At 40.0% G+C, this 71639-nt stretch overlaps 6 protein-coding genes across 8 annotated transcripts in view; 2 read left to right on the top strand and 4 right to left on the bottom strand.

The window, feature by feature from the left end:
- dgki (diacylglycerol kinase, iota) overlaps window positions 1-9724 on the bottom strand; it is an 82997-nt gene extending 73273 nt beyond the window's left edge. For all 3 annotated transcript variants that reach the window (XM_084710943.1, XM_084710944.1, XM_084710945.1), the window contains exon 1: window positions 9274-9724. In XM_084710943.1, coding sequence (XP_084567069.1) covers window positions 9274-9500 — 227 coding nt within the window. In that variant the 5' untranslated portion in view covers window positions 9501-9724. The remainder of the gene's footprint in view (window positions 1-9273) is intronic.
- Window positions 9725-14861: 5137 nt separating this feature from the next.
- Window positions 14862-48561, bottom strand: creb3l2 (cAMP responsive element binding protein 3-like 2). The gene is made up of 12 exons (XM_084711103.1): window positions 48047-48561; window positions 24574-24817; window positions 23897-24108; window positions 23716-23794; window positions 22605-22807; window positions 22283-22429; window positions 22001-22059; window positions 21626-21694; window positions 19469-19568; window positions 19124-19253; window positions 17333-17567; window positions 14862-15874 (listed from the first exon to the last, which is right to left on the bottom strand). The coding sequence occupies exons 1-12, from the start codon at window positions 48143-48145 to the stop codon at window positions 15799-15801; spliced, it is 1653 nt and encodes a 550-aa protein (XP_084567229.1). The 5' UTR covers window positions 48146-48561; the 3' UTR covers window positions 14862-15798.
- Window positions 48562-50017: 1456 nt separating this feature from the next.
- On the bottom strand, window positions 50018-55255 carry ssbp1 (single-stranded DNA binding protein 1). The gene is made up of 6 exons (XM_084711205.1): window positions 55151-55255; window positions 54893-54950; window positions 54663-54803; window positions 53036-53123; window positions 52786-52874; window positions 50018-52453 (listed from the first exon to the last, which is right to left on the bottom strand). The coding sequence occupies exons 1-6, from the start codon at window positions 55172-55174 to the stop codon at window positions 52410-52412; spliced, it is 444 nt and encodes a 147-aa protein (XP_084567331.1). The 5' UTR covers window positions 55175-55255; the 3' UTR covers window positions 50018-52409.
- A 2313-nt stretch (window positions 55256-57568) lies between these two features.
- LOC146306943 (bile acid-CoA:amino acid N-acyltransferase-like) lies at window positions 57569-58216 on the top strand. Its single transcript, XM_084711526.1, has 2 exons — window positions 57569-57721; window positions 57865-58216. Exons 1-2 carry the CDS (start codon window positions 57580-57582, stop codon window positions 57966-57968), a joined length of 246 nt encoding a protein of 81 aa, XP_084567652.1. The 5' UTR covers window positions 57569-57579; the 3' UTR covers window positions 57969-58216.
- Window positions 58217-59615: 1399 nt separating this feature from the next.
- On the bottom strand, window positions 59616-69539 carry c22h12orf56 (chromosome 22 C12orf56 homolog). Its single transcript, XM_084710935.1, has 14 exons — window positions 69197-69539; window positions 66708-66903; window positions 66112-66127; window positions 63669-63858; window positions 63408-63566; window positions 62612-62700; window positions 62271-62415; window positions 61702-61796; window positions 61079-61168; window positions 60903-60990; window positions 60743-60817; window positions 60386-60463; window positions 60008-60186; window positions 59616-59925 (listed from the first exon to the last, which is right to left on the bottom strand). Exons 1-14 carry the CDS (start codon window positions 69449-69451, stop codon window positions 59820-59822), a joined length of 1761 nt encoding a protein of 586 aa, XP_084567061.1. The 5' UTR covers window positions 69452-69539; the 3' UTR covers window positions 59616-59819.
- A 1305-nt stretch (window positions 69540-70844) lies between these two features.
- The window catches only part of gnptab (N-acetylglucosamine-1-phosphate transferase subunits alpha and beta), a 23245-nt gene continuing 22450 nt past the window's right edge, over window positions 70845-71639 (top strand). The window contains exon 1 of the mRNA XM_084711219.1: window positions 70845-71135. Within this exon, the coding sequence (XP_084567345.1) occupies window positions 70974-71135 (162 nt within the window). The 5' untranslated portion in view covers window positions 70845-70973. The remainder of the gene's footprint in view (window positions 71136-71639) is intronic.

Below are 71639 nucleotides of genomic sequence, written 5' to 3'. Positions count from 1 at the left end.
CTACTAGTCTGGGTGAAAATGGAAAGGCAAAGTTAGCAAACCAAGTATTGCTGACTTCTGCACTCTGATGCCATTTGAACATGTGGTGTGACAGATGGGACTGTGAAATTTAAATTTTGACCTCTGATTAAAGTGCACCCACGTCTTTTATCCCCATCAGTGATTTCTTGAAATGTGAAAGTACATAATTCTCAACATTTCTGTCAAAATGTGATTCCAAACAAACACTTAAAGCCAAACCAGATACATCTTTGCTTTGTACGAAGAGATTAAAAAGATTATATGTGAGTATTCCCTGTGATGACTGCTCTGCTGTCCTCAGTAATCAACGTCGACTGTTCTGACCTAGTAAATATGTTGAATGATGTGCCCTCTGTTGTGTATAATGATTATTCTCTTCTGTTTTGGCCTTTCAGACTTAATTTCCCTGGGGAATACCAATGCTATTGTACTGCACTGTGACGTATTGCTCGGTTACACAATTACTGTAAGCAGCATGACATTACAGGGGTTCTAAATCTGAAACATCTCTTTTATGCTGTGACCCGCCTATGTTGTTTATATAAAAGGACTCGGATCATGAGGTTAAAAATTAATGAATGCCTTTAACTGCCTCAAGGTAAGTACGCCTCTTAAATCTGATACTGACTCTAGACTAACTACAACATGCCTCTCTACCAGGGATGCAAGAATATATCAAATATTCCAATAATTTGCTATACCAGACTGTGACTGTGTGCCAAAGACAATCCAATTATTTAGTTAAAGAAGGAAAGCTGAATCATCAAGTTAGCAGCACAACATGTAAAATCAATCACATCTGTAAAGTTTCCCCAAATACTCAAGTATTGCACCCTTTGTAACTTATGAGTTCTGATCCGTGGAGCCCAGCTAGCTGCACTTTGCTTCCTAATCCTAGGGAGGAGCCACAAACACTGGTGGCTGAGGTCCCACTGCAGCTCAGAGGAAAATAGCTGAATCCCAGCCTCGTACATTAAAAAAGAAAATCCAGGTAAACACCACTTTCTTACATGGGTGTTTTTTCTCCTTTTAGCTTCTGAGCTGCTGTCAATCTGCTTGTCAGAGAAACAAAACCCAAGTGAAACCTTTTTCTTCTCACAACACACAAGCTGAGTGGTGACAGAGTTGCCAGAGGAAAACTGTTATATGGACAAAAGACCAAATGGGTGTAAAGCTTCACACATACACGGGAAATGACGCAGGCCTATAATAAAAGATCTATCTTGGATTTTTATGAATTGATACCAGACCATTCAAACTTTTTAACCCAGTCCTATTAATATGTTGCTCAAATTGTCTAGAGAATCACAAGGAGGAGCACTTGAGAAATCTTATCTGGTAGACTGGTGAGATTCTAATCACCATTCACAGCAGCAATAAGCAGCAGCTGAGACTTTAATTGTTAAAAATATATCAGGGACCTTAAATGCCTTTTTCTAACGCCGGAAGACAAGTCTTTGAAGTCTTACAAGTTATCACACGTGGTTTATTTTTAGAACAAGTTAACTTTTATTGCTCCACCTCATGTATCGGTTCTCCATTGGGTATTACAGTAATGGTCTTATAGTGCGTCAGCACCAATATGTCACTATATCATCATGTTTTTCTTCCTCTTCATTTGTCTCAAGTCATGACCCAACTGTGACTCTGTGTCTAACATTTGCCCTTTTTTTTTCTTTTTCCCCTCTCTTCATCTTTTTTATCCTTCTCTTCTCCCTCTGTATTTTGTCCTAATTGAAGGCTGAAAAGCGAGTTTTATATTCTGGCAGCATCAAATGATGAAAGGCCTTTGATCACTGTTTACCCCTGCAGGTGGTGCACAGCGGTAGCAACATGAGATACATCTATATCGTTTTATGTTTTTCCTCTCTTCTTGTTTTTAATGCATCTCTCCAGTCTTTCTGCCTTAGCCCTAACTGTATATTGTCTCACGGGCTAAGACAATATGAAACACAAAGTATATTGGACTGTGGTATGACAGGCACTTATTGTGATCTGTTGTTTGTGAAGTGAGCTGTAAATAGTGGAGGGATAATGTTACAACATCCTGTCCTGTGGCAGTTTGTTTCTGCACCATTTCCCACGAAGGCGGTGGTGAAATCTTACCACATGATAAGCTGGGTGATGAAACAAAGCGTTTGTTTCTTTGTATTTGTTCCCCCTCTTAGGCAGACTAGTCATGTTGGCATTATTACCAGCAGAGTCAGAGTCGGGGACAGTTACTTAGTTTGTCAGGTGGAGGCTCTAGTCCAGATCTCGGTCCATCCAGGTGTGTGACTCTGCATGGTCCAAATCTGAATCTTGACAGTCATTGCATTTCTTGGGTTCAAAGAAGAAGCCAGGGGCAGTCTTTGACAGTGCGACAAATAAATCTCAGAGCAGACAACCAACCAACCAAAGATAGGAAACAACAGCTCACCACGCCTTAAAGTGAATCCAGGTTTTCCCAGACTGGTCAGGGTAATCACAGGAGCCATATTCAGGATCACAAGTGCTTGTATTTATTATTTAGCAACAGTGTTATGCAGTCCTTCAATAACAACCAGGGCCGAGCTCAGCTGAAGGCTTTGATTTTATATTCTGTATGAAAAGCTGAGTACTTGGTCAAAGTCATGCTTGATTGTTTATCCCGGTTTTGTAGTGGCATTAGGGATGGGTGACAATTCAATATTAAATTAACTGACTTTTAAAGCAGGGGTAGGCAGTTTGTTTTTGATATCGTATATCAAATATGTTGACTGTCAGTGGCTGGCTGGAGTCCATCCCCAGAAGTATTTTCTTTCTTTTTTTTAATGAATTATTTCTGTCAGTTTATTTCGCTAATGTTATTGTTGACAACAACAACATAACAGGAAGGATATCACACGTGCTTCCTCCATGATATAAAAAAACAGCGCTGCCCTGGTGACAAACTGACAGGCTGCAGGTTGTAAAAATGGGTTTGAGAGGGGAGGATTTTATTTACTGTGTTGTGTAAAATACTCTCATTAAATAAGAAAACATTCAAAATAAACAACAAGGTTGACATCGAGAAGTTTGGATTCAGTTTTTACAATAGAAATTGTATTTTTGTTATTACAGACAAAATTAATACATTACAGTTCTACATAATTCATCCCATTGGTGCAAAATTCAACTACATCTACTGCTGAAATGACAAGTCAATCAATCAATTAGCCAGATGTTATTCCACAAAATTATTCCAGCCCTGCTGCGGCCTTAAGTGGCAATGAATATTTTATACGTTTATCTTATTGCAGCCAATTGACCTTCAATAAAGGTTGTGAAGATTAGGGGTGGTAATTGACAAGATTTTGTTGATATTTCCATTATCAATTCTGCTTATTGGTCTTATTCTTTATCAATTCCCTTACTGATTCGTGATCAATGTAAGCTGAGTTGGCTGTATCCTGAGACGTAACTGTAGCAACAGTCTGATGGTCATCATCTAAAATGGATCAAATGAGAGAATATTTACACAGAATTCTTTTTCACTTAGATTTTCTTGGTCAAAAGCAAAAATTTGTTAAGCCTTCCTGTGAGGTGATCATGTTATCATAACACAGGATATCTACCCTCGGTAACAGACGTGCTGCTCGGTTGAGAACAGGGGTGTAGTAGTAAATACAGAGGTGAAGCAGAAAACTGTCTCCCTTAATTGACCAATGCAGTTTATCTGAAAATAAATGAGCACACTGGGTTTACCCCCCACTATGCCCCTTGCTGAGAAGCAATGTCACTCATGGGTACAATGTCAAATACATAGCCTTCCAAGAATTAAAGACAATTTTGCATAGAAAGCATGTTTACTTACTTGAAATGATCATTTTACAGACATTGCAATTAGCGCTTTTGTCATTGTTTTTTGTGAAATGAAGCCACGCTCTGGACCACTACTTCCTCTCTTGCACTTGGTCAGTGCTGTCAATGGTGGAATCGAACAACACACTGGTTAAATGATTGGCTGTTTGTGTGTTATTTGTAGCACACTCCATTATCAAGGAATATGATAGGCTGTTTATGAGCTAGGGCATACTCAACATGTGGTTTAATGGTAGGTTGCTTTTAATGCATTTAAATGAAACAACTGAACTTTTTACAAAACAATTTTCTATTGCTGACACCCATCACTAATTGTTTTTCTCTCCGTTCTGATGCTCAATTCCCATAGAGGTTTGTAGTATTTTATGACCCCTGGTACTGCAGGTGACTAACCGTCTTGACAGCTGGATCGTCCCAAACATGATCACATGAACTGCTGACCAACTGACCGTCACAGATAGGCAGGAAGTGCTGGGAAAAACAACTTACTGACTCAATAACTCACTTACAGATTGAGTGTCCAGCTGGTTGACTGACTGGCTAATTGAAATAATGTTTTACAGACTAACTGGCATGCTGACTAACTGTTCGGCACACACGCTCACAAAGCAACTGTCCCTCTGACAGAGGAAAGGCTGTCATGCAGGCAGACGGGTGAGACATCTAAGAATAGATAAAAGGAGGGACAGTATTCTTGGAACACACACACATACACACACACACACACACACAGACAAAGTGTGACGAATGTCTGGCAGATAAGTTACACGTGCCTTACACTGCCATAAACACATAATACCACAACCCCACACACACAAAAGCACAAGCACACACTGCCTTTGATGTTCAACAGCATCATTTCTCAGCTCTTTCATATTGCCACATATGGTAATTCACTTCTTGGCACTGGCCACTTCAAAGCTATGTAAACTACCTTCCTACAAACCATCTCCCCTGACCGGCTAATGCCATTTCCTCCACATGGCTGATCCCATGAAGAGGAAAATTCACTGATTATCCATAGCTTTATCCAATAAGGTCAAAGGGCGAAACAACACCAAGACACGGCATGTAATTGACACTCCTGTGTGTTGCTAACATTGTCATGTTTAGTAGAGAAATGTCAGAAAAAGAGACAGAAGGACAGATATATTTGGCGTAATTAAACGTACCAGACTGCATTCATTCAGTCCTGAGATACAATCAACATACTATGGATGATAAAAAATACAGTAAAGCCAAATTGACATTGTAGTTTAGAGTATAGTCTATTCTTTCATTATCACACAAGAAAAATAGTAATAAGTGAGGGAGTTGTGGAAGATTCACCATATATGCAGTATACAAAACACTTCTTCAATGGTAAAATGTTCTCTCACTAGAATACATTGTTGTGGATAATGGCAAACAATGGTTGCAGTTACATGTGCCAAATGTTCTCTTTCCAAATGAAATTAATCCAACTGGGGATTCCAACAAAGCCGTTTACAGTACATGAGCCCTGACTAAAATGACTGGAAAAGCCTGCAGAGAGCAGAGGGTGACACGGATGGAAAATATTCTCCCAATCATGCCCGCTCACTATATTTTTCTTCTTATCCAAAGTGCAGATTTCCTCCCATAGTGATTCTGTCACTTTTACTCCCCATCCCATTTCAAATATATACTGTATCTATAAAAAGAAGAGCTGAATATGAAAAGCCTTTTTGTAGAATACTTCAGTTTTGATGTATAAAGGAATAGCTCGATTTTGGGAACTGTCAAATAGAGGCATGTCTTTACCGTGAGGTTGCCAGGCAACCAGTGGAGAATCCAGGAACTCACTGTACTTGGCAAAGAAATAGTCCAGAACATGACCCCCTGTAAAACCACAACTTTTTGTTTACATACACGTATATGTATATTTAGATTTTTGTACTGATTAAACAAACAAGATAAAATGTGTTGATTGGGCTTCAGATGTGTTGGTCGGCTGAGAGTCAGGCTTTTTCCTTGTCTTTCCAATCTTTATCCTAAGATAAGTTAACTGGTTGCTGGCTGTAGCTTCATATTCATCTTTCAAATATGAGAGTGGCAGAGCTGGGCTAGGGCTCTGACGATAACCGCACTACAATAATACCGTGTTCATGTGACGCCCACCGAGGGGTTCAGCTTATTACCATCATCACTACAAATTTTATTTTGAAGAGAATGAATCTATTAATACATCCGTGGATCAGTGCTATTACACAGAAATCTGGAGCACCACGTCTGATTCGAGAAAACAGCCTCTGTTTGGTCAACAGACTAAACCCAAGGCATCTCCAGACAAAATGCTAACATTGTGCTAACAACAACAACAACAACATGGAAAAATGGATAAAAATTTAGAGAAGACGTTTTGCTAATGGATTTATTATTATCATTATTACCATGGATTTATTTTACCACGTCACCAAGAAGACGCTGCAGTTCAAAGATGAATTACAAAGCTTATGAGGGAGATACAACAGCACCAGAGCTGATGTTGTAAAGGTACAATGCTAGCATTAGCATTAGCTTAATGTTAGCCTTTGCTGCTCAGCTTACCTTGGAGATAACCTTCATCAGTTCTCCAGCAGTTAGGAGCTGCAGCATTTATCAACTGACACATTGTAACATGTTCTGAACATTTACTGCCAACTGACAATTTAATTTGCAATTAAATTAGCAAAATAAAATGACAAAAATATTGCATGAAAAAAAAAAAAACACTCGGTCATGGACTTAGCCCATCGCAGATAGCTGATATATTCATCCAATCACTCAGTCTAAGAGAGTGGTATCAATCTTCTCATCTAACTCTCTGCAAGAAAGTGAATACACATATTTCCAAAAATGTTCTGTACTGTACCTTTATGGAAAGCCAAAATCATGGGATACATAGCAGTTACATTGAGGTGTAGTTTGCTGCTAGACTGTGCACATTCATGGGGATCCAACAGCTGTCAGAGCAACCTGACAAATAAAGCCCCTTAAGATGCTTCTGATGACCAAACCGAAAATTGCTTTGCAGAGCACCAAATCTCAAATATTGACTGTTTACTCGCACACAGAGACCATCAGAAAAAAGTCAGAATGTCTGAAGCATAGCTAACAGGGTGTCCACATGTCAAATATGAACATTTTATCTTTTACAAACAGCCATATTTGACTGGATTTGAAAATTATGTTGTTGCTATTGTTTTTTCACTGCAATAAACTGGGAGATTGAGTGTTTTTGCAGATAAAGATTGGTCAGTGCATCTCTAAACCTCTCATGTACTCCAGAATACATAATTTAGATAAGGGTTTTGACATGCACAATTTGCCTAATCCACCTATTCACCAGTTTACTGCGGTACTGAGGCAACAGATTTATCAGAACAACAGACTACTCCTGCGGTTATAAAATTGGAGAGAGGGAACCAGCTGTGGCACTCCCCATGATGAACAATCTCCTGGAAACCTCACTTAACCACAAATGGTTTCCCTGGGGAAAACACCCAGAGGAAGAGAGGACTCTGTAAATGATGTTACAGTAAAAGTGAAGGAGTGGTGAGTCTTCGCTGGGTAGTGCATCTGCCTCACAGTACATGTAACTCAACTGAGTGATTAAAAAGACTATGGGTCTTTGAAAAAAAAGGAAAATAATCAACAAGAAAAATTATCGTCTATCAAATGGATTGTAATAGGATTATACTGTACCATCCCTCTTCAAATTAGACAAATTTCCATCCCAAATGGCCAGTTTAATGTGTTGTTGTTTTAATGTGTTTATATGATGCATACATAATGTGATTGGGGTGGCAATTACTGGTGAAATAAAAGGCTTCATGTTAAGCTAATATGAACCGTCTTTCACGTATAATTGAAATTAAATTGTTGCAGCCTTAGAGGGATAGGTTGGATTCTTTGAAGTGGGGTTGTATAAGGTATTGCATAGCGTATGCACAGTCAGTGTATTACCTACTGTAGATGGCTGTCAACATGACCCCAGTTTGAAGAAGCAGAGAGGAGTACCGGCACGGAAGCTAAGCAATGTACTGCTGTGGACAGATGTATAGTGTATGCTATATTTAGAAAATGTTCAGTGCTTTGCCTTGCTGCCAGAGAGCCTTTTCCACTGTTACACAAGCCAAATATCCCTCTCTCCAAACCATCCAAACTTAAACTCCTTAAATTTACCTCACACAGTAGGCCAAGTACATTCGCTTCCTACTGCCGTCTCGTCTCAGTGCTTGCTGACTAGGGCTGCAACTAGCGATTATTTTCATTGTAGATTAATCTGTTGATTATTTTCTCAATCAGTGTTCCTAAAGCCCAAGGTGACATCTTCAGATGTCTGGTTTTGTCCACAACACAAAGATATACAGTTTATTGTCATAAGAGTAAAGAAACAAGAAAATATTCACATGAAAAGCTGCAATCAGAGAATTTAGACACTTTTTCTTTAAAAAAAAAAAAAGATACTAAAACTGATTGATTAATTATCAAAACAGCTGATTAACGTAATAGTCTATTCATAATCAATTTAAGTTGCAGCTCTGTTGCTGATGCTGTGATACTATGGTATGGTTTGGATACATAAATGGCTGCTTTGCTTTGCCACAGTGCCCCAAATCAGACACAAACAAGTCAATCTGACACGAACAAGTTAAAATGATTGATTTGACCTCCAAATGCAAATCATTTCCAGCACAAAGGTTAACACATACACACACAAACAAAAGACCAAAATTGACAGATAGATGCCACACATTCCTGACAGTGACATTTGACAACCAAAACTGCTGTGTGAGTGTATGTGAGTGTGTTTGGTCTCTGGCCAGTTTTCACTATCAACAGCAGCTGCCAGTCGCACCAGGGTGTCAGGCTGCTGCTGGCATTCACACACACATACACACACATTAACACACAGCCCAAAAAAATCAATATTGTTTCTCCCCCTAACCCCCTTCACATGCTAGAGCACCACAGGAAAATGCACACACACACACACACACACACACACACACACACACACGTTGTATGCAGAATTGTTTTGATCCATGGGCTAAAATGTGTGTATGTATCAATGCCATGTTGACAGCATGATGGTGACCATAACGAGGTTAGCCTGGACAAGTCAGAGCTAACACACTACAATATCAGAATTTGGCTTTCAAATGAGCAAAAAGCCTGTCATGTAATCCCTTAGTCTCTTTGTGTCCTCTGCTGTGTTTGTGTTTATAAGCTTTAGCTAGCTTACATGTAATTCTGACAATAGCATTAGCTTATAACATGTAAAATACAAGGTAAAATAAGCATAAATGACAGTAAAAGCAGCCTCCAAACATGTCTGTCGCTGAGATATACGCACAAACACATACACCAGTGTATCCTCCTCTGACCAGTATCCTGTCCCAGCATCCTCCCAGCTACCCCACTCACCGATACGAGGTCTGTTTTCTGAACGCCAGTCCTCTTAATTTCTCCTCCAGTGTCTCTTGTTCCATGTCGGGCAGACTGCTGAATGTATCGCTGCAGCAGCCCACGGCAGCCTCCTCCGAGCCGGCTCCGGACTCAGAGTCTCCCCCGTCGGCTCCCAGAGAGGCCAGGCGCCCGCTGAAGCCCCCCGTCGCCGGGCTGGTCGTTCGGTCTTTCGCTTGGGGGTCCATGCTGGTCGGTCCTCGCTGTCTCGCCCCGCGCTGGACCCCCCTCTCCTCCCGGTTGTGAGGGGACACAGATGCCGGTAACGTTGACGGGTTTTGACGGGACGTTTAGGTTTTCAGCGGTTTGACCGTTGTGATTTCTGACCGTTGCTCGTCCTTATATACTGCAGCCAGGTACGGCAGCAGCACGCGCAGCCGCCTGGACAACAGACCGAACTGCACTCACGAGCCCCCGCTGACCAACTGGAAGCGAGGTACGTCAAGCTGCCAACGTCAGTTAGGAAATGAAGCCTTTTAACCTTCAAAATAAAAGCCAAACGTGTCCCCAAATCCCCCCATTTATTAGCTTGGGAACGAAATTAATCTCCTAAACTCATATAAATATTTTTTAAAAATATATAATTTATACATTTTATGTATTTTGTTTATATTTGTACACAATTCTTACCTTTCTTTTTTTGTTATTTGTTATTTCTTGAACATATTTTTTCTTTGTGTTTTCTTTTTATATGGCTTTTTATATGTTTGCACTGCTGATATTTATGGCAGAATAAAGAACATATGTTTTGCATCTTATTTGTATATATACTGTTATATTATTATAATATTATTTTTCCTATAAATTGTAGTATATTTTTACATTCTTATCCTCTATTTTCCCAGGATGTCTCCATGCTTAGATTTTTTCTTGAATGTGAACATTTGTAATGCACCCGGACATCAATAAAGTATTTCTGATTCTGTTTTTAATTAATTGAATTTAATTAATCTAAAATTCATGACATAAAAGCAGTTATATACACAAATATGATCTACAAAATTATGTGTATCGACTGCGACCTGTTGCAGAAGGAGTCAAGTACGCAGGGACCACAGTGTATTATATAATAAATAATTAATTTAATTATGACTTGCAGTCTAAGATTAATCATAGATTATTGGCCATAGTGTCAAGACAGCAGACTCTCAAGTTTAAGCATGCAGTATACTATGCGAATGCGTGAGCACTGCAGTGACCATGTTTTTATGGATTAAGAAATTGCACAGACAGGCTTTTATTTTGAAATATATGTCAGGAAGTCAGGTGTTTGATTGTGTCTGACATGACACGGGTTTTAAAAACTGCTAAAGCGCGAGCAGCAACGAGGGCGGCGACAACAAACACGTTAAGTGTGTAACTACAACTAACTGCAGCATCAATCCATCCATCCATGCATTCATCCATCCATCTATCCATCCTCCATCCATCATCCTTTTGTGTCCGTCCGTCCGTCCATCCATCCATCTGGCCCATGGGACGAGCAGCGTGGCATTGTGGGATATTCCATCTCCTCCTCCTTTCTGCAGCATCATCAGTCAGAAAGTAGGGCAGAGGGTGAGTGTGCACGCACGGACGCACGCGCCCTCTCAGTATCTCACTCTCAAAAACACTAATGACACACAGACACACACACACACACACACAGTCCATATGCTGTGTTCACAGTCTGAGTGTGTGTCAGATCAGATCTGTCATGATGAAAATATTCTCACTTCACCTCTCGTTATGTTAAGTAGTTCTTTACTGTCATTTGCAGTAGGTCTGCCTGTCAAACATCAGGTCGTGTGTGTGTGTGTGTGTGTGTGTGTGTGTGTGTGTGTGTGTGTCAGCCTCCTTCATTTCACTGCACACTGAGCCTCCTCAGGTTTACAGAATCACTGTTAACCTCAGGTGAACCGTCAACCTTGACCCCTTTTATTTCTGCAGGGCAGCATCTGTTTGCAATCTGCAATTAGTAACCATAAATAATTGAATGAAATGATGTATACAGTGGTGGAAGAAGCGTTCGGATCCTGCCTACAGTCCAGACCTGTCTCCCATTAAAAATGTGTGTATGAAGCACAAAATACAACAGCAGAGACCCCGGACCGTTGAGCACCTGAAGTCATATATCAAGCAAGAATGGGGAAGAATTTTCAGTACAACAATTAATGTCTTCACTTACTGAGTGATGTTAGAAGAAAAGGTGATGCATTAAAATGGTCTTGTCCCAACTTTTTTGCAAGATGTTGTGTATATTTACAAAAAACAATCAAGTTAATCAGTTTGAACAATAAATATCCTGTCTTAGTGCTGTATGCAATTAAATGTAGGTAGAAAAGTATTTGCATGTCATTGCATTCTGTTTTTATTTATATTTCAGTCAGAGACCCAACTTTTGGAAGTGGGGTTTGTAGGTAAAAATAAACATAAAACACACACATATAGGTAAATTTAAAGATATACATATCAAAAGCAACAGACGCCACACTGGAGATGCCCAAAATGTAATGTTTTTTCAATGAGTGATAAATAGTTGCTGCTAACTTCAAAGCATTTTTTGTGCAACTTTAAATTAAGTTAAGGCCAAACTCCATTAGAACAGACAGACAGAGCAGAGTCTCATGGTTAACACACTGGCCTATAGAGGAGCCTCTATCTCCTCCATCATGACAACGATCCTAAAATAGATCAGCAGCAGCGCCTCATAACAAGTAGTGCGAATTGCTCTGACAGTCCCAAGACAATACACAGCCCCACAGCTTCATAACAGTCCAGTCTCATAGTAACGCAGCAACAATGAATTCCATTACAGCTCCAGTTATGGCGCATTGTGTTTGTCATAAAATCAATGTGAAGAACAGAACGGGCTTTCCAAAACGTGTGATGAAACAGAGAGTCGGTAAACAGATTTAAGGAGCCGCGGTCCGATTTCACAGTTTGTGTGAGGATTGCAGGAGTTTTCAGACACAACTTGTTAATTATAAATGGAAAAACTCTTTCGCCGGCGCTCGCTGAGAAAGTTTTTTTGCATTGTTTGTTCTGTCTTTGTGTCCTTCTGTAAGTCTGATCTCATCAAATTTAAAGGTGGTTTTGGGCTTTTTTTGTCTTGGCCCTACCCCCCTGGAAGCCAAATTATGTGCAATAAAATAAAAGTTTTAAAATAAAAATAAAAGTTTAATATGATAATAACAGAGAAAAGCAGGAAATCTCCATATTATAGAGACTGAAAAGAGCATTTTCTTTTGCATCAGGCAAGTGAGTTCCTAGATTCACTAGCCCAGGCAATCCTTATTGTCAAGCCCTGCATCATTATGGTTAATCATTTGTCCCATAGTATGTGGGCTACCATCAAATTAAAGTCTTTCTTTTCCTCTTATGTCAACAATGGAGGTGTGAAGTCCAGTCACATGACTTGACTCAAGTCCAACTTGAGCCTTTTGACTTGAAAATACTTGACACCTTCCCCCAAATCCAAAGATTAAAGAGTGTTATTTAAAAAGTGGACAACAAATCAGTTAATTCCCTGAATCAGCTAATGTTAATATTATTCATTCAGTCAACACTTCATTCCCCAGATCCACTTTGTTTGAACCAATCAGCCAGCAGGAGAGAACCATGAAGAACTACTGAGCTCCAGATGGAAAAAATGATACCAGTTTGTGTAGTTTGTGTACAAAAACCATGCATTCATCAACAAAACATGAGCTACAGTTTGCAGTAGTTTACTAATGACGGCTTAACTTTTGTTAATGAAATTCAGTACTTTTAAAGTCTTATTTTGGGATTTTTAAATTGAATACTTTTTAATACTTCTAAGACCCCACAGGTACCCTGGTTCAGGACTTGGGATTTGACTGCAAAGACCTGAGATTCACTTGTGACTTGGTAAGAATTTACCATGAACAAACCACACACAATCGCAGGTTATATGCTTTTACTAAGGAAAATACTTTATTCATTTAAAAGCAAAAAGACAGAAAGCCCAAGTCAGGGTGGCTTTACACGTGAGCAAATGGAAATAAAATCTAATTTGTAAAAACACTCTCCACTGGATGCCAGTTTCAGCCTCAGCTAGCGGAGAATTTTCCATATAAATCTCAAGACATAAAAAATTGTTTACCTTTTGTAGACTAAACAGTGAGGAATGTAGTTTTGGCTACCTCAGAGCAAAGATGTCATCCACGCATTCTAACAACAGTACATGAAGATCTAACAATAAATCTTTGATGATCTAGCCACTGAACAGGACTGAGATCGGCTCATGCTGACCTTTTGAATCATCCTCAGTTGAAAAATACAATTTCCTTAAGTGTTGCTTAAAATCCGCCTGAATAAACATCTTTTCGGCATGAGAGTGAGTTTTCAACAAATTTCTATTTACAACATGAATGTATGCAAAGTGTTTCATAAAGCTCAGAAAGTAAAACATCTGTGATACACTTAAAATGGACAGTTAAGACCTTTAAAGCCATGATCTGTAATTAACAAACTCAACCCAACAGAAAGTGAGGACAAACGGTGAAGTGAAGGCATCTTAACGTTCATAATTTATCAACAACACAGCATCCAAAATAGACTCGTAATGAATTATGGATTGTTTTATAAACTGCAGATCCCAGACACATGTAGACTTGCTTATTTATTAACAACTTATATTTACAAAAATAGATACTTTTTTTTCATTTCTGGGAATAAAGTTTTTTTTGGCAAACGCTGAAAGAGCAGATAAAGACTCTTGATGGTGACAGTGAAAGTGTTTAAGGCAAAAGCATAGCAAGAGTCGAGGCAAAAAAAAAAAAAGCAAGTTAATTCTGTGGTTCCATCAACACATTTTAAAAAGAAATAGAAATACACTTATTCACTTTCTTTCCAAGAGTTAGATGAGCAGATTGAAACCACTCTCATATATGTACGCTAAATATGAAGCCAATGCCAGCAGGTGGACAGATTAGCCTAGCTTAGATTAGCTTGTCTTTGTCTAAGATAGCAAAAATCTGTCTACTAGCACCTTTAAAGCCCACTGATTAATATGTTATATCTTATTTGCTAAGTGGTTAGGTTTAGCCATGCTTGTAGGCGTTTTTATTACCTTTAAACAGAGAAAAGCTAGCTGTTTCCCCCCCTTAGCCACAGCTTTGTGTACCTTAGCTAGCCTGGCTAAAGTAGCAAAATTAGCACCTCCAAAGCTCACTAGTTAATAAATTATATCTCATTTGTTAAGTAGTGAGTTTAAGCTGTGCTGCTCAATATGATGTTACTGCCAGCAAGTGGTTAGCTTAGTTTAGCTTAGCACAAAGACTGGAAACAAGGGAAACAAGCTAGCCTGGCTCTGTCTAAGCTGAGAAAAATCTCCCTACCAGCACCTCTAAAGCTCACTAATTAATAAATTAGACCTCTGATTTGTTAATTAGTGCATTTAAAGGTGCCAGTTGATTTTTTTTCTGTTCAAGTTGAGCGGGCAGATCTGAGAGGGATGTCAATCTTCTCAGCTAACTCTCTGTAGGATACATAATTTGAGGTGTAGCTTCCTGCTCGACTGCACGCAACAGCTGTAAGAGCAATCTGATGACCAAAACAAAAATCATTTTGAAGGATGTCAAGTCAAATATTGACTCCTGACTTGCACACAGTGACCATCATACAGACAGAACTGAGTCAAAATGTCTTGTTTTAAGTTTTTAACAAATAAAGATTTTGAAACTTGTCAGATTTTTTTCAAAATGAGAGCAGGAACCTCAAGCTGAGCCTTCGACGTTTGAAATGTCAAGTCAGATGAAGAAAATATTAACAATATACTATAAAAGAGTACAATAAAATAAAAACATAAAATACAATATGAACACAAAAACAAGTATCAAAATGGGATTTATGCATCACTGGAATGGAATAAAAACATTTAATATTAAAAGAAATAAAACTACAAAGAGCAATAATTTTTTTTTTGAAAAACAAACAACAAAAAAAGGTTTCTATAAATACAAAGGTTCTCCGTCAGTGTCCTGTAAAAAGCCTCACGTCATATTTTAATATACTTTCCATTGGAATAAATGTCACGTAACATTATTCACTAGATCTATTTGAATTTATCTCAATGCGATTTTTTTTAACAGTGTTTCAAGCCGGGTCATTTAAGACAACAGATACAACTGGTGCGTTTTTTTATTCAGTGCAACTTTACTTCAGAAATTAAGGCAACCAGTGCCCCTTTATTATTATTATTATCATCATTATCATCATTATTACTACTATTAAATTATTATTATTATCATTATTATTATTATTATTATTATTATTATTATTATTATTATTATTATTATTACAGTGTATCTGAATAAACAGAGACGGCAGAAAAAAAATGACCTTAAACAATCAGCAGTGGGAACTACTGTATGAGGTTTGCTCCAGGACACTGAACCATTCTCCAGAGGGAGGAAGGTCAAAGGTCATCATCACGGGGGTTAAGGTGGGGCGGGGGGGGGGGGTTGCGTGTTGACATGGACCTCAGGAGGTCTCGTTGACCGTTCTCTCCAGCTCTATCACTTTTCTACTGCTCTCGTTCGTCCTCTGCTCCAGAGACCTGAGAGACAAAGATCAGAGGTGGAGTTCAGACAACATGAAAAAATCTTTAGCTATAAAATTGGCTCTGTGAAACGTTTTTTTTTAGCTTTCCTCTGATACCCAGACTGTTTCTCCATGTATCTTAAATACTTTATTATAGTGATCAGTAAATAGATCTCCTCCTCTTTCTCAACCTGGGAGCTGACAAAAGATGAATCAACAGGTCACAAAATGAGCTGAAATGTTATTTTCTCAGACTACTTTCTTTCTTTTTTTGCTCATCTTGGCTTTTTTTTTTTTTTTTTTAGTTTTAGCACTCAGAAAATTATTAAAATCAAGCTCTATTTAGAGGGGCCACATGTTCACAGAGCTTCAGTTTAAGTACAAAAGAAAAAAAAAAGTTTGGAAGCAACTTTTTAGATGGGTGTGAGTGTTGATACAATACTTTTTTTTTTACATTTTTTGATACTGTGGGGTAAAACTGCCTTAACATTAGACTTTTATTAAAGAAATATATACAACGAGGCTGTTAAGTGACAACGAATAGAGAAGAAGATAAATGATGAGAAGAAAACAGCACTCTGAGTAAATGAGAGGAGGAAGGACTACGTGGGCACCGCGGCTGTGTGTGTCAACCTGCTACCGGTATCGAGACTGCAAAAAATGAGTAATAAGAACATTTCAAATATTCAGTATCAATATTTATCAATATATAGATATATTTTTAACACCAGATGGGATGATTGATACCTAAAAAGTATCCATACAACTCATAATACCATTCATACTGTTAGCATTTACCATTAAAAACTGCCCTGTGTTTTAACTTGCATGTGATTATTTAATGAACAGAGAATAGTAGAAAAGAAATACTAAATCTTTGGTAAAAAATTAAGTGTTTTATTTTTTTAAATGTGCTCAGATGTAGCCTATAAATGATGCTTTCACATCATTAAGTGTGACACATTACTCTTCTCTACATATTAGCGGTTTTCAATAATAAAAAGTTATTGGTATCTATATTGGTATTAATGATCCAGGATGGCGACATGTTGTTGTAGAGCACAGCGAAAGAAATTACCATCAACTGTGGGTCATACGGCAAGCTTGACCCTGGTCACCCCTAAATAACGCTGCGTTCACTAAATTATGGAGAGACAATTTGCTTGTTTTGTCGTTCCCATCTTGTCTTTTAATATCCGGACACGTCTGCACAAGTCGCACGCTTAAATTGACCTTCATGCACAAGAAAACATACCAACAAAGACATCACGACAAGAATGCTCATGTGTTATGCTTCACTTAAATAAATTTTATCCATTATATCATGAGCTAATTTTAGCAGCCTGTCAAGGTTTTATGTTGCATGAATTCTGAAATTACTGCAATTAAAAAAATCACCCACTTCTCATGCTAACTGCTTTATTCCGAATAAACACAAGTAAAATGAACATTATTTATCACTGTGTGTTTTTACCTGTGCAGGTCCAGCAGCAGGTTTTTTGATGTCTGCGTATCGTTGCTTTTATTCCTGAAAGGTGGGTGTGTTTCCACTGTGCCGGGCTCCACCCCCATTTTCTGTTGCTCTGAGCGACGCCACGCTGCCATGACGACGGCCGGCGCGTCCTCCAACTGGTCGGGATATTCTCCGCCCAGACCGAGGAGGTGTGGCTGCTCGTCCTCGAAGGTTGATAACAGACTTCTTGATTTGACTAAAAGAGAGTCGAAAAGAAAAAAATATTTTACATTAGTTAAACTTGAAACTCTGTACATTCAGCAGGATAATTAAAGGTTTAGTTCGTATTATCTGAAGTGCGATTGTATGAAGTACTTATCCAAAGTCTCCTCATTGCTGCTCATTGTACCTCATACAACCCCACTTAAAAAAATCCAAACTATCCCTTTAAGCTTTTAAACCTTCTCAGACTGAACACACCCAGTGGCACCAGTCTCCAGCATGGGCGCACCACACTTGCACACACAAACACACACGACTCCACTGCAGCACCACATGTTATTGCCTGCCTTTTCAAAAACAGTTCGGTCGCGTGTGAGTGTGTGCGCGCGTGTGTGTGTGTGTGTGTGTGTGTGTGGGCCGAACGGGACAGGAAAGTGAATTTGATTGTCAAGAAAATTATATCTGGTGCCTATTACTAAAGTGTGTGTGTGTGTGTGTGTGTGTGTGTGTGTGTGTGTGTGTGTGTGGGAGGTAGTAGAGAGGATGTAAAGGTCAACTCTCCTAATCAGTCTCTGTAGATGTTACTGCAGCGGTGTAGGTGGAATCTGATTATTGGTGATGTTATAATGGACTTCCACAGTTTTACAGCCGGGAAATAATGATTCATTACAATGGAAGCGGCAAGAAAGGTCAGTTTAGCTGACAGGTGTATAAAACTGACTCTCGTTGTGTGTGTATCCAACTCCATGGTAGGAAGTCTCACTGTCCTTAATTTACTGTAGCTGCTCACGTATGTATTTGTGGTTCAACTGACAACGAAAGTATTTATATATCTCGCAAAATACCAGCTTCATTGTGATCATTTATGTCAATGCTGTGAGCAAAATAAGTCTTTCACCTCTGAGGTATTGTTGATGCTGAGGTTTCTTGAACTTCAGATGACATTTCAACTTTTATTATTGTATTCCTTATTTAATTTATGGATTATTTTAGCAACTCGTGGGCAGCACACGGCGAGCAGTTGCCTCTTTACACAGTCAGCACAAATGCAGCAACATTATCATCCATCTGTGCCCTTTTAATGAATAAAAGCCCAATATTCTCTCTTTTTTTGCTCTGTTTTTGGTCTCCTCCACCAAATCCAGAGGGATGTATCTAGTTCTTTAGCAGCTAAATGCTCCATTATTTTCAACAGCTAGTTTTTTTTTTTGCTGCATCTCAAAATGATGGTGAGAGCCAAGAGAGAAACCAAATAATTAAAGTCCTGACCCGTACAACCAAAACAATGAGCTGAAAGATGATAAGCGAACTGCAGAATTGGGTAATAATTCTCTGTGGGTTCATCAGGACTGCAAGTGCCAAAAAATAAAAAATAAAAAATAAATAAAGAAATAGCTTAATGCATGTTTAATTGTGTTATTTCTTATATTGCTTTTGTGTTTTTATATTTTTGCTATACTTGTACAGCGCTTGGGTCAACTGTTGTTCTATAAATAAATCTGGAAGGGACTGGATGTGATAAATTAATTATTATGTTGTTGTCTGGATTACGGTCTGTGTGCGCTTTATGTGTGTACGTGTGATCATTACCTGTGGTCGTGTACGACTCTTTGACAGCCAGCTGTTTGGAGGTGAGGCCGCTTTCTGTGATGGTGGAGCACGGACTCAAACTGCTCGGGTAGAAACTCCCCAAAAACAGAGCGAAACACAACACGACCACCTACACACACACACACACACACACACACACACACACAGAGAGAGAGAGAGAGAGAGAGAGAGGGTAAATAAATTATGAATCAGTGCTAAGCTGCTAATGAATGATGGAAGCAGATGTTTCCGATTCAATATTTTAATAAATGTTTCAGCACAATCTCCTGTTTGCACACACACACACACACACACACACACACACACACACACACATTGTAGTACCATTAGGCATGATGATGTCTGGGTGCCAGCCACCCTGCAGGACTTGGGGACTTTTCCTGCCACCACCGCCTGCAGAGACTGCAGCTGCTGTAACAGAGACCTGGGGATGAGCACACACACATACACAGGTTAGGCACACACACATCACATTACATACACAGGCTGGAGACACACACAGCTGATAAACTCTACAGATGCACATCAGTGGGGAATGAAATGACACAAAAAAAGGATGACTTTTATGATCGCATTTGTTCCCTCTAAGCTTTAGTCAATATTTACCAGCTGCGACAGTGTGTCTCTGGTATTATTTTCATGCTGTGAGTCTGTGTGTGTGTCATCACGGCAAAATGTGGTCCTGGAGACATTCACACAATCATTAATCGACTGATCACAGCTAAGAATCTAACTGATTAAAATTGTTTTACTCGATAGTCTAGAAATTTCAGTAACTGTGTCTCATTTGACTTTGTTTTGTCTGGTGGAAGCATGTGTTCAATAAGGAAATTTTGACTCAAATGAAGAAAAAAACTTACAGAAAATTACAATTGAAGGAATAATGTAGAAGAAATTGCTTCTTTTGTCCAACCAAAAGTCCAAAACACAAAGTTTCTTCATTTACTGTCATAAATAGCAAAGAAAAACAGCAAATCTTCACTTTTAAGAGGCTGGAACCAAACAAATATTTGACATTCTTGCTTAAGGATTAATTGATTATCAAAATAATTGGCATTTTTTTTATCAACTAATTGACTGATCATTGCAGTTCCAGCTATATATGTAAAATAATGTGTAAATGAAATAAGCTAGAATTAACATCTTAGTGTCTCTCGTTCAGCGTTACTCAGAAAACAGAGGTTTTATTCTGCAGTTTGTTTCATAATAAAGGCAGCTAAAGTCTCCCAGTAACACATACACACTGTTCAGGTGCACCAGCATTAACACACACACATACACACACAACACAACACAACACAACACAACACAACACACATGCAACTGGTTCATTTGACAGTGACGATAAAGCCCACTTTAACCACTGAGTGGAAAACAGGACCCAAAACAGCTGTGTTCCTCACACACACACACACACACACACACACACACACACACACACACACACACACACACACACAGTTCATCCATGCATAACAAGTGCAAACAACACAGTCCAGTTGGAGCAGCTTCAGCATTTTACATTAAAATAGCCTCATGATTATGCATGGCTGCAGATCTGAACAGATCTACCGGGAGCTTTTGATTCAGCGTTATTTGCAAATAATAAAATTCAGCCAGTGTTTCCCGACACGTCCTTCCTGCTCCTCTCAGCAGCACTGTGTGTTATTAAAACAGAAGCCTTTAAAGGGCTGTAGAAAAAATAAAAAATAAAAAAATGAAGGCAGGAGTTGAAAGTGAGAGGATGTGCACACAACCAGGGAGGGACGTTTTCAGGTCTGAATCATCTCGTCTTTAATTTCCTGCTGCTTTGATTTTCAAGACACAACTGACAGAAGCTGATGCTATAAATAGTTCTTATCTTTTCCTAAAAACTGCAAAAACTTTTCATCAGTTTACTGCAAGAAAACAAGATAAAAAGGCCTGGTTTTATTAGGAAATACCCAACTTTATGCGTCACTTTTACCTGTACTGCTGATATGATATGAGTTTTAGCTACTGAACAATGTTATCTCTACTCCAAAATCTCCTACACAAAAAACCTGAACAGGTCTAAAATACATCTTTCTGCAAATTCAAGACATGTAAGGATCTTTAAAGCACTGGTTAGGGGTCAGCAAAACTTCACAGGGGGTCACAGGGCCTTCTTCATTTTAAGGGAGTAAGAGAGCATTTTTAATCTCAGCATTTTATTCATTAAGGATTATGAATATCTGAAATTGTTATACTTAAGTTTACATCATTATTTAACATATAAACTTAAAAAAAAAAAACTTATAGGATAAGACCTGAACACAAGGTATATTCACAGAGCCTTCAATTTGCTGAACAGCCCCGTCATGTATTATATTAGAAGTACGCTGCTAAAACAACCAAAGAGCCAATAAAACAATGAACTCCTGGTTTAAAGTATATTAAGACTAATCATGTGTGAGGGGAGAGTATTAGTCCGTGTGCGTATATGACAGTCTTGTGTCTTACTTGTTTGTGCACTCCAGAGTTTCCACTTTCCTGCGCAGCTCGTTGTTTTCATTGGAGCAGGTCTCCACCCTGTGGTCAGACAGGAGAACTGCAGGTCAGTGACTGGACCAACTTTATTAGAGTTCAAACTAAACTAAACTAAAACTTGGTATGAAAAAAAAACATTTTAGTGAACTGAAATAGAAATAAAAATAAAAACTAGAAATCAAGCTCAGAATGACAAGCAGTTATTCACTTAAATTCCATATTGGCATGGGAAACAGGCGTTTACATTGCCAAAGCAAAATAACTAATACATTTCTTTTGCATACAGTTTCAATAATTTTTATACCACAGTTTCTCTGATATGATGAAAGAGTGATGAGGAGGACTTACTTCTTCTCCAGAGTGTCCATGTACTCTTTCTTCTTCCTGCGACTCTCCTGAGCAGAAATCTACGACACAGAGAGAGAAGACAAAGACATACGTTTGAAAAAGAAGCACAGATATTAAATCTTTTCATCTGAGTTTTCTAATTTTTAAAGTTCCTATTCTTAACAGAGGGTAAACTTCTTTTGCTTTGCTTTTCATTTCAAAAACACTTAATTGTAAAAACGGATTTATGCTAATATTGATATACTGTTATGACAAGTCAGTCTGACAGCGACTGTTTTATACCTTATTTTTGATCTTCCTGCGGATCTTCTTCAGCGCCTTCTCCTCAGCTTTGGTGAGCGGCAGTTTGGTGGGAACTGGGTAACCTTCAGCGACCAGCGTACGACGCTCCTCCTCGGTCAGTATCAACGGGCCTGAACCCTGCAGCTTCTACATACACACGCAAACAGAGAAATCAACTGTTATGACCCATGAAATGTTTGTTATTTAAGGGGACATTTCATGTTAGTCTATTTTTAGACTTATCTTTCAATTGTTATTTCTTAAAAAATATCAAAAAATATCAAAATATTGAGGAAAAATCTATTTGATTTGTGTGACTTACATGAGGTGCGGTGAGCAGTGGGGAGTTGGAGAGGCAGGAGGCGGCGCGGGGCGACACCTTCAGGCTGGCCTGGGATGGAGGAGGGCTGGTGGGGGAGGTGGGGCAGGACAGGCCGGGCGGTGCGTGGACGGGGCTCTGGCTGCCCTCCGAGTCACTGCCATGGGAACTGGGAGGAGTGGGAGGCATCTGCAGAGACTCCAGACCTGAAACATGACAGTTAAGTGATTAGATTTGCTTTATTTGGTGTGAAAATGAGCACAAGAGAAGCAGGAAGTACAATTCTTTAGGATACCAGTAACTATTTTAAAGGGCTAGATCAGATTTTTTTAAGTAGGTTTGTGTGAGGTACTTACTGATAGTCTGTGCGTACAGTAGATGGTGGTCAGTTTACATGTATGCTATATTTAGCTTTAATTTGCTGGCAGGCCACCTTTTCTGACAGGAAAATAAAATCAAACGCCACTCTCTCCAAACCAACCAAACTCCATGGACAAAATCAATCATTTTAACTCACAGAACACAGGGGTTTCCTTTTCACTGCTGCCTTGATCAGTCAGTTAGTTTGCGTTGTTGAGTGACTTCTGTGATTCCAAACTTATCTTTTAAAGCACAGAAGTCACACAACAACACAAACAAACTAACTGATCAATGCAGTTTTAGACCAGAAACTCCCACGTTCTGCAAGGTTAAATTACTGTTGTTGTCAGTGGAGTTTGGTGGTGGAAAGAAAGCGATTTAATCGGTGATGTAAATTCCGTTTCCTGTCGGCAAAGGCCGTCTATCTGTTGAACTTAAGCTGATATTGATTGGGTGGACCATTTTAAAACATTGCTTACATTGCTTAGATTCCTACACCAGTACTTCTGCTGCTTCACTGACCTGGGGCGTGCCAACCACCACTGTACGTAACACACTGGCAATAGATGAGTACCTCATACAACCCTTCTTCAGTAATCAAATCTATTCCTTTGAGGAGGAGGAAACTCTTGATGCAACATGTGCCATTTTGCAGCCTGCAGTCATTATGAGCTATTTAAACAAACAGCCTGTAGGGGTCACTGTAGCATCATGCTACAGCAAGAGTAAGAGAGGCAACCATTTAAATTCAGACCTTTGGGTGAAAGATTTAGAAACTGGTCGACTTCATGAGGTTCCAGTTTAATCTGTGGGATGATGTTCTCCTCTTTTATCTGTAATTGGACAAAGAAAGACAGGAAAGGTGAAAAAAAAAACAGGGTTACAAGCACTGAAAAATCACTAGTTTTTATTATCAGTCCCTGAGCTCTTCTCACCTTGATGCCTTTGTCTTGGTTGTGGCTGTTGAGTGTGGTCTGAGCTGGGCTGGTGGCGGCGGCCGGGGCCACGACAGGGCCCTCGGGTGCTTGGGGCCCTGAGGCCAGCGAGAGGGAGAGGGTGGGGAGGAGGGAGGGAGTCTCACACAGGAGGCTGTCGATGGCCTCGTCCTGCTCCATGGGCCACTCAGCTGAATCCCCATCAGACTCCGCTGCAGGAGAGGAAACATGGACTCCTGTTAGTGTTAAAGGTTCCCTTTAGCATCTGCGTGAGATGCACTGGGCTTCAAAGTTAACCCATAATCCGGGTCAGGTGACGTAGTATAAAGAGTGAGAAAGTTTGTGCGTGAAAGAGGTGGGGTGGATAAATGGCTGGTGCCTAAACCGAACCACACAGCAACTGTTTCACAACTTCAATTAGGGGTTTCACAGAGTGTACTATACTAGCTCTGAGGAATTTACTGCTTCAATTGACTACATTTACCATCAACACTGACTGGAATCATTACTCTAAGCCATATTGGTTGTATTTGAGAACTTTTTGATGAGAACTGATCATTGTTATTGGGTGAAAAAATGTGATGTATCACCCGAAACTAATCAGTGCTTTTTGGTAGCAGTTGATGACCATTAAAATGGAGTTGTCGTGACGACCTAGGGTGACACCTGAGTCTCACCTGCTTCACTGCCTTGCTCTCCAGTCAGGTGTGACAGGGGCGACTGTGGTCTGCTGTCCCCGCAGAGCGAGTAGCTGTGCTCGGCCGTGATGTGCGGGGGAAGAGGGGAGGACGGGGACAGGTCGCCTCCGTCCTCGCCCTCCATGGCCTCGGCGCCGCCTCTCCCACCGGACAGGAAGGGGTCGCTGAGCAGCTGGCCCAGCAAAGCATCCTGGGAGAGGTCGTCCAGGAGCTCGGAGAAGTGCTGCAGAAAGGAGAAATAAAATAATACTGAATATCTTTGATATAAGGCCAGAATATATCAATCATTGAGGAGGCCACATGCAGGAGACAGACATATAATTACATAAAGAGTCAATGGCAGCCAGCCTGTAATTAGAGGCTGCTACATTTTTTATTGCCACCTTTCCTTGAAGTTTTCCCTCCTCACTCCCCTGGGGGATGCTGCAGAAGCTAATTAAAACTTGTATAATTGTCTTTCACTGAAGACAAACCAGACTTTCTGCTCTAGAGCTGCAATGTTTTCTTTACTCATCATTAATTAGTCAATAAATCTACAAAATAATAAAAAAAAAAATCCAACCAACAGTCCAAAACCACCAAAACATCCAGTTGCAAATCCTCGCATTGGAAAAGCTAAAAAACTTTCAGTTGATCGGTTAATCCGTGTCCCTTTTCCCGGTGTAGTTTACCTTCGATTGTCTTTCCCTGAAGACAAACAGGACAGAAAATCACCATTTCTCTTTCTGTCTGTGTGTGTGATTCTCAGTGTGGCGATACATTTACACAACAGCAGTTAAAAAACAAACCCTCCTCCTCCTCCTCCTCCTCAGCCCCCTGACCCTAAATCTCCTCTTTCATCCCCCCGTCTTCTCTCTTCCTCCTCCTCCTCTGCATTCCTCCTCCCGCTGCTGCATTCTTCTTACCTGCTCTCTATCTTTTCCTACCATCTCTCAACAAGGTGAGTGTGTGCACAGATCTGCCTCCATGTTCAGGTGTTGTGGCTAATATAAACAAAAGGCAGTCAAAGCAAAGCTGCTGCTGCTGATGTGTTGATTACATACTGACATACATTCACGTCTCCTGTGTGTGCGAGGTACTTGCACATGTGTTTCTGTACTTCTATGAACATTTTTTAACATGAATGACTAGTAGAGGCCTCTAATTACTATCTGCATGGCTGCAATTTCACCATAATGTGCATTTCTTTTTCTTAATTAGCCTCTAAATCTACAAAACGTTAGGACAAAGTGAAAAATGTCCATCACAATTTGTCCTTCAGTGTCTAGTTTTGTTTGACCAACAGTCCAAAACCCAAAATATTCAGTCTACAACAATATAAAATGAGAGAAAGAGCAAATCCTCACTTTGGAGGAATTTTGTTTTCTCTTGTTCCATGGATTTAACTTTTCCTAATATATGTGCTAGGCTCATTTACGTCGAAAAGAAAACCAAAAGATGTTGCTGGGATACTGTAAAAGCCACATGTAGTCACATCTTAGGTTAGCGAATGTTAGCAAAACACTAACTAGCTAGCTACATCATTTATTTGTTAGCGTGTTACATCGACTAGCTAATATTATAAAAGTGCTGGCTAACATGCTAGGTATTGCATCTGACAGCTATGATAGCTATGTTAGCAAGATGACAGCTAACCAGTTAGCTTATCAAGTCCACATCAATCGTTAGCTAGCTAGTTTTTTGCTATACATCAGCTTAAAATGTGACTGTAAGTTCCCTTTACAGGTCCCATGGCAACATTTTAGCATATTATAGCATTTTTAGATACAGAAAACAGGAAAGGAGAAGCTTCCTCTGGGTACCAAGCTGCTGAACTGTTACTGGAGCAGAGGGTGATAAGAGGCAGGACACACACACACAGTAAAACACAGTATACAGTATAAAAATATCTGTAACTTATAATTTGTCTAAAGCAAACAGTCTATTTTCCTCTGCAGGAATCATTAAAGATTAATTTAATGATGCAAATATGTGACAGTCGCATAAAAATGTCAAAATTCAACCTTTTCTTTTTCCAGTTCTGTCCTCACTTGAACTCACTGCCCCAAGACAACACGAAAAAAATGAGTCTGATGTAACTTCTAACTGCTCAAATTCTGTTACCGGGCAGAACGCAACAGAATGTGTCCAATGGAATATTATCCATGTCGGAACATTCTGGGCTCAGCCAATGACAAGGAAATAAGCGATTTAAATTAAACACACATGCACCTGAGACATTCTAAACTGTTTAGTCATGGAAAAAAAAAAGAAAAGACTATACATCTACCGAAATTTTGTTTAGTTACGTAAGACAAAACAAAAGGCCGAATGACAGAGGGCATAGGGATGTATGGACAAACGGACAGATGGATAAAGTGAGAGTGAAATCAAGATGGAGGAAGGGAGGAAACAGGAGGAGGGCCGACGGCCGAACGCCAAGCATGTGGCTGCAATTACAGACCGAAAGAGAGAAGACGTCTCTTGCTCTCACACACACACACACACACACACACATACAGTGAAATGACCTCTTCCTCCATAAACACGCACACACTCCTGCCGGCCGCCATGTGCTGCTGCCCTAAATGGCCCGGTTTCAGGCCTGTGTGTGTGTGTGTGTGTGTGTGTGTGTAATGCAAACAGTGACAGCATACCATGAATCTATTCAGGGGGAGGGAAGACAAATATTTACACATTTAACCACCAATGGATCCGTTTTATCTTTTAGAACAACCATCAGTGTGAACAGGTCATGATATGGATGTATGTTAAAGTGTGTGTGTGTGTGTGTGTGTGTGTGTGTGTGTGTGTGTGTGTGAGACAGAGAGAGAGAGAGTGTGTGTGTGTTTCAATGCTTGTTGAGTGAATGTGCACGTGTCAAAAATCATCACATTATGGGTAAACATTTACAGTTTGGTTTACAACACTTAACCTACCTACAGCATCTCCTGGTAACCACATCTCCATGGTTACCAAAAGCCATCTTATACGTCAAACTGTTGCTGATCTTATTATACCTCATCAGATCTTAAAGCACACACACCCTGACAGTTGTGGGGTTTTGCTGCTGCTGCTGCTGCTGCTGCTGATGATGATGATGATAATTATAATGTCAACTCAAATTATTAAAATACTGGTTGTTGTTGTACTGTATGTATATCTCCAAGAAAATGTTAAAACAAGTAGAGCTAACTACATTAGGGTTAGGGTTAGGCCCTATGTCCCCTGAGTCCTATGTTCCCAGAGTCTTATGTTCCAAGGATCCTATGTTCTCTAAGCCCTCTGTCTCCTGAGTCCTATATTCCCAGAGTCCTATATTCCTAGTGCCCTAAGTCCTCAGGGTCATATGTTCCCAAAACCCTAGGTTACAGGAGTCTAATATTTCTAGAGTCCTATGTTCCCAGGGTCATATGTTCTCAACTCCTATGCTCCCAAAGTCTAATGTTCCCAGAGTCCTATGCTCCCTGTGTCCTATGTTTCCAGGGCCCTATGTTCCCAAGGTCCTTTGTTCCCTGAGTCCTATTGTTCCTAAAGCCTTGTGTTCCCATGGTTATATGTTCCCAAAATCCTATGTTCACAGTTTCCACCATTCTTAAAGTTGTTCCCAGGGCCCTATGTTCGCAAGGTCCTGTGTTCCCTGAGTCCTTTGTTCCCAGGTTCACAGGGTCCTATGTTTCCAAGGTCGTATGGTCCCATAAGTTTCTAATGTCCGGGTTTACTTCCTGGAGAAAAGGCTGAGCAACAATGTCCTGTCTAGGTTTATATATCACGTCTATAGCTTCAGCTCAAAAAGATGAGAAAAAAAAAAAATCATGATGGTAAAAGATAAATACGGTGTAGGTTTTAGGGAGGAGTAATTACATATAGAAAGCATCTTTTTAAAAAGCCAAGTATATTTTGTGGGTTGACCTTTGGTTTATGACCTTTACTTTAACCCCTTTTTTTCTGTGGCTCAGCCCTGCTGCTCTCTGCTGTACAATACTGCAGAAAAGCCCTGAATCACCTCAAATGTTGAATTTGGACACAAATAAACAAATATTCCCACCTAAAATGAGGGCACATGAGGGAATAAAGCCTCATTTTGTTTAAGAAAAGGAAATGGGAGAGGTCCCACTCCGCCTGCATGAAAGAACCACACCAAAGTCTCACAGCGAGGATTTATATGCTCCCTGTCATTTTGTCACAGTGGGAGTGTGTGGTTGTGGCTGTGGTTGTTGTGTGTGAGTGTGTAGGAAAGAAAAAATGCGATGCAGGGCAGTAGGCCGGGCTGCAGGATCGGTCACTGGTCGGGTGTAACTCATCACACACAACAGAAACGTCTTTGTCTCTGCTGCCCAACAGGGAGGTGTTATTTAGGGCCAACTGTAACTCGACACTCCCCAGCTGGAACACAGAACCTCTAGAGTCGAACCCAAATGGGAAAACTGGGGGTTTAAACTGGAACTAGGGAGCAAGAATCTCTTAGGGAGCAGTGGTGATAACAAAGAGGCTATTCTCGTGTTTTTCTGAATAACGTTTCGCCCCACGTAACACAAATCAAAAGAGGCGGAGAACATTGCTGAAAGTGCAGATTGTAATCTTTTAATGAGGCCACGATGAAGTCTGAAGATGAAGGAGGAAATGCAGAGCGATTATCTAGTGAAACATCAGTGTCGCGCACAGAAATCCTGTGTCATCCAAAGAGGGACGACTTTTTCAGAAGATTAGCTACGCTTTTACTGTGAACGATCTTAATCAAATCAGAGAAATACCGATGGAGAGAAAGACTCCAGACTAGGTCATAAAAGTCTGATGAACAATCAGAGGCAAAGAAATGGTGACATTGGACGTGATGGACAAAACAAGACAGCAGTGTTGGGGAAACTACTTTAAATCAATAGTTTCCCCCAGTAGTTAAACTACATCTTAACTACCCTAGAAAGATAACTTGTCAAACTAAAACTACTTTCAAGAAGTAGTTCAACTGCATTTTTTAATCACAGTCTTCTATTTTCACATGGAGGTACAACTGAACTAACACTCAACAAGGTGTAGGTGCGTTTGATTTATGTTCTAAGGCAGGCCAGTCCTCACTTAGGCAGCCCGAGGATGTGTTTTAAAGAGAGGATAGGGGGCTGCTGTTGAGGTGGAGTCAGGAAACGCTAAATTTCTCGGGAAAATCACAGTATTTGATCACAGACATGGTCACAAACTACCGTGTGATTTAAATTAAAGAACAAGCGATTCGTTGTCATTAAATGACAACTGTTCCTGTGGCCAATGAGCGTATCATTGTGTCATACTGTATGGCCAAAAATGTCATGAGAACACTTTGAGTAGGCGTTTGTTGTTTAAAATTAGCTACCTAAACTATGTGACCCAAAGTGGATAACAACTGAAAAAGCTACTGAGACTTTAACGTAGTTAAACTACAACCCAACTACTGCAAGTCAGTCTACTGCCAGGCTAGTGGCTCTGCAAAGTTGTACATAGACACACAATACTTGAAGCTAAATGCTACTGCTAGCATGCTAACATGCTCTCTATGGCAATGCTGACATGTGGATGTTTGCTGGTGTAATGCTTACCACCATCTTTGATTAGCGTGTTAGCATGTTAGCGTTTGCTAATTAGCACAAAACACTCTTCTCAAAAAATAATCTGATGAAAAAAACTATCTTTCACAATGGCACAAATACTGAAGCCTAAACCTACTGAAGAATATTTTACTCTATTAGGAAGCAATAGGAAGCAAACAGGTAAAGGTGATTAATTTACTTTTAAAGAAACAATCAATACTCTTTTTGCTCCCATTTGTGAGTCATAAAAAATGTCACCTTAACACGTCACTTGTAAACAGATCAATGGTCCTGTTCCTAAAAAAGGTTACTAGGCAGAGGGACGAGTGATAAGACTCGACAATAAAAGCCTGGACAGCTGTGTTGGTCACTAGTTACCGGCTAAATTAGTGGGAGTGGGAGAGGGGAGGAAGGAATGTTCTTTCTGGCCTGTAATTCTTCTGTAAAGTAGGATATCTGTGTGTCTGTTTTAACCCTTAATGACCGAGAGAGGTCTGAGCTTCGGAGGAGGGAGGAGAGGAAAGTTTGATGATGCAACACCCCCCTCCCCTGAAGAGCAAAACCAGATGTGAAAGAAGACTGGAAAAAAGGACCTGAAGACACCCACACACAGGCCCAAGGGTCATCCCCCTCCGGTGTGTGTATTAGTGTGTGTACCTTGCCCTGGACTCATCTGTGTGTACTTTTGCTGATGACACAGCTTCACATTACACACTAATAAAACAGTCAAACACACACTCTCACACCTGAATTAACCTCAAGATGAACCGAATGACTCATTTATTTAATTTGGATTCAGGTTGGAGTCTTGTACCAGCTACTATAGATCATCACTATCTGGTTATGATGGGACACGTGTTGGTAATTTGTGATAAAGTTTGAAGAGATATCTGACCGTTTATCTGCAAGAACGCTTTATCTGCTGCAGTACTTTTACAACCCTTAATGACCAAATCAAAATTCACACCAGTCTCAAATAAACGCCCATTTATTAGCTTGGAAATCACAGAAAAAAGACGCTAGGGCCGAGCAGTTAAGTGAAATTTCATCAAAAGTACGTCAAAATGCCATTTTAAATCAAATGTTGAGATGTCCTGCCTTAAACATCATATCTCTTGTAAGTTGATGGAACTAAAATGGAGTGGACCTTTAATAACTCACTAATAAAGGTTTCTTTCAATAATTCAAGTCTGCAGTTTTAATTTTTAATGAGCTGATAATACGAGAACCTGATGCTCCGCAGCTCAGTTCCAGAAGATCACACTGGAAGAAACTTCCTGATGAATTACAGAACTTAAAAAGACAAAATAAGAAAAGAAAAGAACTTTATTCATCATGAGGGAAGTTGTTCTGCAGCATGGTGCAGCTAAGAAAATCAAATGTGGCTCTCTCTGACCCAATTAAGTGCACTTAAAGTTACTGACAAGTATAAAATATTGCATTTAGAGTCAGTGAAGGAATCTCTGTCGCTCTGTATATAACGTTTCTGCACATGTACTTCAGCTGAGTGTTAAAACAGCTTGCACACATTGTTTGCATTCCAGCAGATACTTGCTGCACTTGGCTCACAGCTGCAGGAGTGGGATGCACCGGTGTTATGAACGCTAATGCTAAAGACACTGTCACTACAGCAACTGAGGGTTAAACATGCAAATGTTGTTCTGGTTTTATCTGTAAGTGTTTTGAGAATTTCACCACAGGGCCAGAGGGACTGGATGAGCTCAGAGGCAGAGAAACTGGGTTGTGCGAGAATCTCTTAGACTGGGTGGGAAACTGAGAAGAAGAATGAAGAACATTTTACCCTTCTGTGCTAAAATACCACGAGCCAAGTAGGGCATTGGTGGAAGAATGACTTTACTTGTACAAAAAAAACCCCAAAAAACATATAAATTCAGTTCTAAGAAGTGTTATTGATTCTGCACAGAGATACCCTGGAACTGTACTTGATGCCTCTCTTTAATTTCAGCCTCACATTGAAAAACCTGCAATGAAACTGAGACTGAAATTGGGGTTTTATTTTAGCAACAAAGCCTGTTTCTCTTCCTTGGCTTGTTTCCACCACCTTCTTGCCCGTGCTTGAAAACAGGGCCGTATTATAAATGCATTCATCCTCTCAGTGCATGCTTTGGATATTTTATGTCATGAACAGAGCTCATGTGTTTGCACCAAGCTTGAATATAACTCTAGTGTTTTTGTTCTCGTAAGGCACCATTTATAGGCAAAGCAGATTTATTTAGCCTATGTGAATTCATTCACGAGGCAGGCGCAAAATGACAGTCGACAACTTTAAAGAACAGCTTTCTTCATTGCTAAAGCAAATTAGTTAACAGTGTTAACAGTTCCAAGTTTTCTCTCGCAATGGGTTGACACAAGCAGTCGAGGACGGTGCACCCGTCTGCTTACATCACCAGACGCCTCACCCCTTTTTAACCATTTGTTGCGTGTCCTAGCCACTAGCTAGTGGAAGACTACCTGCTGCCAGTGCCTTGCTGTAACGTTAACTAGTGGTTTGGTGATGTGTCTGTAAAATCCGCACCACTATTTCAAGGCATGTGGCACCAAAATGAGGCACTGCTATCTGTTCTGTGGTCCGGAAGGTACCAGTTGTGGAACCGCTGCCATATTGGCACTGCGCTTCTTCACCAAACCATACTGGCAACTGTTAGTGTCCAACTAGCCCACTATCATGCCTATTTTCAAGCCACAGGAAGTGCAATATGTGTTAAATATAAAATTAAAAATGAGTCAAACTACTATTTTAAATGAAATACTGTGCTGCAGAAATATCCTGGCCTGCACAGCATCTTTGTTTGGTACAAATCCTTGCAGAAATAACACCATAATGGCATGTTTTAAGTGAAAATGAGAATAATCATGTAAAAACAAGCGTTCCTTCTAATAATGCAAATCATATCCCAATTGCAATATCAGTCAAAATAACTGCAATCAGATATTTTTTCAAAATCGTTCAGCCTTAGCATAGATTGATAAGTAAGGTATGTGAGATCAAACCCAACACAAGCTGCAGCTGAAGGAGCCAAAACAAATGTCTTTAAAACAACTGAAACCATTCGATGTTTGCCAGATTTCAGCTGATCAGATAAACATGATATTCAACAGGACTATACATCACTGTGGAACCACTTATCATTGCTGTAACAGCAATGAGATTGGAGGTTGGTACGTTGTCTTTGCTGCAGCGTTGTTATTGTGTGTGTCAGCATAATAAGACAGATCACAGGCCTTGGAGGGCTTCAGCTATCTGGGTCTTATCTGGAGGAAGAGGAGGAGGAGGAGGGGGGACTGCAGGAGGCAAGCCCAGCACCAAGGCCTCCTGTCTGGACTGTGTTGGATACTTAATGTGTGAGACTCATCATTCCTAACGAGCTGCTACAGCGTCTGACTGCTCGTCTCCACACGCAGACACACAAACACACATCGGCGTGCATCATTCGTTCCGTAACGTCTGATCTCCCCTGAAGAACTGAAGCCCGGCCAGAGTGACCTCGCCGCACAAAAATGTCCTCGTTCCAAGAAAGGCTCGAGCCGGTTCTCACGAGGATGAGAGTGCGGCTCACACACTCCCTGACCCAGATTCTAGACATCCATCCCGGCTTGATCTGCCAAACCTTTCTCTTAATCAAGGACGCGAGGAGAGCACCAGGAAAAAGCACAACAGTCTTAAAAGGAAGAAACACTGACGGGGAAACTCTGACATGATTAGGGCGGGCATGTTTTTACTACTTTATTACCACATAAAACAAAGTAGAGCAGGAACTCCGCACTGCGGAAAAGTGGGAACAAAGAAATGTTTGCCATTTTCGAGAAAAAGTGACTTGATATTTTTTCCTGTGACAAATTATCAAAGTAGATTTGATGGTATTTAACAATAACAGCTGGATGTTTCCCCCACCCAACCCTCAGGGCAGATTTTTGTCTCTGAGCTGGGTTAAAGGGCAAAGTGTCTAATCAGATGCTTTATAGTTAGAGGGGCATCCAGAGAAGGAATCTGTCCCAAAATAGAACAAATGTTTTTCTTTCACCTATATTTACTTCGGGGAGTTTCACTGAGAGCAAAGGAATGCCCCAAACAAGGGGAAGTCAGAGTTTCTGAGTTTCTAATTGTAAATTTCAACTGGAATGCCCCCTGAACTCAGAAAGTTGGAAAAAACCTCACCAACCCTGACCTCAAAATCCAAGATGGCTGCTCGGCCCACTTATGATATTTTCACCACTTTACTTTGCCATCAGGCAGCCTTTGCTGTGGGGAAACCGCTGTTATATACACCAAATATCGCCCTCTCCAAACCAACCAAATTCCATTCATAAAATCAGCAATTTAACCTCACCTTAACTTTTTAAATCACAGAAGTCACACAGTAACACAAACAAGCTAACTGATCGAGGCAGTGGTAGACCAACAACTCCTGTGCTCTACAGTGTAAAATTACTGATATCGTCTATGGAGTTTGGTTGGTTTGAGAGAGCGATATTTGGTTTATTCAACATTGGTTTCCAGTTGGAAAAGGCTGTCTGACAACAAGGTAAAGTGGTTAAAATATTCTAAAGATAAACTGAAATAGTTTTTTTTCTTGCACTGACTATCAGTAAGTGCCTCATACAACCCCACATCAAATAATCCAAACTGTCTCTTTCACCAGTTGTTGTCCACATCTGCTATATTTGCTTGCACACAATAAGTGAGAGTTTAGTCACCACTATGGTCTACATGCCTTGATATTACCATAAATTTAAATCCATTCTTTAAACAGAAATGTGCCTGGAGTTGAGAGATGGTTAACGGATGTAAACAACAGGATGTATGAGAGAATAACAGTAGGCGCGACATCCAGCAGGGCCGCAAGTGTTTACCCTCCACCCACAGGCGAGGACAGGAATACACATACATAAACAAACAGACCAGCAGATCCATTACAAACCAGTTTCCTGTTTAACACCGTGGCCATCCACCCTGTCTTCAGTCCCATTAATGTTTCACGCCTGGATAAAAGGCCTTAAAGTGAGAACTTATGCAGAGACACGAGAGGAAAGATGTTAAAAATAGTCAAAGTTCAGAACTACGAGTCAGTCGGATGTTATCTGTCCTGATATTAGAGTGCGCGTGAGTGTGTGTGTGTGTGTGAATTAGAAATCAGATAAACAGAAGAGACCTCAAAGTGAGACATAAAGAAAAACAGTCCCAGAAGATGACAAATGGAAAACTGTCTCTTTTTTTTCACCTCCTGGGTCTCCATTCTTGTAAAATCCCCCCCATCTGGCTCCCGGAGCTTCCCAAAAGTTCAAAAATCCCACCCCCAACACACACACACACACACACACACACACAGAGAGAGAGAGAGTAATGCACAGAGAGACATTAACACAAACTTTCCAGTCTCGCTCTGTCACACTGACCTGATCACTGAGTACAACCCCCACTCTTCCCACACACACACACACACACACACACACACACATATCCCAACACACACTGACCGTCCAGATGTTACACAATGACTCACCAGGGTTACCCTGATACCAGCTGGAAAATGTTCCGATTTCAGGCTGATTTTGTGCTTTTATATCTGGAAAATCTATGGGGAAAATACTTAAGTAACTTAAGTTTCTTATTGTCAAACCAATCCCATGAAAAGACCCAAACCAACAATTAATTGACCCTACTAACAAGTATTGTGTTTGTATCCAGAGCCTGATATAGTCTCAGGAATGGCCTGACAGTGAATATCTTCAAAAGAAAACCTGAAACAACTTTTTGACCTGCCTTTTGTCTAACGTCTATTTTTACTTGCACTTTACTGTTATTTTTAGCTCCCATTTTGTTTGTTTGTTTAATTATGCTTTGTTTTATCAATTTAAATGCTTTTTTCATTTAAACTTCTTAATTGATACCCAGGTGGAAATTTTATTTTATGAAATTACTGAGCCTTTTAAAAAAAAAAATGAAACTACATATATATGACTACTTTTTAAAAGCAAAAGGTGTTAGAGCTACTTAAAAAGGTCCACTTAAAAAATATCTATATCAGTTTAAGTGTACTGTATTTAGAATATTTTCACTACTTCACCTTGCTGTCAGACAGCCTCTTCTGATGGAAAACTGCCATTATAAAAAGCCAAATATCACTCTCTCCAAATAAACCAAACTCCATAGTCAGAATCAATAATTTTACCTTGCAGAACACAGGAGTTGCTGGTCTTCCACTGCTTCATTCTTTTAGTTTTTTTAATATTATTGTGTGACTTCTGTGTTTTAAATTAACAGTTCAGATTCATTAAGTCACACAATAACACAAGCAAACTAAAAAATTAAGGCAGCAGTAGACCAGCAACTACTGTTTCCTGCGACGTAAAATTAGTGGTTTTTACAATGGAGTTTGGTTGGTTTGGAAAGAGTGATGTTTGGCTTGTTTAACAGCAGGTTTTTCTACGAAAAGGCTGACTGACAGCAAAGTAAAATGGTGAAACTAGTCTAAATATAGTGTACATGTAAATGTGCATTTCAATGGTAACTAGTTGACTCCATCTGCTGAAGAAGACCATGGGATTCGATTAAAGCTCCAGAAGCTCCAGTGGATAATGTGGTGTGAATGTTTTTGTCAATAACTGTAATGATTTTATAATTATTTAGAGTTAAGGTTGTTACAGCATGGGACTAAATGTTTGCAAAATATGATGAAATTAATGTTTGGCCCGACTCCACTTCATGTCCTCAAACACAGCTGTCAGATGTTTGTGTCCAACACAAGCACAGCTGTCTTCTGATGTCTCTCATCCTCTCTCTCTCTCTCTCTCTCTCTCTCGCTCTCATCCTGAGTGTGTATACTGGTTATAAACTGGGTCAACGCACACACACTAACTTTTTCCATCTCCCCGCTGGAACACTGACCGCTCATCAAGTACCATTACACACACACACTCTCACACACACACACCCACACACACACCCACACACACACACACACACGCACACACACACGCACACACACACACCCACACACACACACACACACACACACACGCACACACACACACACACACACACACACCCACACACACACACACACGCACACACACACACACACAGAGTGGACACAATAGTGAACTCCCTCACCCGTCTGCTCACACACACTCAGAGTTTTATAGCTCTACTCTTGCATTTTTAAAACTTTCTCCTGCAACAGAAACTCCTCCTCTCCTCCTCCACTCCATCAACTCTTTTCAGTTTAAATCACTTCACCCCAGTGTCACCAGTCCAGCTGACACGTAACGTTCCCAAAGCATTCCTGGAACGTTCCTTACAGGTTTCTATGCACAACCATAACATTCTAAGAACACTGTGGTAATGTTTCTGTGCAACATGGCATTACCAAAACATTGTCATAACCAGATGAAGAAACTTTCTTTTGGCAAAGAAGAATATTCTGGGAATGTAACCATAACATTTAGAAGAAAAAAAAATCCTCTTAATATCCAGGGAACGTTCAGAGGAAATGTTAAGTAACATTCATTTAACCAGGAACATTCTGAGAACGTAACAATGTCGATTCATACCAGAAAAACTTGCCGTCTTTACAGCCATGGAATGTTCAACCAACCTTTCTAGAACATTTCAGGAATGGAACAATAACACCGGTTTTGTTTCAGAAAAACTTTTTTGTGTTTTAACATTCAGGGAATACTGCAGGATGCAGGAACGTTCAATCAGACTTCCCAGAACCAAAAAGAAACGTTCCCAGAGGATTTGGGGAACCAAATTTTGCTGGGTGTAAATCACTTCAGTGCACTTTATTGTGCTGAAGTGAGAAGATTTAGTGAAAGTGAGAGTTTTCTCGTGTGCCTTCTTTGTGTTTATCTGTCTGTTTGCTGAAGGATTATCCCCCCGCACATTTGTTGTCAAGATCAGTAAAGATTTGAGGCTCTTGTTCAAATGTGCAACAAGTGCCGAGCAGTAGATCTTGGGCGCACGCTGGCCCAGAACCAGCCGTGGTGGTTCAGAGACATTTATTCCTTCCTCCACCTCCTGCTGGATGCTGGGTAAAAACTGGGTCAGTGCCGGTCTCGCTGAGTACCACATAGTGAGGGTTTTAATCCCTGGAAAAGGCAAACACTCCGGGAAACTTGTTTGGGCGCGCCGCTGATCTTAATTCCTCCATTAAAACGCAGCTCTCCGAGGCGGATGCTTGCCAAGTAGAAACACGCTTGAATGTCAGGTCAGACACACACACACACACAGGGTGAACTTTCCACGGATGAATAGGCTTGTTCATGTCTCATCGAATAAAAAGTAAGAGAAAGGTGCGATGGAGAGTTGCTCTTTCAGAGGAATGCAGAGACACGGGGCAACTCAGTTTGATGTGATAAGTATGGCCTTTACAATCTTGACACCACAGCTTATATTATAGATTAAAGCTGACATGCAATATATTGTATCCCAGTATTTTTACCATCTGCCTCCTCCTGCGTACTTCACCAGACTCTCTTTGTAGGAGACCAAAGTCCCATCAAAGACCTGCAATGGTGGTGCAAGAGTAAACATTTTTCACAGCAGCCATTTATAAAATCATAGGAAAAACAGAGGTGTTACTAATGATGCTAATAAAAGTCCTGCTCTATTTACTGGGAGCCAACATGCACCACAGCAGCGCCCTGACTCTGTTTGACCTGATTCTTCCCTTTACTTTGAACGAACTGAGTGCTTACAAGGTTGGCTCATTATTAAATCTGTAGCATCCAGGTCTGTAAAACACCCCCACACTGACCCCAACAACTGCAGCTGGCGTCCACAGACAGGTTGTAAAGTAATGATAACATTAAAGTTCACATGAAAAGGATATCAGAGTGCTTTTTGCTTTTGCATATTGATGTCATGGAGAGACTTGAGAGTAGCCAATAGCGATGGAGGGAATACAGTGCAAAGGTGGTTTTCTTGTTGGGTTTGGCTCCTGGCGCCCCGGCAGCCAAGTCAGCTAACTTAGCTGCACGGCTAACCAAGCTAACAGCAGTTAGCGTTTAGCTACGATGCCCCCTCAGTCTCGGAGGATATGTTCAGTCCCGGTCCAGCTGTGCTCACTAGGAGGCTGCAGAGTCTGCTTTTGTTGCCCGCGAGGCTGAGCAGCTGGGTGGTAGCGGTGGTGGGCAAGTAATATAATCGGTGCATATCTGAACACTGTGTAACACTAGTAACACCTTCTAGCATGGCTAGCCTAAATAATAATAAAATAATTCATTGATGATAATCCAATATTCTGCAGAATCATCCAATAAAGTTGGATCAGGTGCTGCTACGTGGAGCTCATTGTCAGCCCAAACCGGTCCAAGTCTGCACCCTAAAATCCTCGCCAGCTAGCCTTCATGTGGTCACACTCAACTGGCGAGCTGGAGAGAACTGATGTGGATTTTTCCTCCTAAATTCTAAAGTACTTTCCGGATGGTTTATCCATGTTCACAAACTCTCAGCTTTTTTTATTCCTAAAGTCGTAAGTGCTGCCAAACACGTTGGAAATTCTAGGGAAATTGTGATGAAACATAAAAAATATAAACAAGACAGGTGTCGACAAGTATTGGGCTCATTCTGCTTCATTCAGCTTTAGCGTCACACCGCCTGAGCGGACAAGCCGATACAGAACATTCATGTGAGTGTGGAGAAAGTTTTTATGGGAATTTAAAAGGAGAGTTTAACACTTCAAAAGGTACAGGAAAGAAAACAGGTACAGATGGATTAAAAATAGTTTAAAGTAGTAGAAAGAAGAGAAGCAAAGGGGTTAATCAAGAGAAGCAGGAGCAATGAAAAGGTTTCTGGCATTTTGGACAGGAGCCGACTCGTCCCGGCTCTCTCTTCACCCCGGAGGAGTGACTGATGAGGAGGAGGAGGAAGGCTGGGAAAGAAGGGTGAAAGGTTAACTAGATAGCGGATGGAGAGGCTTCTGTTTTAAACTGGTCCTGATTGCACACTTCAGGGGTCAGGATATGAGCTGCAAGATCCATAAAAGAAAAACATCAAAGTTGAGCAGCTCATACACCTCACTGTTTAATAAGCAGTTTACAGGCTTTAAACACTTTGATGTTTCCAAGTCTGACTACAAAAACTACAAACTTAATGCCTTAAAATTCTGTTGATTCTACAATTTTAAAGTCTATAACATGGATTTACTTCGATTCATCCTCCATAATAAACCCAAAGTAGTGGAAAAGGCTGTGAAGAAGAAAGAACGAGCGGTCCGTTAGCGGCGTGCAGCATCTAGGCTATATAAAGCTGCTTCCAGGCTCATTTTAGGGTAGGGTGCACAAGCTACTCATATTAAACCCACGCCCTGCTAACCACACACAAGCTCACACACACACAGCCATTTAAAACCTTACATGGTGCCTGGAGTCAAACCGGGGGGCAGATGGGGGGACGGGAAATGTAGAATCAAGAGTAAAGAAATCGACAGACAGACAGACGAAGTATATTTAGCTTCGCCTCACAGAATGAAGGCTCCTGTGGATTTTCCATAATGATCCCTCACACACTGATTACTACCTTCGCTTTGCTCTCAAATGGCCGCCTGCCTGCCTGCAAGAAAACTCGAGCCTGAGTCCATTTTCAAAGTCAGGGGAGAAGTTGCATCAGATGTGAGAAAGAGAAAAACGTGTCCTCCATGTGCATGTGCACACCATCTGTAGACCGCTGTCACTTTCTAAAGGCCAAAAGAGTTTAAATCTGCAAGGTGGCTCCAATTTAAGAAAAGAGGGCGATGAAGTACATTACAGACAGATATTGTTAAATCTGCCAAACATTTTATTCTGACGAGGACGGAAAAACCTCAGCAGAACCCGAAGACACCAAAACTTCTGATCAAAATGTGACATTAGAGAACATTTTCGCCTGGTCTTTTAATTTATTTGAGCTAAATGCTAATGCCAGCATGCTAACACGCTCAAAATGACAACTCTACCATGTGGATGCTAAGAAGATATCACAATTACCATATCAGTGCTAATTATGTATGCTAATTAGTAAAGGTGTGTGCTACTCGGCACCGAAAATACCAGTCATTTAAACTATTTATCAGTATTTTATTCATGCACAATGTCAGTTAACTGTTGCCTCTAAGATACAATGCAGCTGCCCGCCACTAGTTGGTGCTGCACGCCCTTGAGGCAGCAGCCCCTCTCGCCGCAAGCCGTAAGCGAGTATGCCCCAATGGCCCAGGCAACCCTAGATATTTATATCAGCAAAGTCAGACAGATGACAGCTCGTAAAACCAGTGCGGTTTGGCAGTGTTTGGAAATGAAAATACTGTTGAATGTAGACTGTGACAGAAAAAGCTGATATATAATCACTCAACTGCAGCGACATGTGACCGCATTCAGCACAGACACGGACATTAACCTGCAAGCAGATCAGCTGCTGCTGCTAACGTTAGCCACACTGTGTGGCAGGCCGGCAGCTAACGTCAGCTCCGGGTCATTTACTCGCAGACACTGTGATCCCCTTCGGTCGGAAAAGTTGAAGCATTTCGTGAGTTGTTGTCACATTTGGTACGTTAGGTTGTAGGTGCAGCAGCGTTTAAAGTACGATTTGGTGATTGTTGACTCAGCTGCTTCAAATGGCTCTTAATACGCCATTGACTTGGAACTCTACTCAGACTTTCACACCAGTGACTCGTGACCTCACTTGGACTTGAGCCTTTTGACTTGAAAATACTTGATACCTTCCCCCTAGCCCAAAGATTAAAAATTATATTTTTATAAATGTATAAAACATTCATAAAACAGCCTAAATATGCCTTACTGTGCAAGTAATTTTCTGACTTAATGACAAAACTCACTTTAATTAAGCTTTCAACAAGCAGCAGGAATATCAAATCTGTTAATTCTTTGTATCATCTTTCGTTTTGTGTCTTGACAATAAGGCGTCAGAATTTTAATTTCGCCAAATGTTGGACCAACCTGAAGATCCGGCACCACACCTGCTGTAATAACACTCCACTGTATGCTTCATTATCATACACAGGCGTGTTCCTTTACCTGCAGATAAAGAGGCTGGACTGGTTGTAATATTCAAAACTAGAACGTGAGTGAAACACACGCACACACACACACACTTGACCTCTGATTGGCAATAAAAACGGGACCAGTTGTGAAATGATGTCGTCATTTATTCATTATCTAAAATGAAACAGTGCTGCCGGGTGAGCGAGAGCGTGGATCGTCTCGACACAGCGGACACACGGACCATTCAGAGGGAGACAGAGCGAGGCCACTGGTGAGCAGGATGCCCTACCCCGACGGAGAACAGGCTCTGCACTGTGAGCACATGGATCAAGCTGTTTGACCACCACTCTCTACACGTGTGTGTTTGCTCTTATTGAATTGAAATGACTCCATCCCGAGCGTGTGCTGAGCTGCTGTCATGCATATTAATAAAACAGCTGGATTTATAGACAGAGGTGAGTCTTTATCTGCAGGTATGGTGTGTGTTATGTAAGCACACGCGTGGCTGGAAAGGCCTGGAGCATGAGCAGAGCAAATATGCTTTTTTCAACTGCATGTCAGTCTCTTCCTCTCGCCGCAAGTGCAGTGAGAACACCATGTGCTCCGAAGCACGCCAAGTTTTCTCTAAGTATGTGCGTGTGCATGAAATAGCATTTAAATTGAAGGCTGCTCTCTGGCTCTCTGTCTGCTTCCAGAACTGTCTGACAGAAAAGTGATCCCAGAGTCATTTTTCATCTCTCTTTGTCTGCAGCTGACATTTATCTTTTATGAAAACCCATCCCACTCCCAGCTTTACTGACTATTGTACATTTAAATTCATTCATTTAGCAGCTAAAAATACAGATATTTCCCTCAGGAGTTGGAGGTGGAGACCAAAAACGGAGCAAAAAATCAGCAACTTTTGCTGTGATAGGGAGCAAATCGTATGCAGAATTTGACTTTTTCTACACAGGACACATCTGTCAGTCCACGTGGATGGATTATCCAGATCTACTGTAGACGGTGGGGGCAAAAAATGGTAATCCAAGTTTCCTAAACACAAATGCAGACATTTGGTTCCACCGAGACACACAGAAGAAGCAGTTATTTCCAATCTGTGTATCAGCACATGCCTGTTAACAATTCAGGGTGTGGAGATTCATTAGTTGTTAAATCTGCAAACCAAACCACAAAAAACACAAAAACTGGACTGACAAGATTAACCAGAGGTTAATTATGATTTAAATTCCAAAAGAAACCCTCATACACGTCTTTGTTTTCCATCTGTTGCAACACCATATGAATTCCAGACATTACTATTATGCAGTGAATGTTTTCCCTCCCTGAAATAGACATAAATAACGTCACACAAACATCTACTATTGCTTCACGACGGCGTCAAAAAGGATTGTTTTGGTCGGAGATGAGTGGAGATGAAAGACGAACTCCACCTCGACGCAACATTATTCTTCTAAAACCTGATGAACTTGATTAGAATACGTGCGCTCGCGTAGCAGAGACACAAGGAGACGGGAGTGACGTCCGACTGATGGGAGGAGCAGGCGTTTAAGGTTGAGGATCCCACACACGCCGCCGCCGACCGAGAGGCTTTACATTGTTGTGAGGAATCCCATCATGTCAACAAAACCCCCGCGGAGAGAAAGTGAGAGTCGGACTCACTCGACCCAACAAAGACCCCAGTCTGCTCCTCAAGCTGCCCCAGACTCAAACACTGCACGCTTGTTGGTCGTCACATTCATGCTTCCCCCACCCTCACACACACACACACACACACACACACACACACACACACACACACACACACACACACACATACACACACACACACACACACACACACACACACACACACTGTTCATGCTTTACTATATATAGAAAGAATATTCACCTCACTAACAAGAGCATCTTAGTGCTGCTTCTTAACACAACCTGAGCTTTGTGCTGTAGGTGTGAGCGGGAGTGCAAGACTTTATAAGAGATCAACTTTTAAAACATCTGGAGAGGAACTTTGGTTTAACTTTGAGAGAACGTGCTAAAGTACTCGAGCTAAAGTCACCAGTATCTTTACTCGTTACTTTTAAGGGGACGCTCTTAGAAAGAAATGTTCTAACTAGGGTTTTTCAGCTTGTCCCCATAGGAGAACCTTTTTATATTCCAAGAGTTTGATCTAAAAGACACTCAGGGAGTTCTACCAAGAACCTTTCAATATTCCAAGAATGTTTTTAGAACACACTCATGAGGTTCTACAGGGAACTTTTTGAGAGTCCAAGGATTTTATCGAGAACAAACTCAGGGTTTCTCCCAAGAACGTTTTTATATTCCAGGTTTTTTTTTCTAGAACACACTCAGGGGTTTTACTGAGAAACTTTGGATATTCCAAAAGTTTTGGTCTAGAACATACTAAGGAGGTTCTACTTGGAACCTTTTTATATTCCATGGGTTTTTTCTAAAAGACACTCAGGGTTTCTACTGAGAACCTTTAGATGCTCTAAGGGTTTTACCTTGAACACACTCAGGAGGTTCTACTAAGAACCTTTTTTGTATTACAAGGTTTTTTTTTATCAAGAACCCTTTTATGTCATTTCAAAAAAATAAATTTTTATGAAAGACTTCTTCAAGTATTTCAACAATCCTTGAAGAACTCTTTACAAATGGTTCTAGGTATAACCTCAGCCCTTTTGGAACCCTTATTTCTAAGAGTGCAGTGACCAAATTACATCAGTGTCAAACTTTGGTGCCTGGAAGTGCATCTTAATATGTATGTATTGGAGTAAAACATATAATATTTCCCTCTGAAATGAAAGAGAGTACAAGTGGAAAGTAACAAAATGGAAATGCTCAAGTAAAGTACTTATGAATGTATCTATGTCAAGATTGTATTGGAGTAAATGTACTTAGTTACATTCCACCACTGAGATCCAGCAGCTGCTACATAACATATTTTTTATTCAACAGCTTATTTTGTTTTTTGGCATTCAGCCAGTCATCTTCTGTAGCCCAGCGGCTGATTTTTTTTCATCTTTGCTCTCAACACTTAACATCATGATGATCAGCGGCTCGAAATCCCAAATAAAATCCTGCAGAAGACGAAAGCAGCTGCAGCTCTGTGGTCTGCAGGTATCTGACAGAACTGTAGCCTCAGGACCTGTTTAAAGGTCTGAACGCTCTCCAGTAACACAAGTCTTTACCTGCCTGTAGGTTTTTCTAGACGAGGCAAAAGTCACAGTCTGTGTGTGTCTCGTGTGTGCGTGTGTGTGTGTGTGTGTGTTGTCTCAGGGCTCAGTAGGCCTCTGTGGTGTCTGATTCCCATCCTGCGAGCCAGCTGGATTTTTCCCTGTAAACCCAAACGCTCCTCCCATCATCTCCACACACAAACACACACACACATGCACACACGCACACACTCGAGTCTCACTCTCCGTCTCACACACTCTCCTCCTGGCCCACCGAAACACATATGGCTGGAACACACATTTCACGTTACATAACTGAGGGTGAAAGGCCATTTTGAAGCCGGGTTTGTTTTACTGAGGAGATGCTCTGTGTCTTTATTTCTAAATCTACCTACTTACACTAAGATAGATCATCAGGCAAAACAAACACACACAGCAAAATAAATGGTGTTGTTATGACTGATGACAAAACATTACACATGAAATAAATGTGTGGAAAGTTTCCCTAATATTCACCAATGTCTCCCACAAATAACAGTTCATCCTCATCTAACAGACGTTTTTCACGGCAGCCATATTGATACAAAATCACAGGTAAACACAGGTGTTTCTCTGCTGAGCCATCATAAGTAGGCTAACAAGGTAGCTAACTAGCAAACAATGTAAAGTTCTGCTACATTTTTAGCTAGCTAGCAAACAATGCAACTTTTAGTTAACATTTTAGCTTGTTAGCAAACACTTTAATCTTGTGTAAACTTTGTAACTATCTAGCAAACAATGTAACGTCATGGTAATTTTTTTGCTAGCTAGCAAACTTTTTTTTTTTTTTTGCTTTTTAGCTAGCTAGCAAAAACTAATCTTTTGCAAACTTTTTAACTAGCTAGCAAACAATGTAACCTTTTCTAGCTAGCACAGAGCGTCTGAAAGTTTAACTACCGTGGATTTACTAAATGGAGATTAGTTTTGGATTTTGCAAAAGAGCTCTGCTTAATTTTAAATCTGGATTTACTCACTTTAAACCTAGTTCAGCTAACCCCTGATTAGTTGGTGCAATAGAGTCTTAGTCTAACAGAGTTTTTCTGGTGAGTCAACGTGACCTGAATGAAACAGATCTTTGTGTTTAACTTGTCAAAATGTCTGCTGTATGCTGCTGAATGTAAAGCTACCTCTTCTTTGGGAAATAAATTAGTATTTTATAAAAAATATTATTCTTGATGACTGTTTTTTTGGGGGTTTTTTGCATACAAGGGTTACTGAACTTTTCTTTGAAGCTGAATCTCTTAAACAGACTTAAATTAGGTGAAATGACCCACAGATTATTGCTGCTTTTCTTTGTCTTATGTGAAAGTAAACTGAAAATTCGTCTGCCTTTGAGATGTTGTCTGTTGAACAAAACAAACAATGGGTTTATATACTGGAAATTTTGACTACATTCAGACATGATAAGATGTAAGATCCAACAATTAATGGTGACTCATTGTTGACAGTCTACAGCAGTGAGTTGCAGCCTGCAGGCCAAATCTGGTCCTCGACAGGGTGTTTCACTTCAACCATTTTCTTATTCACAATGAAAATAAATTGATTCACGGTGTTTTTCCCAGGAAGGAGGGAAAGATGTGCCAGTTTTGTATGATGGGATAAAATAAACTGTTTGCAACAGAGATGATGACCATTCAGGCTGTGCAAAGTGCAGTAGGATCAGATGATGAGCTCTGCAGGGGAAGACAACTATCAGCTGAAAAATGAGGCTGATTTTCATCCCATAAATGTGTATTTCACACTAAAAAAGCCTAAATATGCTCTTCATTCTGACCCTGCTGGGAGCAGTTTATGTCTTTGGTTTATGACTCATTCCAACATTTCACTGTCTGCATGATAGAAGAAGCTCCAGCTGTTTAACGTTGTATAAACTCTTCCAAATGTTACCATAAATGCACAACTAACATGCAGCTGCAGTTATTAAAAAACATCAGATTTACCTATGAATCTTTGCACCGAGTTAATTTAGTCAATAAGCCAATTGGCTCTTCAGTTTGCAAAAGTGGATCCCATGCATAGCAAGTATCCTTGGTTAAAGTATTAAAAATATACTTTTAAAATACTGTTGACAGTCTACGGATATGAGTGGAAGGCCTAGATATTCATTAAAACACAATATATTTGGATTTTGGACTGTTGGTCAGACAAAACAATCAAATTGAAAATGTCACCTTGGATTTTGGGAGGTTTTTAAGGACATTTTTTAACTTTTTTCTGCCATTTTAATCATTAAATTGTCAATATATACAAATAATGTGAAGTTGCAGCCTTAGTCAGCAGTCTTAGACTAGTTTTCACTTGTATGTACCCCTCCCCAGTGTTCATATATTTAAATTATTGTTTGCATTATAAGTTTATGTCACTTTTCTACTAACTTGTTTATGATGTGTTTACAAGACAAGAAAAAGTGGGAAAAAAGACAATTCCAGGCTGTGAGAAACTTGCATCACTTTGCTGGATCCCAGGGCTCAAGTTGTAAATGGAGAGCCGGGTAACACACACACACACACACACACACACACACACACACACACACACACTGAACACACCACTCTCCCCCTCATGATAACTAAAGCCTCAATCAAAGCGAGATAAAGATGATTATTTCCCACTGAGGAGCTGCAGAGCCAATCACCAGGCCCTGACCGACCACTCACGCGCATTTCCTTTACCCTCACCAATCAATAGTCGATCACTTACATTGGTGTAGAGCACACAGTCGATCTCCCCGGCCTCAGACAGCTCGCTGAGGTTCCTGTCCCAGTGTAGAAACGGTTCACTACTGTCCAGGATATCCATGATTTCAGTCCTCCACACACTCTGTTTTTCTCTCTCGTGTCCTTGTTTTTAGTTTCTCGACAGAGGACGAATTTTTTCGTTGTCAGACTGGAAACCAAACTCCAGCTCCCAAAAAAAAAGAGTTCCCAAACAACTTGTGAAAGAGGAAAAATAAAGAATAACAAACACGTCCGGCTGGTTGTTCCGTCTCAGGAGGATAAATAAATGTGTGTTCTTATGTTTGAAAGCTGCAGCAGTCAGACTGAGGCTGAGTCTTGCTGTTGTTGTTGTTGTTGTTGTTGTTTATCATCTCCTCTCTGGTTCAGGGGTCCACAGGCAGATCCCAGCAGCTTCTCTTTCCTTTTCTTCCCTCCTGCTGCTCCTCCTCACGGCCCAGACACTCAGGAATGTGTGGGCGGAGTCTCACTCACGGGCAGAAAGTAACAGTAAAATTTAAAAAATAAAATCAATTCGCCTGATAAATTCTTAAAAGTTAGTACGGCCATTCATATAAATGCGACTTAATACACCGGAGATGAAATATAGGATATAAAAATGTGAGGTGATTCATCTGTTCCAGCTGTTTGTGAAACTAGTGTCAGATGCCTACAGCAACAAACTAGAGTTTCCGGTTTTGAACTTCAAAATAAAGTCCTGATTCCTAAGTTCCATAGCTATTGGTTCTGTACAAGCTAGTGAACAGCAGATTTTAAATTCTAGTGAGTACAAAAAATGGAGAGTGCTCTGTAAAGTTGAAATTTAAGCATGTGCAGTTTGCGGGAGATCATATAATATGAGCAAAATCTGGTATAAGAAAATGTAAAAACAATAGGGAAAAAATAATGAAAAGAGATAAAAGAAATACATTACATTATATTTAAGGGTATATGCAGAAAAAATCCATAATTAAACAAATAAATGTGATAATAGATGAAAATGTTTATAATTAATCATCTTTATTTGTCTTTATATGTCCACATTTAGTCATTCTTCTATATATTTCTCTTTATATTTTCACATTTTTAAAAAGGTGCTCATTATTTGGGTTTATAGTTGTAATTATCTCGACATTAATTTTCTTGTTTTCGTTGACTTTTTTTTTTAATGGTGCTCCTATGACTACATAAAAACAGCTGCTAAATAGTAAATTAACAGAACTTGGAATGAGTGGTCTGTCGATTCGAGTTGTTAAGATAAAATAATCATTATATAATAACGAGTGTTTTTTTTTGTTTCTGTGTTTTTATTATGATTTAATGTTTGTCGTTATAATATTATTAGTCTTTTCTTTTTTTAGTTAACCAGTGAAATAAGGCTTTTATTTTTAAATCCATCTCACCTATTTCCTGTCTCACACTAGTTAACTCCGTCATTTTGACGCAACTTGTCTAAACTGAGTCCACAGGTTTCCCTACAACTCTCAGCCCCGCCCACATCCAGCTGACTGACCAATCAGCTCCCTCTCCTGTTTAAAGTCCATTCGACCGTGCAGCTCTGCCCTCCCGAGCCTTTAACTGACGCGGGACGCAGCCAATCAGGAAAGACTTCGGGATTTCTTACGACCAATGACGTTAGGCCAAGAATACCTTCGATTTAAACCCGCCCCCACTGTCAGAGGAACAGCCAATGAACGTCTACAAGTAAGATACATTTAAAAAGTTAAAAGATAAATGAATAATCTAAAAATACTTTAATAAAATACATGTTTATATACGGTTTTATGCAAATATCTGTCATTAATTGTATTCTGATTAATTTTGCACATTTATAAGTTTGTTTTTCCTCCTCTATTAAGTGATTTGTAAGTGAATTTAATTAATACTTTTTAACACGGGGAGATTAAATCATGCACACTTTGATTGTAGAAGATGAACACAAAAATGAAGACAAACAGTCTGGGAAAAGGTATATTATAGCAACTGAACCAATACAGAGACATGACCCAGCAGTAGTGAGCTCAAATCAACCACTTGCTGCTCAGGAAGGAAATGAAAATCAGATAAGAGTGATAACGACTGACAAGAAAGTGACAAAGCAGAAAACAGATGTAGAGAAAACATTTAAAAAACACACTCTCTAAATGTTCTGTTATAACCATGCACAAATAAGGAGAACAAAATTTTAATTGAAGATTCTTTCACTGAATTTGCAAGTTTTTTTTTCTTTCAAGTGCTTCAGTAACCCTCACATTTCACTCCAGCTGAACAGCTTTCATTCACCAGAGATTTGCATGAAGAGACAGAGATAAGACAGACCAGAGCATCAAACCAGCTGAGAATACTTTGAATTTCACTTGGAGTGATATTCATTATTTTTCTTCTTGTCAACAAATCTCACGGAAAAATGCTTGGAGAATTGAACTAAAACTTTGGTGTAGGTCTTTTTTATGGGATTTGTGGACAAAAATACTGAATATCGACAGCCTCTTCCTTTAACAAGCTCGTATTTTTCACCAGTTTTAAGGTCAAAAAGCTCTCGTCACACGACTGAGACCTCATCTCAAACCGTTTTGTTCCCTTCTGAAACCTCTTAACGGATAAAAAGTGCAACAAAGAGTGCTGCACTTGACATTCTAACAGTCTATTGTATTTCACTTAGCAGTTTTGTTTCCTGCAGCTGTCACAGACCAACCACGCACACCAGGCTGTCCTGCAAAAAAATAAAAAAAACACGTGTCTACATAAGGAGACAGTTTTGATTTTGTTGAGGTGGGGTTGTATGAGGTACTTATCCATAGTCAGTGTATTAACTTACAGGTAGATGGCAAAACTAGTTTGAAGAAGCCGAGAGGAGCATGAGTATGGAAGCTGCTGAGGACGGGGGCTGCAACAAGATATTTAAGCCACTTTAAAAACATGTGTGTTATATTTAGAATAATTTTAGTACTTTACGTTGCTGTCAGGCAGCTTTTTGTGATGGGAAACTGCCTTTAAATAAGCCAAATATCGCTCTCGCCATACCAACCAAACTCCAGAGAAGAAATCAGCAATTTTACCTCGCAGAACAAAAGAGTTGCTGGCCTAACAAAGCGTCAACTGGTTAATTTGTTTGCGTTACCACGTGACTTTGGTGAATCCAAACTATCCTTTTAAAACACCAAAGTCACAAAATAACTCACAAAAGTAACAGATCGATAAAGCAGTAGACCAGCAACTCCTGTGATTTGCTGAGTAAAATTACTCATTTTGCAAATGGAGTTTGGTTGCTTTGAAGAGGGAGATATTTGGCTTGTATAACAGCAGTTTCCCATCAGAAAAGGCCGTCTAACAGCAACAAAAAGTGTTGAAAATATTCTAAATATAACGTACACTTAAACTGATTCTGATTTTATTCTTAAAGGCGGGATTTATTTTTTTTTGGGTGGCTAAAATAGGACTTGCTGCTGACCCTGTCGTGTTCAACCTTTGATGAATCAAAGAAAACAATGCATTTTTCAGATATTCAAATGGGTTTTCGAATCAAGTTATTTAGCTTAAGAGGTAGGAAAAAAATGTCAATACTAAAATTAATTAAATATCACAAGAGATATTTGGAGATGCACGTGTTTTTTTTGAAAGCCACGATGTGAAGTAAAGAGCAAATTTTGCTCCAACTTTTCCAGCATTGTAAGAAAATTAACTGATTGCTTTAAAATAAAAGACCAGCGGAAAAACATAATATACAAGGTGAATTTAACAAATTCTAATGAGCTTTAAGAACTTGTTTCACAGGTCAAATCTGACACCAGACTCGAAATTCGAGACCTCTGAATTACAGCCTTCCTCACCAAGAAACACTTCCTGATTGAGCTTAAACAGACTTTGTCTTAACTGGCACAATGAAAAAAAAAAAGCTATAATACCTTTTGCCTGCAACAGCCAACACGAGAACAAGTTGCTCTAAACAGAGCTACAACATCTTGTACTGACCTTTCAAACAGTGAAACATTTTCACTGTTTGCCACCTCTTCTTGTTTCCAACATTATTCTCACACATAAAACTTGAGTCGACGCAAAAAAAAAGGGCATTAGCTGTTTTTTGTGACAGTTATGTTCAGCAGAATCAATATCATAATCAGTAAGTGTTTTTATATCACACAGATGGACTCTTTCTGCTTCTCTTGTGTCTGCAGGAGGCGTCACAGTCAAACACGACCTGTGTCACGGCATATTCTGTCCCCCTTCTCTTTGTGTAAGTCACTTCCTTTACTCGGTGGCGTTCAGGTCCTCAGTCTTATGTTTGTATAAACAAGAAAATGTACAAAAAGAAGTTGTCTTGTTAGATGCAGTTGAAGAGGAGAAGTTCTTCAGGTTCTGTCTCGAATGTTGTCGCTCAGGAAGACGATGTTGTCTGGGGAACAGAGAGGAAGAAACATTTAACTAATCCGACACGAGAAGAATCTGTCTAAATCTGCTCAAGTAAAACCAACTCATCCACTTATTCAGATGTTAGTCATGATATGTTCGATGGCAATATGGAAATATGCTGCAGTTATTACATGGCTTTACTGTATACTCAATTCTGATTGGTCAATTTGTGCATTTTAGGGTCCGTTATTTCTGAATAACAGACCACTGCTATGAAGCACAGACCACTGCTATGAGGACTAGACTGTTGCTATGGATGCAGTTCTGATTATAGTCTCTGGATGAGCAATAAAATCATTTTGTTTGTTCTCTGACCTGCGATGATGGTGGTGGCCTGACGTCTGACCTGGTTCTTGTCCACGTATTCTCCGTAGTCCAGTTTCCCCTCCACTAGAATCCTGGACCTGGAAGAGAGATTATCAGGATCAGTAACAGGACTCAGGAGAGAATTGCTGGCTGAAGTGGATTTTAATTGTTGCAGGTTTTATATGTTTTTAAAACGAAAAAAGGGCAAAAGTAACCAAGGTCTGGTCCTGGACCCGTACAGGAGACATGTGCTTCGTACCCTTTCTTGACGTACTGGTAGGCCACGTCTCTCAGACCGGGTTTGAACACCGACACGCGATGCCACGTTGTCTTCTGACTGATGTCACCTGCAGACACATGAATCACTCAGCCTCAGTCACGTAATGAACCTTTATGTAAAGTCTACAGGCTGCAGGAGTCACACAAACATCTGCAGCAGTTAATAAAAATATAAGTATGTGGCATCTAGTTCTATCTATAATTTTAAAAGAGGACGGGGAAAGATGCATTTCGGTTGGAAACTTCAAACTGAGCCTCTTTATGTTAGAAAAATGGCATTTAAAATGATAAAACATAACTGAAAATGTAATAGTTATGATCAGGACTGAAACTGGTTAAAAGATCTGACTCTGTGAAAGTAGAAAAATATATTTCTATATAGTATCTTATAGCACTTTTTAGGAGGGGGACATTTTTGCACAGAGGGAACTCTACATTACTTTTATTAAGGGATGCACAAGGGTTAATAAACTGTACATACAGCAAAGTAAAACACTGAAATTCAACAACAATAATCTATCATGTGTTCATGTTCATTGAGACAGACGTCATGGTGCAACACTGACCTCTGGTGGTGAAATATGACACTGCTGTTATTTTAGCTGCATTAAATTATTTACTACATGCCAGTTTAAACAAATAATAATATTGTTTTTCCTTGGTTTTTAACACAAAAATAAAGCTCACAGGCAACCAGACTTCTCATTAATAAGTTAACAATCCTAGAAGTTTTATTTACTCTTTTATGTTCAACAGGAATGAAGGATCCATCAAAATGATCCTAGAAATACAGCTTTGTGACAGTGCATTTTTCAGATCATCTAATGGGCTGTTAATGGTTTATTTAGCTCCAGATTTTTCTCAGCTCTCCAGTTAGGCACCTTCACTAACACAGCTGCTGCAGGAAAATCACTGACGCTGAGACGTTGGAGGATATTTCAGCTCGACCCTGAAGAGCAAACGGTTTTATTCAGCTCTCGTCCTTCAGCAAGTGCAGAATTTGACAAGACTGCCTGGCAAGAATCAGGAACTCTTATCAGACAAACATGAAAACAGAACCTCAGGTGAATAAAATCTCTCTTATCTATTCTGTATTTCATCTACTATTGCAGCTGTGTGTGTTTCGTCCCTGTTGGATTATAGCTGAATAATACATAGTGAGGCAGACTGTTACACAACAGCTGTGACGTGTCACGTCTCTAAAAATCGTCACTGGATTTAGTTTATTATCTCCTCCATAACATGTTTATTATCCTGTATTTTAACACTGAGTTATAACACATTGTTGTTTTTATTAGATAGTTCCTTAATGGTCTTTGGAGGTAAATAAAGGTTTAATAATCTTGTAATGAAACAGGTTACTTCTAAAAATAACATCACCTCACACTCATCCTGAAAACCAAAAGCCAAACAGGAAGTTCTTGACTTTTAAAACATTAATAAAACGTCTAAAGTTTAGTGATTGAAGCTGTTGTTTCCAAACTGCACCCTGAATAATATCCAGGTGTGGTTTAATTGTAATGAAATGTGCTATAAACATAAATATCCTGTGTTAAAAAGACTGTGTTTTCTATATTTCTATCATCAGGTGTCTTCTGAAATTGTACCTGGTGAGCTCATCTCTCCGTCTCCAGCGCGCCACATTTCATTGGTTGCTACAGAGAAGATGGTCACCGGGTTACGACCCTCCACCTGTCTCATCACCGGGTCCTGACCCACTCGGCCTAACAGCTGCACACGGTTTATCGCTGGAATAAAGACACGAAGATCACCATTACGAGAACAGATGGGCCGTTCGATGCGTTTCTGTCTTAGGTCGAATCTGTCGCTTACTCACATCTCTCCAGGATGAGGCTCGTATCTGTGCTCCTGTATCGTACCACCTGTCTGAAGATCTGTGGAGGAACAAGAGGCCAGAAAAATAAAATACTCTCTCAAACTTTTTCCATCACCTACTACCTTAGAGAATATTAGCCTCCCCAAGTACCAACATTACAGCCAACGTTAATATACAACATTAGAGCTACCCTACCTTGTGAAGTTTATAAATAATACAATATATGCATATGATAATTATGATCTAGTAATAACTCACCTGTGCTGAGGCACTTCGCAACATTTTCTCTGTACTTCACAAACAGCTCTGAGGGAAGCGGTGAGCAAACAGGCAGCAGACTGATGACTTCCTAAGGATGTGAACGACAACAACAAAAAAAAACTAAATCACTGATTGAGTGTGCAGGATGTAAAAATGTCACTCTTGAAGCAGTGTACAGGAGTATATGAAGCAGGGTCATGATTAGGCTAACCGTATAATAATTCAGTCTACAAAAGCTGTGAAAAATGTTCACAATTTCTCAAAGCTCAAAGTGACTGTTTTTCCGATCTTTAGGCTTCATACTAAGGCCTTGGAGCCACTGAGAGACCTACACTAAATTTTAACAGATACACTGTCCTCTACACACTAGATGCAGCTGTCTTCTCCTTTCAGATAAACAAGGGAACAACCCAGCAGTGTTGCTATGGTTACTAAGGTCTGAGAGGTGTTTGTCTTGCCTCTATAACACTCTATAACACTGAGCCAAGAGTGTTGAACTGTGGTCTCAGACCTTGTGTATTCATGATTCCTGTGTTTGGATTTGCAGACCAGTAGGCTAATTCAGAGTGTTGTGTCTGACTTTACTTGGGCAAAAGTTCATCATGACCTCATCTGTGAATGTTTAAAGACTGTCCCGAAGGACCGAAACTCCAGAACTGAAGGGAACATCAGGACAGAGCGTGTACTGATTATTTCTTCATTCTCCTTGGTCAAGTATTACTGAACCAGTTTCAGCATAAGACATATTGGACTCCTATGTACTTCCTTCTTTTGACGTATGGACAAAAAGATAAAATTCATGGCAGTGACCTCTTCAAATCGTTTCTTTTATCCAACCAACAGTCCAAAATGCAAATACTCTTATTTTATTATTATGAATAACAAATATATCCTCACATTTAATGCTTGAAAAAAAGGACTGAAGCAATTTATTGATTGTCATGAGAGAACTAGTTTTTATTCTAATCAGTTAACTAAATAACCTAATAAACTGGCACCTGACAACACAAAAGTTAAAATGTTTTAAAGTCAGCAAAAGTATTAATGACAGGAAATATCTGATCAGAAATACTTATAATTAAAAAAAAAAAAAAAACTACAAACAACCTGACCAGCTTAGTGTCATTTAAAAATGGTCTGCTATGATTTGGACTGCTGTTTACTAGCTTAAAGTGCTCTAAGGTGAATTAATTCATGTTTTATTGTATGGTTGCAACAAGATGAGCATTAACAAAAAGTGACAGATTTTTGAATGGAGTTTGGTGAGGTTGGGGTTGTCAGAAGGAGGTCTTCTCCCCTTTCTTGGTCAAACTGCGCAGTCAAACGTGGCCACGGACTCAAAGTCAGACCACCGATTTCTCACAGCAGCAATGAGGCTTCTGGAGTCTCCCGCCATCGATGTGGACACGAAATAAATCTTCTACATTAACGTTTTTTTCTCACCGTGTTTTGGTTTACAGGTTACGGCAACTGAAACGGCAGATTAACGGGAACATATCGGCTGAAAACGGCGTGAAAGTGGATTTAAATAAGGTCAAAATAAGCTTGATGAAAACTTACCAGGTGCCAGATATCAGGAGAGACTTTGGTAACCTTACGCTTTTTCCGGTCCGTCTCCAACACAGGTCCGACAATCTGCAGGAGGTCGTTAAGGTTCCGCTTCTCAACGTCTTCTTCTCTTCGTTGTATGGCGGATGGCAGCCAGCTTTAAGGAGCATTACCGCCACACACTGTGTCGGCTGGAGTGTGGACCAGAGTTTTAACCTTCTTAGCAAACCTAAAAAAAGAAAATAAATAATAAAATAAAATAAATAAACTAGATCCTACCTCTTTAATATGTCTCGTTCTCTGATGTGCTTTTGGCAGTGAAGAATGACTTGTTCAACTAATTCCTCTGTTGTTTCTGTTTGTTGTTTCTGTTTGTTTGACACATAGAACTGAAGAATATTTATTTATTAAAGAGATGAAGTGAGTGATAAAGTGATAAAAAAGTGATGAGTGATAAAAAAACAAAACAGTTATCAGGTTTATTTTTTTATGCTGTCACTCTTTTGATATGTATGTATGTATGTAGTTCTTTTAGTTTTGAGCAACACGAGCCAAATGCCTTCGGCTGAATCCTTTTAAATTGGAGAGAAGGCAGACCGATTTCTCCAAAACTCTGGCAACAAATACCAAAACTGTCTAGATGGATAAAAAGCACTACAAGTAGGTAAAAATATGTATTTTTGATTATGGGGTGAACTGTCCCTTTAACAACATGGCTCTAGAAGTGAAGGAGCATACATTCATACCCTAAAAATGTATATGGTATGTTTAATATTTGCCCGTATTGAGTAAATAAATCAAATCCAATGTCCAATAACTCAGTCTGGTTTCTTTATAAATCTATTTTGTGCGGTTTTGACTCGACCTTTGACCCTCAGATGGCCCAGGAAATGCCTGCGGCAGGGAACGAGCACCTGCTGACCATACTGCTGTACCCCAAAACCGGACACCTGATCAACCCTCCGTTCTCACCGCACAACAAGGCCTCTAATTTTCTAACAAATTCCAAAAAGGAAAGAGGTGAGTTGTTTTCATACGGGGTCATGCAGCTCCTTTTGTGCTCCCTTCATCTCTTCACTTACAGCGAAAGCAGCAACGAAAATGAGAATTACATAATTTTTTAGATGATGGAATTTAATGACATTTGAGGACGTGTCTTTCAGTGATGATGTTGTGGGGAGGAGAAACCAAACCCCACACAGATGCTCAGGAAGACTCCTGGAGGAAGATCTTAGCATTTCTGCGGCATCATATGAACCTGAGATGAAATCCCAAAGCCAACGTGTGAATGATTACATGAGCTCAGACAGCCTTCAAATCACTGCTGCATAAATCAAGTATTACATAACGAGATCTTGTTTATTATCACAACACTACTGCGAAGAATAATCACTGCTGCTCACCTGCTGCTTTTACTGGGATGAACTGAAGTGCATGTTAGGCTCAATCATAGTCAGCTGATTGTTTTCTTCACTATATTTTCATTATTTTCTGTCAATAAATCAATAGATCAGACCATTTTGTGCTTCATTTAATCGTCTGCAAATGAGTGAGTGAGTAATATATAATATATATCATAACATAAGAGGATCATGGGTAGACATAAGGAGCAAAAATGAACAGGAATATTTTATTTTTGTTTTGCATTTTGAGAACAAAGTCATAGGAAAAACTAAATCACAGGATGAGTATTTTTAATGGAATGTGCTGTTTTGGTTACAGGACATATTAAAGACATTATGAGTGCAACAGGAAAAAAAGAACAAACAGAACTTTCTTATAAAAATGATGACCTTGCCCTTGCATGTGCTTCTGGCGTAGTGCCAATCCAGTCTAATTTAAAAAGATTCAACAGCCCTGTGAATATATGAACATATAACTTTTAAGATAATTAAGACAATAATACAAATATAGGTACTACAGAATGTACTGCCATAGCCATGATAATAATACAGCTTTTACCGTCTTGTTTTTAAGATAATTATGGCACCATACTCAGATAGTTCTCGACAGAAGTGTCAAGTTTGGTTTAGGGTCACTCCATTCATTTTTATGCAACCTTTTTGTGACTTTTTTCCATTACAGCCAGTTGCACAAAGAAAACAGCTGATTTGTCCATATAATAGCTTCTAAAACAATGCAAATATTCTGTAACTGAATAATTTGTGTTATAAAATGTTCAGTGTCATAATACATAAATCACATCACCTGCGAGAAAAGGGGGCGGGCTCCTAAAGAACCGCTCAATGAAAGCGCACAGATCCATCAGACAACCTCTGTGAGTCCTTTGGTGAAACTGATTTCTGATAATTTGATTTAAATACCAGTCCAGAGCATTATTCTATCACACCGAGTTGTTTTTATTAAGAAACCAAGAGGAGGAAACATTAAGTTTTATAGACTAACAGGTCACTCGTTGATTGGACAGTTTTGGTGACTGTCATCCTGCGTCATTAGGACTCACGTGGGGAAATCAAATGTATGTAAATATATGTATATATATTCTGTATATCCATCCATCTTCAACCGCTTATCCTGAGTGGAGTCACGGAGGTAACAGTTCAAGCAGGGGACTCCAAACGTCCCTTTTCCCCAGACACATTAACCAACTCTGACTGGGGATCCCGAGGTGTTCCCAGGCCAGGGTGGAGAATCCCTCCGCCTAGTCCTCGGTCGGCCCCGTGGACTCCCCCCTCCTCCTCTGCCAGCGCGGCCGTAGAATTTTTATTTGGTTTCTCTTCTTTGGGGACCAAAATAAACGAAACAACAAAGATTCATTCGACACAACATTCATTCCGAACTGGTTTTATTTACATGCAGAATTACCTCCTTAGAAACCTGGAGAAGTTTTCTGCTTTGGTCCTTTTCTCCTACATTTCATTGTCCCTTAACACTTACACATTACATATGAATTATACGTACATACGTTCACAAGAACAATATACTTAATAGAAAGTAGTGCTATTATTTCTGCTGTATTAACAGCAGATAGCCGCTCAGCGGATTTACGGCAGCAGTGAAGTTACAGCTCACAGCACAAAATCTCTCAGACTCCAGTAAAGGCACACGCTGTCACAGTCCTTTTTTCCGGTGTAAGTGCATGTGTGTTTGTGCGTAATCATCTATGCAGAGTCAAGATCTGCTCCACCAGGCGTAGAGTTGGTTGGCTGATGGGGTAGTGAGGCGGCAGCTTCTCCTCAGCACACGACAGCTTCACAGAGTACCTGGAGGGAAGAGACAATGATCAGCGATTTACTGAGTGACAGAGCGTTATCAACACCCTGAATCCTGAGCGGCGGCACCAACCTGAACTCCTCTCTGAAGTGGGAGAGGAGGTGTTGTGCCAACTGGTTGTTGTACCGCAGGCAGGCCAGCAGGAGGCGACAGCGCTGGAAAAGCAGGACGGACTGAACCGGACTGAGACAGACCTGCGGGTCTGACAGAGCCAGGACCACCTGCTGGGCCTGGTAATCAATGAAGGACGTCTGCAGAGAGACGAGGAGACCGATTCTGAGGAGCTGTACTTCAGTTTTAACTCAACAAGCAGCTTCTGATAAACATGAGGTTCCCCCCTCGTGATCAGGTCACTCAGGATCCACATTAATACCAGGTCTGAACAGGGCCTGTGCTGATTCTTTAAATCGGAGCATCTCTACTGAACAAAGTGACAGTGAGGAAGTTTACCAGGTGAGGATGAGGCTGCAGGACTCGAAGGATCCAGCCAACACACAGGAAATTGTCAGCAGAGGCACATCTGCTGGCCTAAAACACAGAAACGTCAAAATTTGATCTTCAATTGTAGACTTAACAGGAAAGTGCCAAAGACTCTCTAAATGCAGTTTATCAAGTCCATGAGGGGCAACAAACACTTTATGTAGACTCCCAGAGAATCTGCTTGAGGTGCAGACTTCACCCAAAGTTTAAAGCAAAATGTAAAATAAAAAAATACTCCTAATACTTCTATCATGTCTGATGTTTTGATATCAAATATGTGGATATTCTGCACACACAAAAGATGCATAAGCCAGAGTCATAACTCACCTCGTGGCCTAAAAGCAGCAGCTCAGACAGCAGAGAGCAGGCAGCGTCCAGATACTCAGCCAGTAAGACCTGAATCTGACAGAGACAGAAAACCAGAGCTGTCACATTAAAACGGATTTAAAAATACTAATGATATTAACATAAACAGAGAGCAGCTCACCTCACAGTCGGTCAGAGATGCTTGGGTCTGTGTTTGAAGCTCTGGATCACATATCAAGGCAAGCAGCATTCTGGAGGCCAGGGCACCTCTGCAGGGAGGAGACAGATCACTTATATCGGATGTTTAAACAAGATTTTTAGTTTTGAAGCGTAAAGTCTTGAAACAGAAATGTTTACTTTTTGGCAGTGAGCAGGTTGAGTCTGGCCGGTTCGACCTCGGTCTCTCTGAACATGACGGCGAGCGTCTGGACGATCAGAGTGCTCAGTCTGAACAGGAAGGATTGAGAAAATGAAATGAAACGTGCCAAACCATCACAAACACAGCATGGCTTCGCTTCTCTGAACCAACAAATGTTGCCGCAGTATCACTTTTCACGGACAAACAAATGCTGATGAAACAGCCCCACTGATTTGTGCACATTTGTTTACATTTATTTGTCAAAGTAATGTATTTAACAGAACTTAAAGGATCCTACTTTTGCATGTTAAAGTAATTTTCCTACAAATCATGCAGTTTTACAATAGAGACATTAGATAAACATTATGAACACACACACACACACACACACACACACACACACACACACACACACACACACACATCCAAATCCATCTTCCTTCTTAAAAAGACATAAGTACGTTGTGTAAATACAGCAAGCAGCTTACAATGAGTCATTACCAGGATTGTATTAAACAGTTCACTCTCTCAGACACACACACACACACACACACACACACACACACACACACACACACACACACACACACACACACACACACACACACACTCAGAGGCTTACAGTAGTTGATCTGCTGTGTAGACTCCACTGAGGTTCTGACAGCCGTGCAGAGATTCCTCCAGAGTCTGAACCAGGAACACACACACCTCACTGGACTGAAACACACAGAACACAGAACGTCTTCACCCGACTGCGACCAGATACAACTGGACTTAAGTTCTGGCTTCAGTCTGCGTGTTCCTCAGGTTTTAAAGACTGATTGATCTTACGGTTTAAACTTAGATGTGATATCAAAAAAGTACATTTACTCAAGTACTGCACTGAGGTACTTTACCTTCATTTCTGCTACTTTCTAATTGTACTCTACTACATCAGCATTACTGTAAGGTAGATAAGGTATGGTCACGCATGTGGTTGCGATGTCTGAGGGACAGGGAATTAAATTATTTCACTGTGTTCATCAGTGCTTCCTGAACATTTACAGGACATCCTAACAAAACTGCTATAATAATAATAATAATAACCGTGATTCACCACTGGTCAGTATAATTGTGATATAAAATTTTCATCCTGTTTCTTCTCTAGTCCTCACATGTACAGAGGTACAAACATGTGTTTGAAGGTCTCACCCTCCAGAAGAGTCGTCTCAGTGTGATGTTACGGTGAGCAGCAGTTCTCAGCTCCTGCAGCAGCAGGTACAGACTCTCCACACTGATCTCCTCCTGCAGGAGCTCCGAGCTCAGCTGACCGAACAGGTGAGCAGTCCGCTCCCAGCTACACACACACACACACACACACACACACACACACACACACACACACACACACACACACACACACACACACACACACACACACACACACACACACACACACACACACACAAACACACAAACACACACAGTAGGTCATTATTAATGATTCTGCCTCTCTTAGAGTCATGTACTGTGTTACAACAGAGTTTTGTTACCTGATGGCAGGAAGTCGTTTTCCAGGAGACGTGTCAGACGAAGCTCTGCACCTCCCTCTGTAAAGCGGGTCTAACAACAGAGTGGATCTCTGAACAAAAGAAAAACAGAACCATTCCACATTTATTCGTTAAAGACACACAGAAACTCTGTGAAGCAGACCTATGCAGAACTATTAAGCTGATTAACGCTACATTATGTCGTAAAACAGAAATCCACTCTCTTTGACATAAACATGCTAACTAGAACCATAAAGAGTTCTACAGTTTGTCCCCATAGGAGAACCTTTTATGGTTCCTGGTAGAGCCTTTTATAAAGGTTCCACATAGCCTGAGTTCTATCTGTAACCCAACAAAAAAGGTTACACCTAGAACCATCTGTGAAAAGTTGTGAGAGAACCCTTCCATGGTGTAATGGTTCCACCCAGAACTCTCTCTGGCACAGTAAATTTCCACCTTCTAAGGGTGCTAAAAAGAACACAGTCTACCCAGAACCTTTTTATAAGAGGGTTCTACAGAGAGCCTTTTTGTTCCTAGGATTTTATCAAGACCACGCTCAGGCAGTTCTACTGAGAACCTTTTTTGTTCCAAGGGTTTCATCAAGAACGCACTCAGGGGGTTCTACCTTTCTTGTATTACAAGAGTTTTATCTAGAACACGTCAGGGGTTCTTCGGAAGCTCAGCTGTTAAGCAAAAACCCTTTTGGAACCCATATTTCTAAGTGTGTGCAGGTCCATCCAAGCAAACGGTCAGTGTTAAACCACTCAGATCAGAATCAGGAGAACTTATGATCACTCACGATGATGAAGCTGTTCCAGGAGCTCTGCAGATGGAGGTAAAGTGTGGACGTTTGTGAAACAGCGTAAAGATGCAGCTCAGCCTCCCTCTCCTCTCTGCTGCTCACAGATTTTTCTCCTCTCAACAGGCGCGACAGAACTGAACCGAACCTCTTTGGCACCTGGAACGTCACATCAGCGCACAATGGGTTGTTATCTCATCTGCGCCTTTCTGTATGTGTACATGTTCAGCCTAAATGACAGTTGCTTCCATCTGTTCGTACCGGTCCACGATCAGGGATGTTCAGTCTTTGAATCAGGGGTGACAGAGGAGAGGTGGAGTAGATGGAGGCTGGAGTGGAGGTAGGCTGGGTGGGAGGATGTGGGATCCTCAGGAGACCCAGAGACTCAGAGTTTGGACAGGAGGCAGAACGTGTGGGTGCCAACTTGGGAACCTCCTCTGATCCGTTTTCACTGTGAACGGCAAGAGAAAAATGAATCAGATTAAATTTTACTATCTGCTGTGTGAAACATTGTCACGGTAACAAATACTAATAGAACTTTTTCACAGCAAACATTTTGACTTACGAAACGTAAAGGATACGCAGCCTTCATAAAGGTTATCAGTTAAACCACTGGTTTATTTAAGTCACGTCAGACAGATTACACTGATCAGATAATATGGGATCATTTGTAAGTGAAGCACGTTTGAACAAGATGAATAAAAAAAGGCAGCCCTAACCCTAACCTGCACAACATTCAACACAGGTTTATCATTATTTTCACGTTATTAAAATGTGCTGAAAATGTTCAAAAAGTACTGATACACACACCAAAATCATTTCACCAACTTGTATTTTTAAAACCTTGCTATGATTTGAAATAAAACCATGTTCTTTGTGATATGAAAGCCATATTTGCAGCTGCTTCTTTACACGTTTCCAGCAGTTACAGACAACATTAGCATTTATTCGCATGTTTTTGTTCACCTGATGAATTTAAGTCCAATATTCACTCTCTTTACGCTCCGTTTTGGGTCTCCACCAACTTTTCGTTGAAAACTGCTCCCTGATGGGACTGCAAACGATGCTATAAGAGCTGTGAGACTGAATTAAGATAGTCAAGTTTCTGCCGTAAAAGCAAAACAATTAGCTGAAAGGCGCTAAAAAGCATCTTTCTTCTTGTCATCTCTCTACTGGTACGCAGGCATAAAGTACGCCCAAAAAAACAAAAATCAAAAAAGATCAAGTGAATATATGAATATTGAGCATCGAGGTGCTTCTGACAGCGAACACATGAATCAGTGGCTGTAAGCTGCTTCTGTGTCCCCAAAGAACGATCATAACTTCTTTGCGTGTGTGTGTGTGTGTGTGTGTGTGTGTTTAATGACCTCCCCGGGGGTGAACTCGAGCAGTTAAGACAGATAAGCATGAGACAGCATTTACACCAACATACTCATCAGTTTTACAGCAAGGTGGCATTTGTTGTAACCAGGCAACAATTCCAGTGTTCATCTGTGTAAATCTGTTCACACTTCCTCTCGTCTCTTCACAGTCAACAAACTGTTTCCTGACAGACACACGGGGGAGATTTTCTTTTTTTAACACAAAACACAGAGGAATTACAGGAGGAATATAACCCCATTACACATCACCTACATTTGGATGTCAAACACATAAAATTCCAGTTGTTGACTGTTGTACTTCTTTAAACTTCCTCAGTGAACAATGATAATTAGCAGCAGGAAACATGAGATGAAACATGTGTCTCCTTTGTAAATAAGTCACGAGCTACCTGAGACACTGAGGAGGATCGTTGTAGAATCAGGCAGAGTGAGGAGCTTTCACTTAACGAATTATTCATTTGTTTCCGAACCGAAAGTGGAAGATGATATTTGACTTTTTTTTGGCATTTCAGTCAAGACTGTGGCCTGAAAAACACACGTATATAAATGCAGATGTGTGCACTTGTAAGCTCCTAAAGTTTAACCCTCCGCCGTCTTTCTTTCTCTGTCTTGAGGCCCAGTAGACAACAACAGCTGTAAAGGTTTTATAGTCCTAAGAGTTTGTCTGTCTCCGTGACTCCCAGACAGAATCTCTACACTTTGGACAGACAGTTACAGCATGAAGGCAAGCTGAGAGTGTCAAATAATTCTTTTAGACTGATTGATGGGAAAAAACAAGTACATGGCAGCTTCCGGTCCTCGTCAGTAAAGGTTGTCTAATGGCAAAATAAAGCGGTGAAAATATTCTACATATACCTTACACTTAGAGTGATATGGATTTTTGTCAGGTGGACCTTTTTTAAGTGGCTAAAATACATTTTGTTGCTGATTCTGCCCACAGCTCAGCCTCTGTGGTGGTACAACTTCCTGCTTCTCCACACTGGCGGCATGTAAACCAGCATGTACTGTAGGTGACACACTGACAATGGATAAGTACCACATAGAACCCCTTCAAAAACTCCAAAAGCTGTATTATATAATAATCAAAATAAACAGTTTTAAGTATTCAAAAAGTACAGGACATGTTTAATACTCAAAAGATAAACTTTTGGTGGATTATTCCTTTAAGATGGTTAAAAAGTAAGAGCAACTACAGCCTGACTCATGTTCCATGCATGGATATCACCTGACAAACCAGAGACCTTTGTGTGTGTGTGTGTGTGTGTGTGTGTGTGTGTGTGTGTGTGTGTGTGTGTGTGTGTGTGTGTGTGTGTAATTCTCACCTTTGTGCAGGATATCCTGTTGGGGGGAAAAAAGCACACAGGATGGTTAAAGTTACGGGTAAAGGGATCAGGGGAGACAAACCAGGAAACAAAACACACACAAACCTCACTGCTGATGTTTGTTACAGATTTTCATAAAAAAATATCCAGAGTCAAAGTGACACTTCAGTTATTTACAGCATTTAAAATCTAATTCTAAAAAAAAATGCTTTCATCTCTTACACTTAAACCTGCAGTTCAACTGGTTTCAGTGCTTCAACTGCAACTGCTTTTCTACATGTAATCTTTCTCTTCTCTTCATGTTTGTTTTGGGGGGATTTTTAGCTTTTTACTTTCTTTATTAAAGTGAGAATAAAATATATGTATCCGCCCCCTCGTCTGTGGTGCTATTTATCCATCCAGATTGTTTTGGTGTGAGTCAAACATGTTCTGAGCAGCTCTGGTAGATTCTACTGCAGAAAGAAAGAAAGTAGTTCCTACATGAATCTGCAGACGTCTCTACGGCTGATTTCTCCAAAACCTGACAACTTGCATCAAAAAAATCTACATGGATGAACAGCACTACAGGCTAGGGGGAAAATATGTATTGTCTTTACCTTCTAAGGGGTGTGTTCTTGTTGGGCAGTGGCTGGTTCTGCGAGAGAGCGGGGCTGCAGGATGGAGGCCTGTCCTCTGGTCCCTCCTCAGCCAATCACGGCCCCTTCTGGCAGGCTTTTCGGTGACATAGGTGATTCGTATGTGCTGGCAAAGCTCCCGGTCCTTCCCGCGGAGGAAATCTGGGAGGTCGTTGACCTGAAGGAGAAGATCGAGATGTTAAGTGTAAGGGTTGGAGTTTAAAGAGATTTATTTGATTGATTGACAACAGATTGGCATCAATCTTCACAGAATTATTTAGTTAAATAAATTTTAAAAAATCACATTTTGCTAAAAAAGAACAAACGAATGAATGAAATGGGCAATATATAAATAAAAAATATATTCTTCTGTACTCTTTTTATTTCTTCACATATTTATTTATTTCTACATTAAAATGTATCTAGATATTGCTTTATTTATTATATTTCTTTTCTTTTTCAATATCCAACATTTACTTTCTTTTCAACTTCTTTCAATATTTTTATCTATGAATTTATTTTATTATGCATTATATTTCTTTGTAAATTTATTAATCTGTTTTATTTATTTTACCATTTATTTATTTTTTATTTTAGATATCTTTTATTAGATTTTACAGTTTTCTGTACAAACTCCACTTTTAATAATTTTTCATCGTATTTTTCACTGTCTTTATTTCCTTATATATTTTTATCTATTTCTTCTTTTATCTATTTATCTATTTATTTATATCAAACTTTATTTTGTACCATATTTCTTTCTCCTGCATGACAATGAGGAAAGCTGTCATGTAACTACACTCAGCTGTCATTGGCTGATCAGTTTGTGTTGGTTGCCTTGATGAAACAATAATTGATAGATAAAATAGCGATGCAGCTTTAATCAATAATGATTAAAAAACAGTTCAAGGAAGAATTTGATACTTTCGTTCATTTCATTCAAGTTTAAGAGTACTGATGTGGAAAAACACCAGGGGAGTTTGAAGATGAGTTGTAACCAGTTTTGTTTTGGAGTATTTCAACCTGCCAAAGGTCAAAGGTAAGTCCTGACTCCTCGTCTCTATATAAAAACTTAACACTCACTGAAGCAGCGAGGGAAACGCGGTTCAACACAGTTCAACATGGTCTGTAATCTGTAGGTTTAATGTAGACAGGATTAACTCTGTCAGGAAGAAGTTAAACCTTTGACCTATGTGACATAGACCTACGTAACAAGATAATGGATGGTAGTTAGAGGCCACTACTGCTACACACAGCTTTTTTTTTTGGGATACTGCATGCTATTTAGGGTTACGTGATATTATGTAGCATTGAGCTTGAATCTATTTTTAACCTAGTAGTCTAAACTGGGTCATTCAGTTGAAAGTATAAATATATAACAGTTTCCTGATTAGTTAATCTGAGGTGTTTTAATGTCACATCACCTGAACAAACTGTAGGATATTTAGATTTTGTCACTTTAGGTGTTCGACAGGCAAAATACAAAATTACCAAAAGGAAAGTGGCCATAAAACTAATCGACCTGCAAACCATTTTAGTGCTGAAAAAATAAAATAAATGCATAAATAATAATTTCAAACTTAATTATTCATTTGATCATGTTTGAGCCGACAGCTGCAAGAATTAGTCAGTTAATCAATTAGATGTCATCTATTAAACTACTCTGCAACTATTTTGATAACTGATTAATTAAAAGTACATTTATTTGCAAAAATTGTCCAAATTCTGATTCCAATTCCTCAAATGTGATCAACATTAACAGACCTGACCTAACATTTAAACCTAACTTTAGGATCATTATTATTTCAGTTTTATGCTCATATGCTGCATATTCTCCAAATATGTAATCATGACCACAATGAAAATATAAATCCAGGTATTCTAGCACTGAATAACTGTACAGGCTGCAGGAGGAAAGAGTCTATTAACAGGTGAGGTAATCCAGACGTAGTTGGATTAATCTTCTGATTATCTGATGTTATCTGATAGAAGAGGTGAGAGGTGAATCCTGGAAGTCACATTGACTGATTAGCAACCTAAAGAGTTTAACAGTGATCAGCAGCAGGATACTGATAATTAAGATGGCACACAGTGAGATTTAGACTTCATGTCAGTTAACTAGGACAAAACATTGTATGAAATTAAGTGTTTGTTTACTTTTAAAATCTGAATTTATTCGTTTTGGTAAACTCTGATTATAGCTAATCTTAGATTAAATTGATCTTTACTGGTACAGCCCAGTCTAAACGTTTGGTTGATTACTGGACATTTATCTGCACCTATTTTAATTACTGATTCGTTTTATAAATTATGAGATGTGACTGAAAATTAAACAAGATAATAATCAGCGTTTAAACCCTTCAGTAGATTATTTTTAATCGATGTGTTTCAGATCTAATCGCAGTGATCAGGCAGCTTTAAATATAAAGTGAAACAGTAGAATCTGACTTTACTTTCTTCTGTAAACTCACCAGTTCGATGGCTCGCACGCGCCCGAAGCTGAAGGCAGCGGTGAGCGTGCGCGGCGGGTACTCGGTCAGGTAGACGCACTCATCGGTCAGCACCACGTGCATGTACACCTTATTAACGGTCTCTGAGATCACCACACACGGTTCGTAGGCTCGGATCCGTTCGTACACCGTCCGCTCCGTGTTCCGCTTCAGGAACGAGTCCAGCTTGATGTTTCGGCGGCTGAGGAGGAGGGACCCGGAGCCGGTCCGAGCCATGACTGAACCGTCCGGACGAGCAGTTAGTGACAAGTTTGAGACGTCAACCGCCAGTTTGACGGGAGGCAGGTCCGCCGAGGCTTTCCATCCGTCACTTAACGTCGATTAAAAACAACAACAACAATAACAACAACTACAAACTACCGCGCAGGTAACGGTGCTCGTCCCGTACCGCTCCAGAACACTGAGCAGGTAAACCGCCGCCGTCTCGTTCCATCAGTGCACACAGCCCTCTGATTGGTCCGCGCGGTGAGGAGGAGAACTGCTGATTGGCTGGAAGATAATCAGTTATTTCATAATTTAAAAGGCAGCTCTGAGTTTAGAGATTTAAAGCCACTTTGAACCAGAATACGTGATATCATTCCAGGGCCGTAAACAGGATTTTGTAAGGTCAGTGTGTACTATCACTAAAAACGTTCCTATTTATTAATTAATTGATTAATTAATTTATTTAGGAACTATGCATATTAGGAAATATATTTTAAATATGCCAGAATTTGCTAAAACGTTGATAGTCCCTGGCCAGATGTAAAGTTGACCACCTTTACAGTTTTTCTCAATTTGCAGCCTGGTCCTCTTGAATTGCTTTGGCTATTTTTTTCTTAACAGTCTGTAAATCAGGGACACTCAGTTTGCTTTGCCTGAGGGACACTTTTGCAAAACGACAGGAGCACACACCTAATGTGTTTTATTCTATAGTTAAAGATGCACAATGATACTTTAAGATCATAAGTTCCCTTAACTTCCTGCCAGTGTCACTTCACTTGTCTGCTCAGAGTATGAAAAATAATGAATAATTCCGGATCCTTTTTAAAGCAAATTGTAGATAATTTTTTGTGAGGGCTTTTGCCTTTATTGCCTCTGTTTTTCCTGTAATATTTTGATTATGGCTATTTATATACATATATATGTATAAATATAGATTTTTTTTTCAAGCAAGTCCTTGTTTTATAGCATTTTAAAACGACTTAAAAATTGTATCTCAGTCCTTAAAAAATGAAGAACAGCAGTGCTTTGAGACATCTGAGTTACTTGAATTACATTTTATTTAAATCCTGCTTGGAATTAATTTATTTACTTTTATTTTATTTATTTTTGGAGGGTTTGTTTTTGCTTGTTTGTGTTCTCTTTGTGTTTTGATTCATGCTGCTTGAATTTACTGTTTGTTTAATATACGTGATATATACGTGATAGCACCTATGTTATTTGAAGAGATTGGAAAAACGGCACGGAGTCATTTAAAAACATTAAAACGGTGCTTTGGCGCCCTTCAGTGGTCAAACACATGCATTACAAGTCCTGCCGCACTTCCGGGTCCTCCAGTCGACGCCTACCAATTCCTCCACTCCACGAGAGGGCGGCGACGAGCTCGAAGAAAGCGGCGTCACCACCGTCGAAGAAGCGTGATATGTATGGTTGTCATGTGTCATGCAGTCTGGCTCGTCAGCTGACAGATCCGGGTCGCTTGTGTGATGTTTACTTTCGTTGTTTAGCGCGTTAACCTGCGTGTTTTTTTGAATGAATGCAGCGCTATGCTTCGCCGAGGAGAACCATGGTAGTCGTGAACTCGGTGCTCAAGCTGTTACAGCGGCAGACGTACACCTGTCTGTCCCACAGATATGGGCTCTACCTCTGCTTCGGGGGGCTCGTCCTCATGATAGTTTCCGCCTTTCAGTTTGGAGAGGTGAGCTTCTTCTGTTTGATTAACGTCAGTTACTTACTGACAGCTGATTTTATCGAGTTAGCTAACGGCAGTTGCTTGACAGATGCTTCTTCTTTTGTACCAGATTTCATTCAAAAATTGGGCTGTTTAAGCGATTTAGCTTGCTGGTGAACCCACTTATGTTCAGATCTTTAATTAAGAAGTTATACGAATCGTTATGATGTTCATGCTAGTCCGGCATAAAAATGCGTCACTTAATTGTATGTATCTAACAGAAAGTCTTAAATCTCTTTAAGAATTGACCCCCGTGGCTTGCTAACTGACAGTCCAGTGTAAGTTAACCATTTTTGTGAAGGAGGATTTGTGAACATCATGGAAAGCTTTTACATAAGTGAGGCTGTTATTGAAGTTTCACTCAGTTATGATACTTGAATATTTGTTGAACTGGAAGAGTTGTTCCCCAAAGATCCCCAAGAAGTCTCGTTGTACATGTACATTGTGTCTACTTGTGCAGATAATGCTAAA

Source organism: Lutjanus erythropterus, chromosome 22 (assembly GCF_056507025.1).
Source record: "Lutjanus erythropterus isolate fLutEry1 chromosome 22, fLutEry1.hap2, whole genome shotgun sequence".
NCBI classification, from domain to species: Eukaryota; Metazoa; Chordata; class Actinopteri; order Lutjaniformes; family Lutjanidae; genus Lutjanus; species Lutjanus erythropterus.
The sequence above is the reverse complement of the archived record's forward strand: the minus strand, read 5'-3'. Positions and strand labels throughout refer to the sequence as shown.

Excerpts from the sequence above, each read along its gene's own strand:
- creb3l2 (XM_084711103.1), bottom strand. The coding sequence starts at position 48,145 with ATGGATATCCTGGACAGTAGTGAACCGTTTCTACACTGGGACAGGAAC. Across the intron at positions 23,795-23,896 it reads ACCAAGACAAAGGCATCAAG|ATAAAAGAGGAGAACATCAT; the intron begins GTGAGAAGAGCT and ends GTCCAATTACAG. Across the intron at positions 22,808-23,715 it reads TCTAAATCTTTCACCCAAAG|GTCTGGAGTCTCTGCAGATG; the intron begins GTCTGAATTTAA and ends GTCATGTTTCAG.
- ssbp1 (XM_084711205.1), bottom strand. The coding sequence starts at position 55,174 with ATGTTGCGAAGTGCCTCAGCACAG. Across the intron at positions 54,951-55,150 it reads TGCGAAGTGCCTCAGCACAG|ATCTTCAGACAGGTGGTACG; the intron begins GTGAGTTATTAC and ends GTTCCTCCACAG. Across the intron at positions 52,875-53,035 it reads TACCAGTACGTCAAGAAAGG|GTCCAGGATTCTAGTGGAGG; the intron begins GTACGAAGCACA and ends TCTCTCTTCCAG.
- LOC146306943 (XM_084711526.1), top strand. The coding sequence starts at position 57,580 with ATGGCCCAGGAAATGCCTGCGGCAGGGAACGAGCACCTGCTGACCATA. Across the intron at positions 57,722-57,864 it reads AAATTCCAAAAAGGAAAGAG|TGATGATGTTGTGGGGAGGA; the intron begins GTGAGTTGTTTT and ends CGTGTCTTTCAG.
- c22h12orf56 (XM_084710935.1), bottom strand. The coding sequence starts at position 69,451 with ATGGCTCGGACCGGCTCCGGGTCCCTCCTCCTCAGCCGCCGAAACATC. Across the intron at positions 66,904-69,196 it reads GCGTGCGAGCCATCGAACTG|GTCAACGACCTCCCAGATTT; the intron begins GTGAGTTTACAG and ends CTTCTCCTTCAG. Across the intron at positions 59,926-60,007 it reads CACTTCAGAGAGGAGTTCAG|GTACTCTGTGAAGCTGTCGT; the intron begins GTTGGTGCCGCC and ends TCTTCCCTCCAG.